General features: G+C 43.9%; 1 protein-coding gene across 1 annotated transcript; it reads right to left on the reverse strand.

Annotated features, from left to right (window-relative positions):
- Nucleotides 1-2,000: 2,000 nt before the first annotated feature.
- Wdfy2 (WD repeat and FYVE domain containing 2) lies at nucleotides 2,001-50,490 on the reverse strand. Its single transcript, XM_050194822.3, has 13 exons — nucleotides 50,339-50,490; nucleotides 49,889-50,076; nucleotides 46,594-46,661; nucleotides 46,380-46,453; nucleotides 46,224-46,278; nucleotides 43,698-43,848; nucleotides 38,285-38,397; nucleotides 29,797-29,923; nucleotides 29,212-29,317; nucleotides 24,120-24,221; nucleotides 15,322-15,452; nucleotides 5,305-5,413; nucleotides 2,001-3,669 (listed from the first exon to the last, which is right to left on the reverse strand). Exons 2-13 carry the CDS (start codon nucleotides 50,044-50,046, stop codon nucleotides 3,643-3,645), a joined length of 1,221 nt encoding a protein of 406 aa, XP_050050779.1. The 5' UTR covers nucleotides 50,047-50,076; nucleotides 50,339-50,490; the 3' UTR covers nucleotides 2,001-3,642.
- Nucleotides 50,491-72,089: the final 21,599 nt, after the last annotated feature.

The raw sequence follows: 72,089 nt of genomic DNA on the forward strand, positions 1-72,089 counted from the left end.
TTTCGACTGTGGTCCAGTCACCCATTTCTTTTCCATTGATCTTACCTGACCAGACAGTATTCCATCGAACCCTCAACTGAATCAGCAACTACTTTCAATTATCTGGGGCACTAAGCAATGACGGTAATGAAACAAGGGAACAGCATGTTACCAGGTGCACATACAGTGTTGTGTTTGCTGAAGGAGAGAAGTGCAATACTACAGCACTGCACATTGATGCAAACGTGGTGGGACTGGCCAAATAATAAATTAGAAACAAACTCGTTTATAGGCTGCCTAAAAGCGAGCCATTCTCATTGAACGACTGGGAATTATCCAGCAGGAGTAATCTGCCTCATGCGCTTGCTCGGGGTCCCTGCACAAGCATTCAGAACGCTCCTCATATCCGTTGTCGAGTCTCCCTTGAGACTCCCAACAAGTGTTTCTACCCCTTATGCATTCGAAAGAAATGAATATTCAAAAACTCTGAATGGTGAATTTTCAAATCAAACAAGATCAAATAGCAGGGGCTATTTATATTCAATGTTTTGAATGTTTGCACATCCCTAGCTGCCATTCCTAAAATGACAGCAAGCTCGTGTACATTTACAAATGAGACAGCATTGTTGGGCTTCAAATGCAGGCAATGCATGGATGATGCAACTCGTCGATGGTGGCTAACCTGAACCGAAAGTTATTTTTTCTATTTTGTTTCGGTAGTGAAAAATCTCCCATGTTCCAGTTCAGCTTTAGTTCATATAAAATTACCATTTCTTGAGGAGCTTTTCGTTTCAGTTCCTGTGCGATACCCTCATGGCTAGTGCCTGTGTACAATGGGCTGTTAACACACAACCAAATTTTTGAGTTCGCTGAGCCACTGCGACAGTGTTGCACACATTTTTCGCTTCCTGGATAAACTTTTGATTTCCTCATGTGCAAGTTCGCACACTAAGTCGAATATAATGTTGATAAACAGTGTGCCCTCTTTCTACTCCGATATTTCCATAAAGCAGAGCCACACAATTATTGAGAGATGTGCGAGGCAGTTTTAAACAGCTCCAGTGATCAATTCTTATCTAAGCCAAACCTGGGGTGCTCCTCACAGGCAGATGCAGCAAGGAAACGGCACCACTGTATCAAATTTTAGATGCATGGAAAAAGGGGCATAGGAAGAGTGTGCAAGGAGAAAGTGTTACATGCACTGATTGGTGTGCTCACTTGGGCTATCACTAACTTCCCCAGCTATTCTTTCCCTTTGTGTGCCCTTACTAAAATTCATTCTTGGAGCCGATTTTGTGGAAATTTACTAGGGATACTAAACCACTACCTCACCTAAATATCCCAAAGTTATCTATCAATTCATCTTATTTCTCGACATTAAATTATTTTCTCAAAATTCGTTATAGGTCTCTTCTCATTTCTACTTTTTTCTCTCACCCACTCTCTAATATTCAGTTTTATTGGTATCTTATTAAAAGCACCACACAAGCTGCCTGCACCACAATATGTGCAGGCATAAAAAATTGATGTTTCCTGTGATCAAAAATACACCTTTACAACGGCTGTTGCAGACCATCATTAACGCAACGGAGTCATTGTGTGCCCGATGTTTCCTATGTGGTACTACAAAAATTTGTCCTGCATCTCTTCAGAAGGCCCACTGATTTTAAGATGAAGAAGGGACATTCACATTAAGTGAATTTTAGATGTTTACATTAAGAGAAATGCAATGCACAACAGGAAACTAAAGACGGGTGCTCAAGCTGTCTAGCTTTGCAGAGGTTTGAGTCAAGCAGAAGCAATTTAAAAGGAGTACTGTACCTCATCTGCTCTCTATGAATGTTTAACACCAGTCAATCCAACACTAAAGAGATCCTCAAAATTATGCTTTAATGTTCTTGGGGAGCAGGCCACGGAAAACCGAACAACTATGCCAAGTAGAGCTTGTTTTAGGCAAGGTTTTATTTTTTTAATTGAGTGTGTCGTGTGTTCCAAGTTGGTGGCACAAGAAATACAACAGATTCACACTCCTTTTCAGGCATTTATTCAAGGACATTTAACCCACCTTTTTACTTTGCAGGATCTCATTATCACAGATGTATATAACAGCTTTCACGAGACCACGTAAGTGCTAGAGTTAGCCACTGGAATACAGCAGTGTTCCACAGTGTTTAGCTTATAAACCTTCTTAGGCAACATTCATCAACAGCATGGCAATAAGAGAGCTTACATGTAGACAACTTACTAGAAAAATGGGTCAAGAGCAACAAATATTTCCTGGCAATACACAAAAAGGTGCTAGGCAAAGGAAATGGGCCAGTTTACACCCAAGCACCAGAAAGAGTGGACTGTGGCCATGCTTAGTTAAAGCAGGAACGATTCTCAACAGTGGCCTGTGTTAGCGAGAAGTTTGCCATTGATGCAGAAGAGATGGTTGCCACAAGAAAGCTGTACAACATAGGAGGCAAAATGAGGCTTCCATGCAGCAGCCTACCATTACAGTTATATAATAAAGGAAATGGAAATCAAGTCCGAGACTTACAGGTACACGATATGACACTGCCAGTACAGTCTTGTGGTTATATATACCATTCAGTACTGTACACCACAACAATGGCTGCAGACTATGTGTGCATGATGGGCATTTGCTGCTTCTTATCTCTCTGGTGGCACTCGTGCATCTGGCGAGGAATATCCAGCCTCGACAGCTACCTTGTATATTGTGCGGGTTTACATCACTGCAGTGGCAAGACAGATGCCCCGTCCACATAGCAGGTAACAGGACTTGCAGCTTTGCTAGAAAGTGTGCACTGCTCCACCATGGTCTAGGGACTTTCAATAAAGTACTAACAGATAAAGGTACACAAAGTTGACTCAGGATACTTCGACCACAGTTAGCTGTTCCCACGAGAGAAAGTCTGAAGCAGCACAGACTGCAGCAGGGCAAGGTGTCCCTGCACCACCAGCATTATGCACAGCTTTAAGGTCAAAAGCAAAGAGCAAGCATGGCATCTTTGGTGCTACGACTACTCCCTATATAAAGCAGTCACTCCACTGGCAGTTTTGCTTATTTGGATAGTGGTTCAAAATCGTCCTTGCACACATGTGTACAAACATATTAGTGTGTGCAAGCACACACACAAACAAACACTGCCCCACCCTTCCCTCAACAGCATGCAGGAGAGATGTGCCTGCATAAAGCACCCACATAGACTGTGCACAGTGGCACGTGGTCTGCTCAGGGGGTAGTCTGTTCTTTGTGGTTAGCAATGCCACAGATGTTAACACAAATTGCACCGACCCATTTGTGCACCACTGGTAAGAGGTGCTCTGCCTTGCACTTTGCAATTGTGCACAAGTCAGGCATGGAAACAAGTTGAAATGGCAACAAGCCTCAAAAGGGGCAAGTGCTCACATAAGCACCCCTTTTCCATCCCCCACATACTGACTTCACCTTCCAACGCTGCGTTGAGATGACCCGTTGGAGGAGACCGGGGTTTACGGTGGAAGACTACCGATAGCATTTTCTCCCGGCTGCTTTTTCTTAACAGCTGTTTCTAGCACAAAGAACGGCAACACAGTCCTGACAAATAAACGTGCAGCAGCAAGGCATTTTTCTTTTTCCAGCCCCTGCTCACTCCATGGCACACACACCTTGGCTGACTACAGCATGTGGCTGATGTCCCAAATCTGTGGGGAAAAAGAAATATAATGCTTCAAGATACTCTGCAAGGGGCACTTCATGAAATTCATCTCAGCCTACTTGCTTTTTCATAATGGCAGGTCATTAGAACAAATTTAGTTGATGAAGAAAAAAGTTTTGGTGTACATTAGTTTGCTGTTGAATAACGTCTCACTGGTTGAAAACATGGGGAAGGCAGGAGATGGAAATTCAAGACGATGAACAAAATGAGAACAAGGTGAAAGCGGGAGCCAATATTTCGACAAGTGAACTTGTCTTTTTCAAGGCGACATATGCTTTCCTCAGCACAGTATATATAGGTATGGTTCTTCTGAAGGGGAGAGGGGCTACGGTGGGCGGGCGAGGCAATGACCGAGGGTGTGTTAGCGGCAAGGGCGTAGAATTAAAAAGAAAGGTGTGCTACTCAACGTTGGTGGAGGAATGTGAGGTAGCGCCATGTGTCAGCCAGTTGACGTGTCATTGTAGGTTCCTCTTTTCGTGGAAGGGGGCTAGATGATGGATAGCAAATAGATTCTAAAGCTTTCTTTGAAACGTTCATGCCTACTGCTTGCAATGTGTTGAACTCATGGATGAGGTACGATTCTCTGTATCTTCTGCTTTGCGCAGAATGGAAATCTGACTGTAGGATGTAGAGTTTAGTTCATCAAAGTTATGACCTGGTTGGCTGAAATGCTCAGCGACGGCTTTGGGAAGCTTTTTAGCTGTGTCCACCCGAAGTCCGTTTAACCTGACATTCATTGGGTGTCCCATTTCACAGGTATATAGTTTCTTCAAGCATATAAATTACATCGGAACTAGTGCAAGTAAAGCTAGTTTTCACTTCGTGTGTGTAGCTATTTGCAGTGCTTTTAATTTTAAGGTCACCGTTGTCCAGGCCCCTTCCACGAAAAGAGGAACCTACGGTGACACATCAACCGGCTGACACACAGCGCTACCTCCCATTCCTCTACCGACGTTGAGTAGCACACCTTTTCAATTCTACACCCTCTCTGCTAACACACCCTCGGTCATTGCCTCACTCACCTGTCTTTCCTCCCCTCCCCTTTAGAAGAACCGTATTTATATATACTGTGCCGAGGAGAGCATATGTCGCCTTGAAAAAGACAAGTCCACTTGACGAAACGTTGGCTCCTGCTTTCACCTTGTTCTCGTTTTGCTCATCATTTCGCTGGTTGGTTAGTAACAACTAAAATGGCCAGAGACAACTGTTTAATGGATTGTTAAATAAAACAATCATAAGTATGTTTTGTATTGAAGTTTTCTCTTTCACATTAAACAAAGGAAAAAGAAATAATGACTGAGACAAAACATCCATTATTTACAATTTTCAAAACTTACTATAGGAAATTTTGCCAGCCGCACTACAAAGCCTTTTTTTGTGCCATGTATGAATTGTGAATATAAACGTAAAAGGCCACTCATGTGGCAAAAAAATATTTTTTTTTTGTGCACAATATTTTGGAAAGACATTTCCTGAAACCTTCTGAAACTTAAGCTCTACACCTGGTGCATTTAGCTTAAGTGATCTATTTCATAATACTTGGTGCCTTTCACATTGCCCATCTCTTAAAAACAGCTGTGCATGGCATGCCACATGCACAATGCTGCAGTGACTGACTCACCTTTATCACCCTATCTGCACCTGTTGTTAAGAGATGGCCACGGGTCAGGTCCAGATGCATGTGGACAATTGAGTGCTTTGCATCATGGAATGTGGCCATTGAGGTTCGGCTGAAATCGAAAACGGTGTAACAGTTTAGCCTGCATACAGTGCAGCTGCCCACAACTGGTATATATGCCAACATATTAAGTTCAAAATTTGTAAAAATCACACGCACACAACATTGGAAGGGTGAAGGAAGGGTAGCATACATTTTTTTTTTTAGTTTGCCCTCAGCACAAACCTTTTGTGGGATACACACAATTTGGATACCTTATGGTGCAGCACACAAGCAGAAGCAAACTTGGAACAAAGACTGACAAGAAACCCAATATTTTTAGATTACAGTGACCTCTTGTCACTTTTGCCTGCTTCAGGCACTTGTCTGAATGAACTCGCTTGACGCAGCCACCCCTCTGGTGTATTTTCGTGACCGAAAGATTTCAAAGGGTATGGACAGACTGGCGGCAAAACTTTTTCGCAAACAGAATTAATTTTTTGTAAAACTTGAACATTAGTAAAATCATAAAAGAATTCCAAATTTGCAAACTTTGCAGGTATGAACTGGCCAACCAAAGCTGGTACAGTTCACTGGAAGTCTACTTCCATGAGTTACGTCAGCACTAGAGAGTTAACTGAACCTATTTTGCTCCTTTATTCAGATGGATGAGCCATCATTAAGTCAAAAGCATTTGAATCATAGCAATGTCAATGGGAAATCATACAAAATGTTAATTTTTGTTAATGGCCAATTATGTTCAAGAAAGTTGGTCTTGCAAAATACTACAGGACCAATTTTTCCAGTGTCAAGTCCATCTAGAAGCATAGTTTTGTCACGGAAACTAGTGTCCACAAATTATTCCAGAATTTCAGCATGCAACGTAATTTCAAACTTAGCTTGCAAAAAAAAAAAAAAAAAAGAAGTAAAAACTGTTTTTAACTATTAAAAGGGCCCTGAACCACCCCTCGGGCTTGGTGAAATAACATAGTCCGTGGGTAGCATACGCTGTTGTGAACATCTCAGCCAAGTTCTGCTGTCGTACGCGGTCCCTGGAGCTCGCAAGCGGAGCGCGAAGTCACCTTTTTCTCAAACGCTCTCGTTTCAAAAATCCCATGCTCCTCGCTCTTTTTTGTGTGCTTTATTTCATCATAAAGCACACTCCAATACGCGGCTGCTATTGGTTGCTGCGCTCGGCTACACCGCGGCTGCCCCGAGGTGCCGCCACGAGTGCAGTGGCTAAGTCCATTGCGGCTCTCTGAGCACAGCCGCGTTTGGCTTACGTTTAGCGCGGCATAGGCACCAAATCGGAAACTTGAACTGCGCGCCACGGTGACATCTCCGCCGTAGCCTTCGCAGTGCAAGGCATTGGAGGAGGAAGGGGGGCACAGCTGAGGCTGCGTTTGATTGCCGATAACTCCGCTTCTGCTGAACGTATTGAAGTACTTTTTGCGGCAAAGTGGTTCTGAAATAGCCTATCTTCACTTCAAATGTCTTTCTCCACTTAGATAAAAAGTGGCTCCAGGGCCCCTTTACCAACAGGGAATTTGAAACAAAGCAATTGTTCTTGCTAAGATTCATGCTAAGAAAGGTGTGCTTAATTCTGTGGCCCCATTGCTATATCACAAGACATTAAGTGAAATTCTTAAGTATGAGTTTTTACTGAACTCCCAATTCATCACAACAGGCAGGTACACCATTACCAAATATACTAAGAACATGGATTTTACAACTTTCTCCTCTCTAAAATAGTAAATTACAGTCGATTTTTGTTAATTTGACTCTGACGGGTCCGATCAAATTGATTGAATTATCCGGCAGGTTGAATTAAACAAGTGGCAGGAAAGAAACACTGCTGATTAATTTGTGCCTGATTAATTAAGGGAAAATAGAATGAATATAGAAAAAAAAGAGGGCACATTATAATCAGGTAAATATCACAACCAGACATTGTGAGCTATGGTTATTGTTTCAAAATATTCCTAGGATAGGCCGGAAATAGGCATTTTCAATGGGAGGTGACATCTGTTCAAAGCATTCACTGTGCCATAACTTCCATTGAGACAGATGCTACTACTAAAAGAGTTACTATTGGGGTCACCCTAAGGGTCAGGCACATGTGTGCTGACAAGTAAAGTTTGAATTATCCAGTGGTCAATTTCAGGATCGAGATGAAGAAATTTTGGGACCATAGAAATGCATGGGTGCCAGCCTGGAACTTCATTCACAATTGAATTAGCAAAAAAATTGAGTTAACCGGAGTCGAATGAACGGAAGTGTACTGTAATTCTTATTTCAGACAAAGCAGACAGAAACCCACGACAAAATTATGCGGATTCCACGTACTGTGGAAATTGATGTAAATGAAGCTTTCTGTGCTGTTTGCTTTGAATGGCAATAATTAGCTGTGATGCTGACCAGAAATGTTTAATTTATTCAACGTTTAGTCCAATACGAGAGTGGTGAGTTGATGTTAAACATTACCTTGCATGCACCATTGCTGTGTGTTTGCGCAGTACACAGAAAACACAGGGGGAGGTGTTTGCTTGAGGCGTTGTTGTGCGTCATACTTCAAAACCTCTGAGAGGGTTGAGCATATTCATTGCCTCACATTGCACATCGCATCATGGCTGTTGTGTACTGAACCTGGCCGCTGAGTTCAGCGGATAAACTGAGCGTGGTCGGTGGTCCCCGATTAATGGGGGTCTCCAGGGTACAGAAGCCTATAAATACTCGTGTTAGCCAGTTTCCCGCAGTCCATGTTTGGTTGTTGTGATGGCAATAAAGTGGTATTGCTGATACTGCCCCCATGCTGAAGCTGCCTCGTGATATGACCTGCACAACTTAACAGTGGAGACGAGGATGGGATTCGTCGAGTCACTTAACTGAAACTGCCACTATGGAAGGCTAGTTCTGGTGCGTACTCGTTCACAATGACGACCACCACAACAGGTGGGCTTGAGCCTTTCGACATCGCCTCCCTGAAGAGTGGGAGGACTATGAGCAACGTTGCAAGTTCTTCCTGGAGGCGCAGGACATTACAGACGTTGGCAAGAAGAGGTCGACATTCCTGAGCCGCTGCAGTCCCACCATGTCTCAGCTAGCCAAAGCGCTCGTGGCACTGGCCCAGTTGAAAAATACCTTGCTCGAAACAATCCTCGCCATGCTGCGACATCTCCTAGCGCTGAAACCACCAGAGCTTGCCAGGCGATACAAATTCCACTGCCATGACCAAGCACCCAGTGAGTGTGTCGCCGCCTACCTCGCTGCCTTTTGAACCACAGCACAGCACTGCAACTTCAACGCCCTTGACATTGTGCTAAGGGAGTGGTTGATGTTAAGACTGCAGAACGACACAGTGAAGCGGCACCTACTAGCACAAAAAGAGGTTTATTTATTTATTTATTAATACCTTAAAGGCCCTGGTATGAGGGTATTACATGTGGGATGGGTGATCACTTCAGCAAAATGTGGATTCAATGGCAGCCTTGAAATTATGTGGATTGAAATGGTGCACAGCGTCGGCGGAAAGGTCATTCAAGTCCCGGGCAGTCTTCACAAAAAAAAAAAAAAAAAAAAAAAAAGAGAATGAAGGTGTACAGTGGTTTGGCACGCGGAGTGTACACAGATTTTTCGTGACGTAATTGGCAAGATTGACAGTGCGCTGGAATGATGGCAGAAGTACTAAAATTTGTGGTAAAGACAGTCTAAAAACATGATGCCTTATATCTAGATTGAAAAATCATGCTTTTAATTTTAGCTGAGAGACACTAGTGTGGTATGAATAATCAGAATAAATAAAATGAGCAGCACAATTTTGAACTGCTTCTAGAGTGTTAGAAAGGGTTTTTTGGTGTGGGTCCCAAACAGAGCATGCATATTCTAGCTTAGGTCTGACAAAAGCTAGATAAGTTAGTATTTCTAAGGATGGGGGTACGAAGCGCAAGTTGCGGCGGAAGCAACCAAGCATGCAATTGGCTTCGTTAGTGCTGTTAGAGGCATCCCTCACCAGTGCTGTTGAGGAAGCAGTCGGCGCTGAGGCCATTGCCCGGGAAGCCAGTGTACCCACGATCCAAAGTAAAAACACGCTGTGATTCGACTCAGTGTACCAAGGAACGACGATGGTCAGTGACGGCAAGAAAGATGGCGCCAAAGACGTTCTTCGGTTACAGGCGAGTCTCAGTAAGCAATAGGACACCAAGAGACTGGTGGGCGGGTCCTGCGTCAGCTGTGGGGGCCCACATAAACACTGCCTGTGTCTGTTCCATGACGCCCAGTGGCGGGGATGTGGAAAAACTGGACACACTGCTAAGGTCTGCCGGTCCCGGAGGCAGCCTGACCCACATCGAGATACTGAAGCCGAAGGCAGGATGCACCGTTTTAGGACCACTCCTTGCACAAACATCTCGTACTGCGATGCCTTGGCGGTGATTGCTATCAACGATGTGCCTCAACCCGCCAAGAAGCTAGATGTGGGTGTCAGAACTGAAGGCGCACAGCGTCAGATGGAGGTGGACTCGGGATCAACTTTTTCGATCATCTTCAACGCCACGGCCAGACGCATTTTTACAAAGGAGTGTGTCCCAAAGCTGCAGCCACTTGACATTATCATGAGGGACTATCGAGTCAACCGTATCGCTGTGCGTGGGATTGGTACCGTCCGAGTACAATTAAAAGATTTTGACGGCCCACTGCACCTTGTCATTGTCAAGGGTGAGCGCCCAAGCCTTCTCGGGCTGGATTGGTTTCCGGCACTTGGTATCCATATCACGGGAGTGTAACACACTGACCAGCTACCATCCTCGCTTGATAACGTATTCCGAGACTTTGCCTCCGTGTTTGATGGAACACTGGGCTGCTAAAAGGGACTGCCCGTGGAGTTAGCACTTAACCCTGAGGTTCTACCTATCTGCCTGAAAGCAAGAAGGGTTCCTTTCACGCTTCAACCTAAAATTGTTGCCAAGTTAGACAAACTGCTACAACAAGGAGTCCTGGAGTCAGTTGATCAAGCTCGTTGGAAAACCCCTATTGTTACGCCACTTAAGGCAAATGGGGACGTCTGCATCTGTGCAGCCTACGAGTGCACGATCAACAAAGCATTGCAGCAGCACTCGCATCCGGTGCCGGTGGTCAGCCACCTGCTGGCATCCCTTTCTGGTAGAGCTGTTTTTGCAAAGCTAGATCTGGCACAGGCTTAACACCAGCTGCCAGTGACTGATAAATCTGCAGATGCACAGACTATTGTGACTCATCAGGGTGTTTTCCGCATCTGTCGGTTACAATTCAGGATCAGCGTCGCACCTGGCATCTTCCAGAGTTTAATGGAGAACCTACTGCGCGGACTACCAGGCGTCATTCCAATTTCGACGAAGTCCTCATTTCGGGAGTTTTGCACCAAGAATTGCTTAGTCTGCTTCGAGAGGTCCTGCAGCGGTTCCAAGATGCAAGGCTTAAGGTCAAGAAAGAAAGATGTCAGCTAGAAGTGACTCAAGTGGAATTTTGAGTTTCCGAGTCGATGTAGAAGGAATCCACCCAACACAGGCCAAGATACAAGCCATCCTTAGGGCCCCACGACCGTTGAACGAAGCCGAGCTGCAGGGATTCCTCGGTCTTATCAATTTCTATCATGCATTTCTGCCACACAAAGCCACTATTGCAGGACCCCTGCACCGTTTGTTGGATAAGGAGGTGCCCTGGCCGTTGGGAAACACAAAACAGATGGCGTTCGGCCATGTGAAGCAACTACGGGCACCCAACCAGGTGCCAACACATTTTGACGAGAAGAAGCTGATCATCCTCGCTTGCGATGCGTCCCCATATGGAATAGGAGTGGTGTCGAGTCACAGAATGCTGTATGGTGAAGAACTAACTGCTTTTTATTCAAGGACTTTGTCCTCTACGGAGCGGAACTAAGCCCAGATTGATAAGAAGGCACTCACTGTGGTTGCAGGAGTAAAGAAGTTCCATGAGTGTACATGGCCATCCCACCCAGATCCATACGGACCACAAGCACCTCCTAGGCCTGTTCACATCAGACCGGCAAATGCCACAGATGCTTTTGCCGCATATGTTGCTGTAGTTCATCTTTCTGAATGAATATCAGTATACTCTCCTCCACCGGCCAGGAAAACAGTTGGGTCATGCAGACGGTCTCAGCAGACTGCCCCTAATGCACCAGCGCCAGGCTGACCTTTCCCTGGTGGAGGTTGTCATGCTTCTGGACATACTTCCAGAATCTCCAGTCCATGCTGGTGATGTGGCTAGGCACTCTTGTCAAGGACGGTATCCTCTCCTGTATTCTCAAGTGGATGTGGAAGGGATGACCGAGGTGCGCTGCAAGTTCAGAATTCCCATCATTTGTGTCTAAGCAACATGAGCTGTCTGCCCCCAAGGGTTACTGACTGTGGGGTGACTGCGTGGTGATTCTGCAGAAGCTATATTTCCGTGTGCTCGAATGCCTGCACGTTGGACACCCAGACATTGTCAGGATGAAGGCACTCGCCCACACTTATGTATGGTGGCCTAGCATGAATGCGGCCATTGAGGAATGGGTCTGGCGGTACCTTCCTTGCCAGGAAACATGGCCAGAAATGCCCTGTGCACCGGTCCACCCATGGGAGACGACCCAGACTCCATGGTCGTGCCTGCGCATAGACTGATGGCCCATTCCAAAGGCAGACCTTCTTGATTGTGGTGGACTCTTATTCCAAATGGCTCGAGGTCATACCAATGCCATCAATGACATCGGGTGCTGTAATTAGTACTTTACGAATATTTTTCGCAACACATGATCTACCAGACACTCTTGCCTCTGACAATGGGCTGCAATTTACATTAGTAGCAGAGTTTCGGGAGTCCCCAGAACCCAACCTTATTCGCCAGATGACGTCTGCACCGTTTTATCCATCCACGAATGGACAGGCTGAAGGGATGGTACGGACCACCAAAGAGGCATTATTGGGCACAGTGACTGGCAGACTTTACAGCAGCACGTAACTCTGCACACTGCCATGAGATGCTCCCCATTGGAACAAATGATGGGCCGCTGACTGTCTACCATGCTGGATTGGCTGCACCCAGAGCAGGCCCATGACAAGTCTCCCAGCTGAAAGAAGCTCTGCCTATGCCATGCACGTTCCAGCCCGAGGACCCTGTCATTGCACAGAACTACAGCCATGGCTCCCCATGAGTCTCTGCTGTGATCGCCAGAGCAACTGGCCCGATCTCTTATCAGGTTGCTCTTCCGGACGGTGGCATGTGTCGCCGGCACGTGGACCAGCCAAGCCTTATGACTGGTGGAGCGAGCAGCAGCAAGACATCAGAACCCAGTGAACCTGAAGAGCAACAAGTCATGCTACCCTCAGACGAAATAGCAACACCTCAGCCAGCACCAACAGAGCAAAGTGTAGAAACGACAGGCCCACACCGTTTGCAACATTCCCCGAAAACACCTCAAAACCTTAGGGACCTTGTGCTGGCATTGGCTGACTGTCGAGTCCGAACTAAGGAAGAAGGGTTGTAGTGTACTGAACCTGGCTGCTGAGTTGAACGGATAAACAGAGCGTGGTCGATGGACCCTGATTATGGGGAGTGCCATCTCCCAGGTACAGAAGCATATGCAGGGTGTTTCACATAACTTGAACCAAGGATTTAAAGAAAGTGGTTAGCCACAGCTGAATGAAACCAACGGCATATGGTTTGCCGTCATGTGGTGCTCCTTAGAGTATCTTTTATATTCAGTTTAATTACTCAATTAAGTAAGATAAATTATGCAAAGGTTTTAATATTTACTTTTGGGCCAAATGCGTTTCGTAGCATTGTATAGGAGATTCAGAAATGACCGATCCAATTTTTTGTGGCAATGTACATGCTGCGTGGCAATTTTCTTCTACGTTTAGAGAAAGCCAGCGAAATATGAAATAAAACCATCTGACTGGGCTCATGCGCTATCGTATTGCAGTGCTCTCAACCGTGCGTCGAGCCTATCGCTTGTCAGGATTGATGGTGCTTCCTTTCTGTGTGCCACTGCCAAAGATGCTGACGCACTGTGAAGCCGATGCCTAGAGCCGCGGCTGCTCACTTCGCCATGGTCCGCATGCATGGTTCTTTTGCATGAACCGCGATTGAGAGCGCTGCAATACGATAGCGCATGAGCACAGTCATGTGGTTTTATTTCATATTTCGTGGGCTTTCTTCAAATGCCGAAAAAAATCACCATGCAGCATCTACGTTGCCACAAAAAAAAAAAAAAAAAAAAAGAGAACAGACTGCTCATTTTGGAATCGCCTCTACAACGCAACGAAACACACTTGGCCCTAAAGTGAATATTAAAGATTTTGCACAATTTATCTTAGTTAATTAACCAATTAAGCAGAATATAAGAAAATACTCTTAGGAGCGCCACATGATGGCAAACCATATGCCATTGGTTTCATTCAACTGCGGCTAACCACTTTTTTAAAACCCTTGATTCAAGTTACGTGAAACACCCTGTATATACTTGTGTTAGCCAGTTTCCCTCACCCTATGTTTAGTTGTTGTGATGGCAATAAAGTGATAGTACTGCCAATACCACCTCGTGCTGATGCTGCCTCGTGATACAACCCGCGCAACTTAATAGTGGCAGAAGTATTAAACTTCAATTGAATTATGGTGCTGTATGTGCCAAAACCACAATCGGTGTTAGGATGGAAAGCTGGGCGTGTTGGTTGAGCATGATCTGATGTGAAAGGCGCGAAGACGACGATGGACAAAGAGAGAAACAAACTGAAACCCTGCGTGTGCGTTTCTCTCTTTGTCCGTTGTGGTCTTCGCGCCTTTCATATCAGACCACGGATTATAAGGCACGTCATAATTGTGAACTTCGGACTCCGGATTAATTCTGATATTGCGGTGTTTAACGCTTCCCTAAATCTAAGTGTACAAGCGTTTTTTATTTAGCGCCCATCGAAATGCAGCAGCCGCGGTTGGGATTAAACCCGCGACATCGAGCCATGCCATAGCCGCAAAGCTATCGCGGTGGGCACAGAAGTGCTGATTTGACGTGTGACCGCTTCCGTAGCGTCGCCTAGACCCTATGGTGCACTTTAGTCTGGCTCTACTTATACACATCCTGCACAAGTTATGCGCTTGACAAATTTGCATGGTGTTTATTTTTCAGAAATAGCAGAAATGACCGTACCTTACCTTGAACTTAATTTTATCCTGTTTGCTCGCAACCGCTGTCATGTCTATAGCAGTAGCGTGTCCTTGCCTTCTCATGTCACCTATTCCCTATCCCTCCCTTGTATTGGAACAGCGAGCGAAGAGTGGCAAGGCTGTTATTCATTCGTTCCGCGACTGTGTTGGTTCTGCCCATTCTATGCTTCTATGCCTCTTCTTCCTGCTGCCCCTCTTACCATTCTATCTAGCTTCACCCTCGACTTGCACGTTAGTAGAAAGGTAAGCACTGCAATTTCTGTAATGCTTTTGTGGGGGTTCATGGATAACTGCAGTCGTCAAAGAGGCTAATGTGACGATGTCCAGGGAGCTCCAGAGGGCATTGTGCACATGCGACGCAATGTAAAGTCCCAAATGAGTTTCTCGCAACGCCGTTCCTCTCTGCCATGCTCCGCGTATATGCACGCTCTGACTCCCCCCCCCCGGTGCGGCGTGCAAGACAGCAGCGGCAGCAGTGAAAAAGTCGAAGGAAGGGGCAAATAAAACTTTGCTTTAAAAGTCACCTGTCTCCCAATTCTTATATTGCCAGTTATGGGGTTAAAAATTCACTCAAGTTAAGCGGGACACATTAAACATTTATCTAAGATTTTATGCATGTGAAACACCTCCAAGGGGTTAAGATAAATGCAAGAAGCCTATGCCAATATACTTCTTTCAGCCCACAATTGGTTTGGGAGAACAAATCTGAAACATCTTTTCCCATAAACTGCACTGACGTAGCTGATGAAGTAAGTGCAAACCAGACAAAATAAAGCCACTCACTCATCATCCGTGATGACCACATGGCACTCGTCACAGACACGTACATCGAATTCGTAGCCCATGATAGGTATACAACTGCGGTTCGAACTGCACTTGTCGCAGACTGCCTTGCCACACTTGCGACAGTGGTGCTAGTCACAATGAAAAAACAAAAGAAAAAAAAGGTTGTATGAGAAAGACGGGCTGTTCACAACACCATATATAGGACCAAAGCACAGCAACACAGCAACTTAACTGCATTTAACATACCAAGTGAGTACATGTTCCTGTCAGCATGCAAAGGTACAGTAGGGACACCTCAATAGTTTGAACAGCCAGTGCACAACTCTACACAAATAATTTGCTAGCTGGGAGTGCATGCTCCATGATCCCAGCTGTTGCACCGGAAGTTCTCAGTACTTGTGCATGTAGTACATTTATTGTGACCTCTTCAACAATAACAATGTGACACTCGTGTGTGTTCGCTTGGCAATGTTGGCCCATGCCAAATTTTAACACAAATTCTATAGCGGCTTAAGCCACTCACAAGGTCTGGCTATTTTGAGCTGACAAGTGCAGTGCATACAATGCACACTAACAATCGTGTCTGCTAAGTATTGCATCGCCACATGCCGTAGAAAGAGTTGAAATTTCCAACTGAATGCTGTTTGTCCTTCTCCTTGCAGGCATTGTGCTCTTAGCTGGAGGGCTGGTGTATATCGCACAAGAGCGCCTATGTACATGTATGTGCTGTGACAATGCTCATAGTGACACGTGACAGAGTTATTCATGTCAACAGCAGTTATTTGTTCGATCTACTGCTTAAATAGATAAATTAAAGTTTAGAAAAAAAATAAAACACAAACCAAATGTCTGCGTGTTTTTTGTTTTACTTCGCACTGAGGCAAGAGATACGTACTTCCGTTTCATCTGCTTGTTCCTACGTCGTGCAGTCGTGCGTGCAGTCACCGAAACCATGTAATTTTCTACCGTGTTCCAGCATGCAATGATTCTCTGTAGTCTGCTTGTGTCTGCCCCAGTGTTTGCATAGCACTGACTCATACTGCTAGTCGGGCGTTCTCAGGCACAGCGTGCAAAAACGAGTGCTGTGTGAAACGAGACAAACGCAATAGCTTGCGTGCGACACTGTCAGTAGAAGTGAGCCACGCAGCAAAAAAGCAAGGAAAAAACAAAAAATGAAGGTGGGGCCTGTGACGTATGCGTCACGCAATCCTCGAGCTCCAGTATGGGAGAACGCAGGGAAGGAATTACGATTGCGGAGGCTAGATGGGGCAAGTGGAGAGAGTGTCTATGTTGGCGATGAAGCTCGCCTCCCGTAAAGACGTATGCGTCACGCAATCCTCGAGCTCCAGTATGGGAGAACGCAGGGAAGGAATTACGGTTGCGGAGGCTAGATGGGGCAAGTGGAGAGAAAGTCTATGTTAGCGATGAAGCTCGCCTCCCGAAATCATGGGTTCGCGGCACTGAACTATTTTTATCTCAACTATTAATGAACCAATTTGAAAAAATTTTTGCAGTAGAAGACTCCCTAGGGGGCACGTAACAACTTCCAGCGTATAACTGAAATTTTCGATGTGGCCTGGTGAGGGGCTCTTTAACACAGTTTCGCGGGTTGTTAACATGGCAGAAGCGGCGGCACGGTTGGCATCCTTTGAAGGCCCAGTGTGCTCAGAAGCAATCTCAAAAAACATGCAAGTTACTGCTAATATCTAAAATTAAAGGATGCAAAACCTATAAACACTGCCTTTGGCATCATATAGGTTGTTGTTGGGTTGAGGGACCTCACCATGTTGCCTAAAAAGAACCGCACTGACATAAATATGTTCACGCTGCATGATGTATAGATATTACATGCCAAGAATGATGGCTGAAATGCGCCACCGTTAGCACAGAGATGTGCAAATCACCATTATGATGTGCATTATGGTGCTTGCTCCAGGCCAGCTACATGCACACTGGTGGTACCCTGCTAGAATTTACTGACGCACCGGACCGACGATTGTGCTATAGTAAAATATTCCATAACTGCAAAAGTATGCTCATCACGGTGGAACTCGCACACAACAGCAATTTATTTTCTTGAGTGCAACAGTAGTGATTCAGAAAGTCTATACAGGGTTAGTCAGCTGAGAACATGACCTTGGGTGACACTAAATGGAGAACCAAGAGCTCTCACAATGGCGAATGTAAATGTGTAGCAGGTAGACAAAGATTGTGTGTGCCTGTGGAACATTTTCCAGAGAATTGATTTGATTTGAATTCCGGGTTTTTACGTGCCAGAACCACGATTTGATCATGGGGCACGCCATAGTGGGGTACTCCAGATTAATTTTGACCACCAGGGGATCTTCAACGTGCCTCTAGTGCACAGGACACAGGAGTTTTTGCATTTCCACCCCATCAAAGCGGCCGCCGCTGGGATTTGATCCTGCGACCTCCTGCTTAGCAGCACAACACCACAGCTACTAAGCCACCACAGCGGGTATTTTCCAGGGTATTGATTGCTTTCGATAATTCAAAACTCTGCTTAATGGTGGTATTTTTTGTGGTCCAAAGCTTCAATTAATGAAGTTCTACTGTACGTGTTAGGTGATCAGGAACATGTAGCTCAGAGATATGCTAAGATATAGGGAATGTCAAATGCTAGGCTGCCCATTCTGAACCGAAAAGACAGTGCTGTTCTACTCAGATAATGCAGCGTAGATTGAGACACACTTCCTCAACACCAGACCACAGCCTTGAGCACAATGAAGAAAAAGCTGGCAATCACCACGCAAGCTTCCACAAACTGAACTCTTGTGCTGAAAGTCAAGTGTATTGATAGTGCCTAAGCCTAGAAAAAACACAAAGAAGCTGGAAGCTCTGCGACCAGTATTTTTCCACCAGGTGCAAAATATACTGGTGCTTCACCTTTAGAGGACACCTACTGCCATTGCATTGGAGGTGCGCGCTCGTGCACGCACATACGCACGTGCGTACACCTGCATGCATGCACACATGCATGCACGCACACATGCATACACTATCACCTGATATCTTGGAATGCCCATAAACCAGAGTAATTACTTTTTACAGATTTAGTCATACTATCTATATTGATGGAAATTTCCTGACAATACATAACACTTGTTCCGAGTAAGACTAAATACTAGTGGGATGGTCTTTAAAGCACCAAGCTAATGAGTCATCCCATTATTTATTTATTATTTATTCTAACCACTTAGCCTGATCAAGTTGCTGATTTCTTGAGACAGGTAGTACATGTAGTTCTTTGCTTTTTGTGACCAGTTGGCCTCACCACAAATGTTAAGTATCAGTTTCACTGCCCATGAGTGAGAACAGTAAAAATTACCAGGCTCTTCCAGAAATCAAAAACTTTCTAACAATACCAGCTTTTCTTTTTCCCCTGATGGCGGACTGACCATGCCTGGTCATGTTTGTTGCACTGTTGAGCAGCATGAGCAGCAGCTTTCTTTTCCATTTTTTTTTTCTGCCTCTGTATACACAGTGAGGAGGCAGGGATGCACAGGCGAGTACTATCATGCTTCTAAGCATGGTAACAATGCCCTTGCTGCCCTCCTTTCCCTCACCTTCTCTATCTGTGCCTTTTCACACACCACTTCGGTATATACCAGCACACAAAAACTAGGAGGGACTTTGTTTTTTCAATGCCGTCACTCCTTCCTCCGTGGTAACGGTATGAAGTTGCAGAATGTATGAATGGCCTTGCCTCAAGCTACCTCTGCTGCACAGTTGCTAGTGAAAGAAGTAGGTTCAAAGCATGAACAGGAAGCCGAAAGGATTAGACTACAGCTGTAAAACCAAACACTGTTTTAGAAAGCTAGGAAATTCCTTTTTGCACTAATCGCACTCTCCCTACCCTTTCCACTTCATGCCATCAGGTGTCCACATCTGAAAAAATCTCCAATTGTGAAATAGACAGTGCAGGATTTTAAACACTAAAACCACTTTATCACGTGGTTTGCTACAGCAAACCAGATGATAATGCTGTTAATTTGCCCTTAAGTGAACATGCGAAGCAAAAGTGAAATATACTTTTGAACTCAAACTGTGCTATTTGTGCTGCAGTTATCTTGAACCCTTTGGCTGAACTAAATGTGGAATAATAGTTGCAACTGCCTGCACAGCCTGTAAATGATGGTACGAAACACTGCAAATATGATATCTGACACTACATATGTTAGAATTCACACCGAGTGCGATGGAGGTCATTGCAGAAAGGCCAGTTGTGGATACACCTACTCACACAGTTGCACTCGGCCAGGTTGCTGAAGCCAACTTCAGCTGCATTACATATTCTTTACAGATAGAATTACTGCTGAAGATTGTCGCACACAAAATACAATAGAAATCCAACAAAAACCTGAGCGCTATGGTAAGCTGCAACACAGGATTTTTATATTATTACATGCTTGTTGCAGCAAATTTCAGAAAAATGTACACTCTAGTATCACTTCAGATGCTGGAATTATACTGTTATATAGTGCCTCGGCAACTACTGCAGCGTTTTAATGAATTACATGATTTTATCTGCCACAAGACCCCACAGGCAAATGAGAAGGAAGAAAACTGATAGAGTGTGTTCCTTCTTTTCTTCACCCCGTTTTCTTTCATGCAACGTCAAGAACTTGCCTAGCCTTGTATTCCTATGAGCTACAAATACAGGCAATGAAGCCAAGGAAAGCATAGGGGTAATTCGCCGTTTGAAATTGAAAAACGGCAAGTAATGAGGAAAAGGAAAAATAAAAGTGGACATTCCCTTTTTCTCATTATCTTCAACTGTTTAATTTCAACCACAGCTAATTACCCCCATGATTTCCTTGGCTTCATTGCCTGTTGGCTTTATATGGTTGCAATGAACAAAAATCAAGGACAACGGTTTCTCTTCTTGTTCATATGCACTATAAAAATACCATATAAAGATAGTCATACCTCATAGCTTTTTTTAAAAGGGACACTAAAAAGGAATATTACATTGAGCTGTATTAGTAAAAATTGCGATTCTGCAATGGCAAAAAAGTCCACCCTTACCGTGAGAAGAGATTTCGCAAGCCAGAAAAAATATGAAAAGGAAATATGGGTGGCGATGCCACTCCCAAGTTTTCGTACCAGCTCACTGGGCTGATGGGTTTTGAATACTAGTACCATTACATGTACTTGGGTGTAGTGAATTGTTTATTGGTAAAAAAGGGCTACATTGCATGGTAAGACCTACTTATAACGATACTGGTTTAACAACATACCAGATTATAACAATGAGCAGCTGATGCACAGTCAACTTTTGTATGTGTTCTACGGTAAAATAATTCGCTTACCACAATTCTCCCTATGGTGTATTATCAGTTACAACAATTAAATTTGGCTACGGAGTATGTGCTCTGACAGGAAAAAAAAATTCAAAATCCTTTGGAGGGGGGGGGGGGGGGAGAAAACAAGCCCTTTTATCACATCCTACTTTGTGCCCTGCACGGCACACATTTGTCACGCCACTCTCTTATCTCTCTTCCACTCTTTCGCCAACATCAGAGGGATGGGTAGAAGGAAGAGCGGAGAGAGGCCACTAAGGCAAAGATGAGGGTGGCGAAGCGACTCATTTTTTCCTTGGATGTCACATTCCTTTTCTTTTTGGCGCAGACATCTAGTAGCCAGATTGAATTGTTATAGCTGATAATGTGGCATGGGAACAATGTAGTAAGAAGTTTACTTTACCATAGAACAAAAAATTTCAGGTTGGGCAGCTGCTCATTGTTACATTGGAGTATTGTCAAAACCGGTAATGGTATAAGTGGGTCTGACTGTGCTTCTTTCTGCCCAAATAAAATGTCTGAATGTCTCTCCCCTCTGGTTCTTTTTGTGCAACCTGGCTATAACAATTATCGGTTATAAAATGGAATTTTCTTGGCACTTGAATATTGTTATAAGCGAGTTCTACTGCACTTTAAAGAAGTTAGATTCAGCCTAGCAACTTTCAAGAACTTTTGTGGCACCAAAGCAGCACAAGTACAACACTTTTTAAATTCCCGACATTCCAAATGGGGAAGTTGGGCCTGCATTATCTCTAGTAATGGTCAAAACCCTTTTCTTCCAAATGAACAAAAAATAAAGTTTTGAACAAATACTTTATCAGTATAAAAATTGTTTAGTGTTGCTCTTTAGTGTCCCTTTGGGATGCAATGAATAAGCTAAAAAAGTAACACACCAAAAGGAACAGCAGCAAGCACAAGGTTTGCTTCACACTGTTTCACCGTAACTTGGCAAACAGCAAAGGCTGCAGCACCTGCACACTCCACACTGAAGAGAGCTATCCATTTTTTAACATAGTCTATGGAACATAGTTCGTGTGTGTGTTTTTTTAATGCGATTCTCTCTGTTCGAAACAATTTTTGACATCCTCATTACTCATCATCAGGCATTCTTTAAAAATATAGATTCCCTCGAAACATCTCTTTTTTTACACATATTGCACCAGTTGCCTTTTCAATTTATAAACAAGAAAGTTGGGCTGACTGACAAGGGGATGGGGGTGACAAATATGTGTGTCCTGGAATTTCTGCACTATGGCATCTTTTTTTTCTTTTTCAGCAGATGACTGCTCCCACTTTGGCCTGCCGCGCCAAATATGCAGGCACACACGGTGCATACTCTGTCTGGACAGGAATGTCTGCACTATGCTTTCTTTCTTTTTGAGCAGACAGCTCCCACTGATGGAAGTGGACCGCCATGGCGGCAGGTGTAGTGGTACACTGGGAGAAGTCATGCGGCGTTCTATCACGATACTACTGGCCAACAGCACCTGCAGCCTTCCCCATTTGCCAAGTTATGGTGGAACAGTGTCAGGGTGTCTACCAAGTTGACATTTCCAATTTCCCCGAGTTTTCCAGGTTTTATCTGAGTGACTTTGTAAAATTTCCTGAGTGACACAGAACTGTGTTTTATGTCAAGATGGGCTGACACCATGTCGCCCGATGCTGTCACTCTCTAGTAAGCATCGTAAAAAAAAAAAAGAAGACTTAATCCAGTTTAAATAATAAGGAGTAGTGTTTATTTTATTCAAAAAGAAAACAGAAGGGAGGTGTTAGTGAAATAAATGCACAGAAAATAAAATACCTCCGAAAAAAAAAAAAAGTAAAACCCATAGCGAATCGAGTCGAACATTCTCAAATACAAATAAAACGGAGATGCATACAGAAGCAAATATTTTCGAATATGAGCTATTTCTATCAATTGATAGCAAGCTCATTCGTATGAGGCCTGAGCTTTGTCACAAGTGAGATTCTCTCTCTTAACAGCTGTTAAGTCAACCTCAACTGTTCAGACATATTCTCAGCCTGCGCGCAACGCCTCAATGTTGTGTTTCACTGATTTAAAGAGTTTATTTTGGTTTTAATGATGGACACCTGCATCTTGGCGTCAGCCAATACTTTTTTTTCTTCTTTTCTTGTGAGCTCAAGCTCCTTCAAAGAAGTGGTGGCAGGCTTCCTTTCCCGTTCATTCCTCAAGCATCGGTCCTTTCTGTTCTCATCGTCCTTCCCCGCGCGTTCGCCCTACAGATCATTTGAAGCATCCTCTTCATTGGTTGTATAATGAAGGTCCGATTTCTCAGACTCCCTAGGGGCCGCGAAAACGTTAGAAAAATCGGGCAGTCCGAAAAAATGAATGCATGTCTTTTACTGCCCTTAAGGGCTCAAATAGCCACAGGCACATCCGAAAAAGTTCTGAATGCCTGCCAGTATACTTATTAGGCATATCGGTGCTCGTACTGTGACAGGAGATGACGGGTGCGCGCGTGTATAATTAAGGAATACAAACTGTGTCCCGCGACAATTGCCCCCCCTTCCCACGCTTATGCTTCACCGCGTAGCATTACTGTATTAAGGCGAAGCTGACTTTCGGGAACTAGCATTATGCAACGCGTCGCGCTTTTCGAGTTTCGAAGCCATTGGCGAAGATTACAAAGGCGGAGTCTGCGCCATTGCTAACAGTGGCGAATTGTTTTAATGAAAAACACGGCGTCGAACAGCAAGAAGCTTGGTAGCGAAAGTCGAAGCAGCTAGGCCTAGCGTTGCCGCGGTGGTGGCAACGACTGCCACGCCGGTTCGGGCGGCGAGGCAATCAATATGGCGGCAGTGGCGGATTTGATTGGTGCGATTTCAGACCTGCGGTCACGGCAAAAAGTCCGGAAAATCGGACGGCGAAGGGTTCGTGCATCCGAAATTTCAGATGTTCTTATACACAAACTCTATGGGGTAGGTGACGGAGCCGCGAAGCTGTCCAAATTATCGGGCGTCCGGAAAGTCGGTCGCTGACTGTGCACTGGCAACTCCTCCAGCCGACGACACAGAGTCAAAGTAGATTTCTTTCGATTCCTCTCTGTTACTCGAGCCAGCATTACTGCGACTTTCATTCCCTTTCAATAAACTCGCAGCTAATTTTCCCTGATAGAAGCACAAATTCCCCGAGTTCTCCCGGATTATTTCCAGGCTATTCAATATCCCTGAGAATTCCCGCTTTGCCCGATTGGTAGACACCCCGAGTGTATAGCTTGGAGAGCAGCTGTTGCCCCCAAATGTGTTAAACAATCGCTACTCACTCTCTAAACTTGTATTTTGCCATGCCTTAAAGAGTGGAGTTATTTTACTGAAAACCTAAGCTCACTGCCTGTTCAAGATGACTACTGGCTCATGCTGGCAGCGTGCAAAGAGCATGTAAAATGCGCCAGACAAAAGGAAGTAGCAGATTTTTTCATAAGGGCCCATAATAAAACACCTTTTTTTTACCTGTCGGATCCCGATCGTTTTCTGGTCCACCATTGCCTTTATGTTCCAGAAGAACGGACGAGAACACCGTTGGCACGTGTCGCTCTCTCCCCACTCGGGTGTCTGAGAAATCAGAGAGCATGCTGATGTAAAAAGCAGGCCCCAATACGGAATTGGGCACGTAACTTTATTTGGGGGGGTATCACATTCCAAAGTGACCCTTCAGCTATGAATGATGTTCCAGACTAATTCTAACAACACAGGCTTCAAAACAAGAGCATTTTTGCATTCTGCACTCACTGGAATGCAGCCACAGCTACCAACAATCGATCCCTTGACCTGGTACTCAGCAGGAAAGCACCAGGGCAACAGAGTCAACATGGCAGGTCCACCTAAACTTGACACGACTTGACACGACTGCTAAATGTTGAACATGATGTATCAGTTACCATAGTTACTCGAGTCTAGCTCATCCTTGACTGCAATGCGCACCTGTGTTTTGGGACCAGTAATTAAATACGGGATGCCTTTTTGATTGTTACATACACCCTCATTTTCATATTTCAAGAAATTAGAAATGCAATGTCCTTGATTGTTTGCTCACGAGTTCTTGATAGCGAGAGAGAGAGTAATGGTAATTTGTTCTCAGTTGGAAAAAGAAAATTTATAACATTTGAGCTATAGTGGACAGGACACCCTTCATAATTGCTATCGGCGGCTTCCTCGTAGCTACTGACAGCTCAGAATATCTAATCTTCAGTGAAGCCTACAGTATTTGGGGTACCACTTCTTAAACGACTTGCAGACTATGCCAGCCTAATGAACTTACCGAACGGGCACAAAGTTACAACAGCCGGAAGCAATTTGTGGATTGGATTGGATTACAGAAATTGAGAATGGCAATGATGATAGCTTGTCAGTATTGTAGTTTTGGTTACATACTCAAAGCTAATGCGCATGTAATTTTTTAGTACATTTTCTGCAGAAAGAAAGTGCACATTAGAATAGAATAAATATGGTAATCGTTAGCGGTCATGTGTCAGCCCACACCCAACGTGCTAAAATATTGTTTTTGGTCAGATGGCAGGTAGCGCCCTAACTTGACTGCGCTGGCTTTTCTTTTGTTTGTTGCAGTGCTTCTTTAGTGGCACACTTCAAGAAATTTATGCACTTTTCATGGCATGAAGCATTACGAGAATGGCGTGCATTACAAGGAAAGATCTCGTGCTAGTTAAGTGAATCTGAAGATGATCTTAGTACTGAGGATGGATATATTCTGCCTTTAGAGAGCCAGCAAACATCCTTGGATGAGAGCCCTGACAAAAGTAACGACAATGACACTAAAGAAAACAGTTTCTGTGGTGATCAACTATACAATGCTGGCTAGAGAGGGAGTGCACAGTACGGGAGTCTCAGGCACAAGGAAAAATTTTTGAAGTAAGTTACTCGACATTTGTTCACAAGGGGGCACTTTCTGTGCAGCATCCAAAAACAGTCAGAATAGTTATTGACTGGAAAGACCGCAAAGTGGGTAAACGCTCATGACCACGAAGGGTTAATGTTCATATGTTACTACGACATAACAATAAGTGGTCTGGTTGCATTAAAGAGTGCATGCATGAGGAACACTATATTTAAATCACATTCCAAAACTTACACGAGCCAACAAGCAACATACCAAATGCACAAATGTCTGCAGTACGTTTTGTGCGCCTTAGTCCTGCACCTCACTCATTTGTATCATCACACCATGTTAATAGAATGGTCTTACCCTCTCAACACCTCAGTTGCTTTGCAATCTTATGCTATAGTCCTAGTACTGTTATCACCACCTTTGAGCTTAGCAAGCAAGTACATCTCCTGCAGCATTTGCCTGAGGAAAAGCCTCAGCTCTCTGCACATGGTCTTCGGTGCACTACCATGTTTCTTTCCTCTGATAACCTTGGAAACCTGAGCACAGCTACTTTGGTCACATGCAAAAGATAACGCTCACACAAAATATAGAAAGAAAAACGTTTTCTATAGCAGCTACTAGAGGGTACATCAAGCACCTGGACACAGGGCTTCACAAAAGACCAGTACAAGCCACTAACCAAGAAAAATAAGCCTGAAATAACCCTTAATAGGTGCCCTGTGTGATCACCTTTAACAATGCTATTTTCTTATTTATGGATTGCATTGAGCTCAGTAAAGAATTTCAAATGTCACAAACAAGCATAAGAGCCCCTAGGTATAACATAAGTTATTTTCAAAACCAATTGTTTTCAATACAGAAATTTATATTCGTCATCACCATCATCATCATCAGCCTGTTTTGTGTCCACTGCAGGATAAAGGCCTCTCCCCGCGATCTACAATTACCCCTGTCCTGCACCAACCGATTCCAACTAGCGCACCGCGAATTTTCTAATTTCATCGCTCAACCTAGTTTTCTGCCGTCCTCGACTGCACTTCCCTTCTCTTGGTACCCATTCTGTAACCCTTATGGTCCAGCGGTTATCTAACTGACGCATTACATGACTTACCCAGCTCCATTTTTTTCTCTTTACGTCGATTAGAATATCGTCTATACCCGTTAGCTCTCTGATCCAAACTGCGCTCTTTCTGTCTCTTAATTAACGTCCTCCCCCACCCCTCCCATGCCTAGCAATCTTCGTTCCATCACTCTTCGCACTTTGCGTGGTCCTTAACTTGTTCTCAAGCTTCTTTGTCAGTCTCTAAGTCTCTGCCCCATATGTGAGCACTGGTAAAATGCACTGATTGTACACCTTCCTTTTCGATGATAATGGCAAGATTCCAGTCAGGAGCTGACAATGTCTGCCATATGCGATCCAACCCATTTTCATTCTTCTATGAACTTCCTTCTCATGACCAGGGTTCCCCGTAATTAGTTGACTTAGGTAAACTTACTCCTTCACAGACTCTAGAGGCTGACTGGCAATCCTGAACTCTTGTTCTCTTGCCTGGCTATTCATAATTATGTTTGTCTTCTGCATATTAATCTTCAACCCCACTCTTACACTCTCTCTGTTAAGGTCCTCAATCATTTGTTGTAATTCATCTGCACTATTGCTGAATAGAAAAATGTCATCGGCAAACCAAAGGTTGCTGAGATATTCGCCGTCGATTTTTACCCTTAAGCCTTCCCACTTTAATAGCTTGAATACTTCTTCTAAGCACGCAGTGAATAGCATTGGAGAGACTGTCTCCATGTTTGACCCTTTTCTTTATAGGTATCTTCCTGCTTTTCTTGTGTAGAATTAAGGTGGCTGTAGAACCTCTGTAGATATTTTCCAAGGTATTTACGTAAGCGTTCTGTACTCCTTGATTATGTAATGCTGCTATGACTGTTGGTGTCTCTACTGAATCAAATGCCTTTTCGTAATCTATGAAAGCCATATAGAGAGGCTTATTATACTCTGCGGATTTCTCGATAACCTGATTAATGACATGGATATGACCCATTGTAGAGTATCCCTTCCTGAAGCCAGCCTGTTCCCTTGGTTGACTAAAGACCAGTGTTGCCCTTATTCTATTGGCGATTATTTTGGTAAATATTAAGCTAATGGGCCTATAGTTTTTCAGTTCTTTAACGTCTCCCTTTTTGTGGATTAGTATAATGTTTGCATTCTTCCAGTTTTCTGGGACCCTTGCAGTCGATAGAAACTTCATATAAAGAGCCGCCAGTTTTCCAAGCAGCATGTCTCCCCCATCTTTGATTAAATCGACTGTTACTCCATCTTCACCTGCCGCTCTTCCTCGTTTCATGTCTTGCAAGGCCCTTCTGACTTCATCACTAGTTATAGGAGGAGTTTCTGTATCCTGTTCATTACTGTTTCTAATGGAGGTATCCTGACTCCTCTGGGTACTGTACAGGTCAGTATAGAATTCTTCCGCTACTTTTATTATACCTTCGACATTGCTGATGATATTACCCTGCTTATCTTTCAGTGTATGCATCTTGGTTTGTCCTATGCCAAGTTTCCTTCTCGCTGATTTCAGGCTGCGTCCATTTTTTATGGCTTCTTCAGTCTTTCTAACGTTGCAATTTTGAATATCACTTATTTTCGCCTTGATCAGTTTTGACAGTTCCGCGAATTCTATCTTATCTCTTGAGTTGGACACTTTCATTCTTTGTCGTTTCTTTATTATGTCCTCTGTTACTTGGGAGAGCTTGCTCACTGGTTGCCTTGGTGCCTTGCCTCCCACTTCCAATTGCTGCCTCTTAAGCCAGCCTAGTTACGGTTTCATTAATTACCTCAATGGCATCTTCATCTCTCTGTTCTAAGGCTGCATATTTGTTTGCAAGTACCAGCCTGAATTTGTCTGCTTTAACCATTATTGCCTCTAGGTTTACCGGTTCCTCCTTGACCAATTTTACTCTTTCCCTGTTCAAATTGAGGTGAATCCTAGCCCTCACTAACCTATGATCACTGCACCTTACCCTACCTATCACTTGTACATCCAGCACTATGCCAGGATCGGCAGAAAGTATGAAATCAATTTCATTTCTTGTTTTACCATTAGGGCTTTCCCAGGTCCACTTTCTGTTGCTACGTTTCCTGAAAAAGGTGTTCATTATTCTTAGCTTATTCCTTTCTGCGAATTCTACCAGCATCTTTCCTCTAGCGTTCCTGGAATCGACGCCGTAGTTGCCAATTACTTGTTCACCAGCCTGCTTTCCCCCCCTTTTGCATTGAAATCGCCCATTACTATAGTATACCGATTTGCACTTATCGCTAATTCAACAGCTTCATAAAACTGATCTACTTCATCATCATCGTGACTGGATGTTGGAGCATAGGCTTGTACTACTTTTAATCTATACCTCTTATTAAGTTTGATTATGACTACAGCTACCCTCTCATTAATGTTGTAGAATTCATCAATGCTTCCCGCTATGTCCTTATGGATTAGGAATCCTACCCCATATTGCTTCTTATCTGGGAGACCTCTATAGCAGAGGATATGGCCATTATTCAGCAATGTATAAGCCTCATCAGTTCTAATCTCACTAAGGCTGATCATATCCCAAACAATGTCCGATAGTTCCTCAAAGAGTCCTGCTAAGCTAGTTTCACTCGACAGAGTTCGGCAATTAAAAGTTACATACCTCTATCCTCTTGGTTGTCATGTTCCAGAAAACCAGCATCGAATCTTCGCCTGCCGAAATAAGCGTCTTTCCTGGACTATGATAACACAATGCCGTCACTTTGTTGCTAGAAGACAAGAGGCAGTATTTGTCAATACGATGAAAAAGCGAAGAAAGAAACACCAATTAAGCTTCCAGACAGACAGCTAATGGTGCTTGGCTAAGAGGAAAGCGGCAAAAATAATACAGAACCAAGTTAGATGATTATTGCAGCACCATGCAGGAATTTATACATGCACAAGTTAGCAGAATTCACAAAGCACTGAATTCAGCAATACCATTTCTATCAATGCAAAACTGCTGTTCATCAAACAAGTGTTCTTTAAACTTGGTTAAAATGCGTTGGCAGGCTAGATGGTTAGAATTCATGATAGAATGTGTAAGCGTGACTGAACGAGGATGTAGAAAGAGACACACAGAGACGACACTTTTGAACTCTTGGGCTGTGAACAGCAAAGTTCTCCAAAAGAAGCCTCCAATATCGTCATCAAATTCCATCAGTCATTCTGCATGCGTTAGCAAAAAGTGGAGCAAAACAAGACGTACTGGTGCCCCTGCAGTTCGTAGGCAGTGCCCTGCTTGCCTCCAATGTCCCACACAATGATGGTCTGGTCAAAGCCACCAGAAAAAAGCAGTTTGCGTTCTGCATCCCAGGTTAGGCACCGTATGCTCCCTGCAACAAGCATGCAAAGGCCAAGGTACCCTTAAACAAATGCAGAACTGGTTATTTCACATAGGTAGTCCCCAACTTGACTAATTTACTTCAAAATTGAGTACAAAAACTGTCCCAGGAAGCATTGAAGAGATAGCAAGGTTGTCTTCAAAAAGGCTGCATATACAATGTTCAAATAGTCTCACCAATTTTACGTTAGGCATGTAACTAGAGCAACTGATAAATGGTAGCAATGATTATGCAATAAATTACAGCAACGCCCTACTGATAAATTCTGCACCACATGAAGAAAACAGAACAAAAGCCATTTTTTGCTGTCCATGTTCTCTTATCCATGTTCAAGAAAACACCCAGGAGAGTACATTTACGTTAACGGTCGCCGTACACATAAATGCATAAAGCTACAAAGGGTAACCCTACAGGTTTCTCAGAAAAAAAAAGCTTTGCAGTTAAAAAAGTTTGTTCTCATCCGAGGTTTGAACCTGGATGAGTTTCATACCAAAATTACCAGAGCAAAATCTAGCACTAGTGTCTGCTTGCACTGCCAGTATGACTGTTCAGACAGCATGGGAATGATGGACAGCACATAAGATTTCCTTAGATTTCGTATTTCTGGCTTTGAGTGACCTTATGGATTCTCTATCAATGCTTTTCAAGCTCATTTTACAATTTCACATTTGCAGTGTGGCAACTATCAGTCTTACTTAGCCCCCATTTCCACAATTTGTTGGTTTGCAGAACATTTCAAAACACTGAGGTGACCTAAGGAAACATTACAAGGTTAACAGGCAACATAAATGAACCACAGGAAACAAGAAAAGATAACTGAATCCATGTCAAATTGTAGAATAATCAATGTACTATTGATGATTCCTATAATGACTAAATGATTGTAGCTTCATATTTCCCTCTAATATTCTGTGAAACTCTAGGCCTGACTGGACCACCTTTTCAGAGCACTCAGCCAAATGAGCTAACGAGGAGGCTAGCAGGTAGCAGGATGAGTAAAAATTAGTTGCAGATAAAAACACTGGAAGATTGCCCAAACAAGTCCCACAGAAATCTGCAAGGTTGAGGGTGGCAAGCACTGTCACCTTGCTAATTCCATAGCAACTCATTAGCTTGAACAGTCATATTGTGCTTCGCGTTTGAAGTGTGCATGGATATTATGTACCACAGAAGAGAATGGTACTTCAGCAATTCGAAAATGTTTCAGCTTTGAAGAATCAGAACAGTGAGTTGCTAATGAAACGTCTTTGGATCCAAAGTGTGAATGAAATGTGAAACAAAGTTGCACTTTTAACCAACAGGTTTATTGTAACAATGGAAGGTCTGGCTGATGCACGAGGCAAAACCTCGATGACTGACATACCTCAACTAGCTCAAATTATTCCCCATCACTCGGGGTCTTACAAGTACATCTACACTGTCAGATGATGTTTTTTCCCATGCACTAAAGCCAACAGCACCCATTCTGACACACCATCTTATTTCGCAACTCATGAAAAGGATATCTGTTCCGAGAATGTAGTGGCACTACAGTGGATTAATAAAGGGAAAATCAGACATCCGCCCGTTCATAGCAATTGCTACAAAGGAAACCCATACAGTTTCCTCCAAAGAAAAGCCTCGTTGCCTGGTTATTTTTAAACACAACATGTAGCGCTTCCATTCCAATACTATTCTTCATATATGCTTTGTCACTGGCTTGGCCAGCACGCCATCCACATCATTAGAAGAATCGGCTAGCTCAGAGTGGTGTAAATGATGTGGGACACTAGGTGAGGTCAAGATGCTGGGGCCTCGCCATGCACCCCATCACAGACTTTATCACCACCTGTTACTGTATATAAAATGGCGATCTGCACAAAGCATCACAACAAAAAAATGTTTTACTCTTCTGCAGAGTGCTAAATAATAAGAATGGAACGAAATTGGTTGGAAAGAACTGGTACATTAACTGGCCCAGGAGTCTTCAAGGAGGCTGCAGGGTTGGTGAAAATCGACAGGAAAGCTTCAGTGCAACATACAAGTGCAAGACAAGACAATTGCGAATTTTCACGCGCCCGTTACAAATAGCTGGCAGGGGACAAAATTATTCCCCGTCACTCGGGGTCTTACAAGTACATCTACACTGTCAGATGATGTTTTTTCCCATGCACTAAAGCCAACAGCACCCATTCTGACACACAATCTTATTTCGCAACTCATGAAAAGGATATCTGTTCCGAGAATGTAGTGGCACTACAGTGGATTAATAAAGGGAAAATCAGACATCCGCCCGTTCATAGCAATTGCTACAAAGGAAACCCATACAGTTTCCTCCAAAGAAAAGCCTCGCAGTTGAAGAAAAAATCGTCCTGGTACGGGACTCGAACCCAGGACCACCACCTTTTCGGGGCAGCCGCTCTACCATCTGAGCTAACCAGATGTCTAGCAGATGGCAAGCGAAGTTGAATTTGTCGACAACTCAAAGCAAAGGCAGGGCTGCGAGGCTTTTCTTTGGAGGAACCCGTATGGATTTCCTTTGTAGCAATTGCCACGAACAGATGGATGTCTGATTTTCCCTTTAATTACTTCTCTCCACCTTGCAGGTTTCACAGAACTATTATGTCAATCATATTCAAGTGGAGTATGCAATTTAATGCTTGAATGCAACATCCTGAAACGTCAGGTACTACATTTGACTTATATGGAAGATGCTTCCAACGTACTGAACACAGCAACTTATAGCCAAACAACCATCAAAATGACAATTGTTTAACTGGTCAACGTGAAATACACTGCAGCTTTGCTCTAGGTGTAAAGCAGTCTCAGTGATGGCTAAGCAACATTTAAAATGGCTGCAAAGAGTGCTTGTGCAAACTTCTTATTCACAAACACTGAACCCCCTTGCCAAATATGGTTTGCTTGCGCATCCAGGCATAGTTGCTACCACAGCTGCACACTGCAAATCATCCTGCTTGCAGCACTTCGCTTGCACTTCAGACTCATTAGCGCGTATCAAACCTTGCGACTGCAGCCTTAGCTTCCACTGAATGAACCTCATTAGTTTTCATTTTTCTCATTGCTTAATGCCGCTACGTTCCCCCTTGGTTGTGTCACTCTTCTTTAGCTGCCGAACTTTACCAAGCATTCAACGTGCACCATGTTATCCACAGGCTGATAACATCCCTCGGTATATGCTGAGAAAACTTCTGGCTGAACCAGTGACAGCTATTGGAGCAGATCATGTGTAGAGCTACATTTTCCTGGGGTAGAGGTGGGACCTGCTCAGGCATCTTTTTGCAAGCGTGAAAGTTGCCACTCTCCTGCTCACCACTGACATACAAATAAATCAATAATAAACTGCATTTCCAACAAGATGGTTGAAAACCCAGCCAAAAAGTGGCCAGAGGCAACTTGAGGGCACCTGGGTCTACCATCAGTTTCCTGTCAAAATCTAAACTTGCACTGCCAATGGCACACACTGAGCGTCATGCTTATCAGAAAAGGATAATTAAGAAGAATCGCATAATCGAGTTAGGTTGATTAGACTGACTAAGTATTCTTTGATAACAATTTTCATTATATTAATGGCAAGAGGTCCATTATTAGAATAGAAAATTAAGGTTAAACTTCTTTTTTTGAGTATTGCACAGGAACTTCAGCGTTGGTGCATTAGTGTAACGTCACGCATTTTAAAAATATTTCATCGTATTTGGGCTGTTGTGGTGAAGTAGAAGTTCTCAAAAATTGTAAAGTCCAGTGTTTGATTCCTTTGGCACAAAATGTAGTCCATCTTGTAGTTCGAGAAATCAACTAGGCCCGAGCAGACACTGCAATGCTAAAATCCACGATGTCACAGCGAGCTGGTGTGGCATCAAATGCTACAAGACTGTGTCGTATCTTCCATATTCGCCAAACTTCCTCTAACAGTAAGAGTGCCCTTTTTGGTATAGTAGAAGGGTAACTTATTAATACAGTTCAACTTAATTTTCCCTTAAGTACACTCAAATGACACAAGGTATCCTGAAAATGCTGATCATGCCCATGGCTTCTGCATTCACATAACACATTCTGAAATAGGATAGTCTTATTTTCTCTGTAATTATACTCATCAAAGTATTCGACTTTCAGATGCAATAGTAGAAATGATGCAGGTCAAATAGAAACAGACTTATGCAAAGCTGTCACTTTACTTTTTCAAGCTTTCAAAGTTATAAAATTTAAAATAATGTTAGTGCTATTTTTGCCCTGTTGTGAAAACAGTTCTTGAGATACAATTTTCTGAGTAACACAAGCTGCTCATAAAAAGTTAGTAAAGAAAATCCTGGCAATATAATGATAAAGTAAAATTTTGAATGATCCGATGCCCTTATGACCTCGGAATTTATTTGCATCTTCTGAAATTTGGTGTTGCGATTTGTTATGCATCATACAAAGTGAATGTAAGGCATTCCTGTTTATTTATGGCGCATACTGTCAGTTGAGATGTCCTTGATTTTCTGGATGTTTTATTTGCCACTGCTGTCAGAGAGACTCTTTTGAAATGCGTAAAACTTTGGGCTTGTTTCTTCATCTTCAGTGCCGGTGCTCAGTGCACGCCACAATAAGCACTTCTCAATTGCACAGGCTTCTGCTAGGATCATATAAGACAAGGATATCAAATGCTAGGTTTGCAAATGTACATTGTGGCCGTACGTCCCCACCTTTGAGAAATATTGCAGTGTTTCAGAAGAGAGATCTCATGTCTCAGAAATTCTTATCAGTTATCAGAGCACTGGAGAGCATCCGAGTCGCTCTGAAACCAAATGCATTCCGTATAATGCACTCTGGGCAGGACTCTTTGGAATAGTGAGAGCAAAGGTGATGATACAGATTCTACTTCTCAAACTGTCATAGGGAAGGGCTGTGCAGAAATGAATAACTTATCATTTATAATACAATGGATAATTACTATTGACACATGTACTTGTTTATCTTTTTCGGGTGACTGCTTTTCACCGTCTAACAAATGTTATCGCTCAGCCCAGGACGCACCCGCATGTATCGGAAGTTTCTTGAATCTTATCGATGGTTCTATGTGCTGTCTGTTGTCACCAAAGGTTGTGTAATCTGACTGCATGTGCGACGTGAATTGTGTAGAACTTTCTGGAAGACACGCGGGCACCAGTGATTACTCTGTAACCTTCGATGACGCATGTATAAAAGCCCACAAGCTTGATCAACAGAGATTTTTAACGGTCACTGACTGTGCTCGCCACTGTCATTGTTCCTCGAGTGTAGCCTGCTTTTGAGGGCACAGGTTCGCCCAATAAAATGCTCTTTTATTGGCTTTGAACCTCTCCTCGACTTTCATAGGTGTTTTTTCATCTTACCGCCTACCTTTTTGCTAACTTTTCCGACACGGGTGATTGTTCTATGTTTCTCAGTGCATGGTATATATAATTAAGGAATGCATACTACACCCTGTTAACGGTTTCATATACGAGACACGCATGGCAGGCAAAACAAGAGCTCAAATCAGTGCAGCAATGTCAGAAATAGCTCTGAATAACTGTCAGTATGCTTATTAGAGATCTAGATGCCCGGAGACGGCGGGCACACACCTGTACAATTAAGGAATGACCCATCACAGTTGCCCCTTTTCATTCTTGGTATGCTTCACCGCAACACCTTGCATATGCTTCACCGCATAACACGACTGTGCTGAGCCGAAACTAACCGGTCAAGTTTGAATTAGTTGGCAAAGGCTAATTCTAGGATAGAACAAGCGGAAGTTTGAGCCCATAGAAATGTATGGGCACTGGCCAGGACTCTTCCGTCGAGCTTGAATTAACTGAAAATTCTAATTAGCCAGATCGGATTCACGTATGTCTACAGAATAGGCTTAGTTTAGGTTCAGACTACAACTGCTGTTGGTGTGCAGTGTTCCTTGTTTTGATGGTGTCGACACCCAATGGCTTGGACATGAAACATAACCCATGCCCCATGATTCATGAAACAGAAGAATTGCCATCCCGCTGCAAGTAGTAGGATGCTACAAAGGAAACCCATATGAGTTCTTCAAAAAGGAAGCTTGGCAGTTGAAGAAAATTTTGTTTCGGTCCGAGGACTGAACCCAGGACCAAAGCGCTTTTCAGGGCAGCCATTCTACTACCCGAGATAAGGAGGCTAGCAGATGGCCAGTGAGACATGAAACTAATTAACAACTGCAGGCACAGGAACCTTGGCCTGCACTTCAGAGTTGTTTCTTTTGTTGCCGAAAGAAGTGTTGTCCCCTGTTCTGAAACTGCCTAATGCATCGAGAGCTTTTGAGAGCCAGATGCAGTAGAAACCCTGTGAATATGTTCTGTACCAATACCTTTCCTAGCCACAATGCCACTTCAATGCCCAAATAACAGCATGCTCACTTAATGTACCTCCCAGATACTATGTTTATTTCTGCAGTCTCATGACCAATTTATCACGTTTTCAACCATGCTGTCATAAGTAATAGTTTATGGCCACAACACCCTGTTACAGTTCACTTTGTGCAGCAATCAATGGAACAAATGCCAAACACCTGGGACACTGCGTGCCTAATCGTCACGCTCATCAACATGAAAATAGTTGCCCATCAGGTGTGTGCTATGAGATTATGCACGGAATGTGCAAATCCCACACCCCTCTGTCCTATGTTCAACCCCTCTATGCCAAGGAGTGGTTTCCCTCCCGTGCCCCTTTGTGTGGGTTGACCCGACATGTCCTGACAAGGCCCTCTACCAGGGAGCAACAGAGAATAAGGTTGCTCGGATGGTGGAGGGTATAAGAAAGCCAGCGAGCCACCACGTGTGGCTGCATCTTCTCTGCCCTTGTGTGCAGGTGCATGCACGCTGAACGTATCTGTATTTTTTTTTGTCTTAGAGTGCATCACTCACCCGCAATGATGTATTAAGCTTCTCTTATTTGTTTTTATATCACCTGGTCTTCCCTGCTGAAACCACTCCGATGGTCAACCTGGTTCGAGCTCCAAGCAGATGCTGTTGAAGGTCACAAAACCCCATTCCCTTAATAACATCTTCAAGGGGTGTACGGTACCGCGATTAAAAGACGGGACAAAAGAAGACACACAGGAACAGACGCAGCGCTATCTTCCAACAGATTGTTGGAAGATAGCGCTGCGAGTCTTCTTTTGTCCCATCTTGTCCTGTTGCTCTTCCTTTCCTCTCTCCTCCTTTCCTTCCATCTTCCATTTCTGTGTTGCTGTCACCTCCCTTCAGCAGAGTAGGCAGGCGTTGTGCCTTTTCCGGTGGCAGTTGCCAGCCTGCTCGTCGCTTTCCCTTTCCTGTTAACTGTGTATATGTGTTCAAAACAAATAATAATAATAATAATCGCGCTACCGTACACCCCTTCAAGATGCATTACCAACAAGCCCAGATTGCGACCCTTGTGCCCTTAATAACCCTTTAACAAATGAACTTCCTGGTGGGCAAGTTCTCGTGTCAATAAGTGCAGCGTGCACCTGTGTGCGCAACCACCATAGTGCGGCTACAAAATACTAACTGTGCACCCAAGCCACAAGAATGAGTTGTTTCGTGGATCAAATAATCCACAAGCATTTTTTCTGACCAACAGTGCAGTTACAGAACGACAGTGCAGTCCGTTCCTCAAGCTGTAGTTTTTTATGAAACAATGTATGGTAGTTACCATATTTATTCCATGACAAAGAGTGTACCACATTTCACACTTCATCTTAGTATACTCACTATGGGAAACGGCCCTAGCAGCCAATAAGACAGCCAATACCTGGCAAGCCATAAATGAATAATGCAGGATGTGTGGACAAAGCAAATATTGAACACAAATTGGTAGAAAGTCAAATCTAGGCAAATTACTCATGGAAACAGGCCAGTTCACCCTGTGTTCACAAACAAAATTACATTCTGGGGTTTTACATGCCAAAACCACAATATGGTTATGAGGAATGCTGTAGTGGGGGACTCCAGATTAATTTTGTCCACCAGGGGTTCTTTAATGTGCACCTAATCTTAGTGCAAGAGAATTTTTGCATTTCGCGCCCATCAAAATGCAGCTGCGGTGGCCAGGATTGATGTGATCATAATAATTTGTGCTTATTCATTAGTGGACAACGTGGCACTGCGTTTTCTGGAAGCGCTCAGTGAAGAAGATTTACAAGCTGTCCTCACGAAAATACCCTTAAACTCAGCGAGATTAAAAGATGAAACCTGTAGCCTGCATGATAGTTATATATTAAAATCAAAAGATGAAGAGGACAACCATACAATGCACGTCGCAATGTGCATTGAATCTACGTTAGGGGTGGTTACTGAGCAACACGGGGAATAAGCTCGGCTACACGATTAAAGAAAGACTTACCAGAGTGACCCTTGAGGGTAGTAACAGGCTTATAGCCAGTTTGCTCCACCTTCAGCATGGTTATCTGCCCAGAGTAGTCTCCGACAAAGGCATGCTTGGACTGTGCATCAAACCTGGCAAGCATCAATTAAGGTAGCACACGCAGCTGACAAGGCAGTGATAATCCTAGCCTAAGAATCAAGTCAAGCAAATGCAACACAATGCACGTTGCATGCTAATCTTGCCACCCACTCACATATGCGGCCAGATCTCATATTGAGGCAGAGCCATGTACAAGTCTGTGCTCATTTCACTGGCTGTTAGTGGAGCATGAATTGTGTGCTAATTCGTGTCCTCCTGTAATGTCACACTGAACAGAAAAATAAAGTTTTGCAACCAAACATTCATCCACAGCCTGTTCAACTGAGCTTGTAAAACAACCTTTCTCCTACAAGGTTTACTAAACTTTCTTTTGGCATATAAATAGAAAAACTGGCATCAAATGCAAAAACATCTGTTTATATAGTGTGTCCCAGCTAACACTAGCCAAGCTGTTCAAAGAAAAAGATCATTAAAAAAAACAAGCTGCAAGGTATGATTTTAAGATCTACAGTGTTCGGTTGTCAGAACACTGATGATCAAACATTGTAGTTCTTTTAATTGTATCTTGCACCATGTTTTTTAAATCCTTTTTTCGTTGAACAGCTTGGCTAATATTAGCTGGGACACATAGTACACAGTATACCACATTTCTTTTACATGTTTGTGCATTGCATTATACAAGCTATAACAAAAACTAGTGCCAGGACATCCTACTACAGCAGAATCTGTTGAAATGGAACTGAGGAGGAAGAAAGAAATGTGGCTCTAAAAAGGGGATGAAGATCTAACTACATTCTTTTCTATTTGTTGTCTAGTGCTGCAATTACCTAGAATGCACAAAAGCATATTTTGCCTGTACGTGTGCATTCACCAAAGGTTGTCTATGAATTCTCCACATCTTTTGTGTTTCGTGGTAATGCTGCAGAACTTCCACACAATTCCTTTCAAAGCATTCCCATACTACACACCACGATGGATCACAACTACACAGGTCATCATCGTGAAACCTTAGCGACTTTGCATATCACTTCAATGCTATTAGCCACTTTGATGACATCCATTATACCAGCAAACATATGTACTTTATGCACTTGCTATTTTACAGTTTCCATCATGATGCAGAACAGGAGGAGACACACACTAAGCTAACCAAAATGAACACTGCAGGAAAATCAGCATCAAAATGGGGGAATTATCTGATGGAACGGTTTTTCATTATTCTTGAACATTACCTTTCCATGTGTTAATAGAACTGTGGCTGTATCATATGCAGTGTAATAGACAGCAAGGGCCTTGGTAGTTCTGGTGCCAGTTCTGTTTAAAGGGGCCCTGAACCACTATTTATCAAAGTGGAGAAATGCATTTTAAGTGAAAATAGGCTATTTCAGAAAAACTTTGCCGCAAAAAGTGCTTCAATGCATTCAGCAGAAGCGGAGTTATTGGCAATCAAACACGGCCTCTGCTGCGCTCCCGTTCTTCAATGCTTTGTACTGCGAAGGCTACGACGCAGTGGGACACGCCCACAACGCTTCGCCTTCTAAATGTCACCATGGCGCACCGTTCAAATTTCATTTCCAATGTTAATGTAGACGCCACGACTTCCCCCTTTGGTGCCTATGATGCATTAAACATTAGCCAAATGTGGTTGTCCTTAGTGAGCCGCAGTGCACTTAGCCAGTGGACTTGTCGCGGCACCCCGCAGCGGACGCAGTATCGACGCCATGTAGCCAACCGCAACTTGATGTCAGCTATCAGCCAATAGCAGCCGTCTAAGGGAATGACGAAATAGTGCATCCGATAACGAAACAGTGCGTCTAGAAGAGAGCGAGGACAGGGCCTTTTGGCGAAGAGAGAGCGTTTCAGAGAAAGGCAATTTCGCAATCCACTTGTGAGCTCCACGCACCGGTACGACAGCAAAACTTGGCTGAGGTGTTCACAGCAGCATATGCTACCCGCAGACTATGTTACTTCAAGCCCGAGGGTGGTTCAGGACCCCTTTAAGCAAAGTACAAAATCACTGTGCAGTTCCATTTGAGCAAGTTTAGTTTAACCCAATTCAACTTGCACTAAGCAATTATAAAAAAGATGTTTTGGAATAAAACTAAATGAGTTTTTATGCTGAAATATAAATTCTACAGCAAAGCTGGCAACCATGATAAAAAAAAAAAGACGGGACATGAAATAAACATACAGGACATCGGTAGTTGGAGCTGTGCCCCACATCTTCATGCTGCTTTTAAACTTGATTAGCATTTGTAGCTACAGCAATTGCAGAGTTTTACTGATTGGAAGCAACACACACCTAGCAAACCACAGTACATTAGAACACCAGCAGTTTAGCTTGCATTTGCTTGCATTAACTTGCATTTGCCGCAAGTTCACTGCACAGTTTTCTTTGAATTCAGCCCATTAAACACACAGTCACACCCAACCAAGGGTGAAACTGACTGCATACACAACTCACCACAGTCGCAGCTTTTGATAGCTTTGTCCATGATAAATTGTGACCAACGGCTAGCGACTAAATTTCCAACATAAGAATATCATGCAACAAGGTTGTGGCAACCTTGGAAAAATAAATCTTATAATTCATACGAAATATCTGCCATGCTTTTCTATCTACGTGCTGAGACAAAATACTGACTGTTTTCAACAATCCTTAACTCCTTGATTATTAAACATGTTTATGCACTTGAGAAGATCAAAAATCAACTCAAACACAACATGCACTGCATTGTGGCACTGGCAGAGGCACTCTGTAGGAGCACAGATGAAGAAGTGCATGCATGAATTCATCTCACGTGGCTTCTGAACTTGTTTCTGCATCGTAATGTCAGATGGACCTACGATTTGTTCTAAAGAATGCCAATTATAAAGCTGCAGTTTTTCTGCTTGAACACTTTTTAGATTGAACACTTTTTAGATTGTCATTAACTGAGGCAATACAGTACAAACTATCCTGCCACATGGTAATGCTATGACTGGTGGGAACAAAGTAATGGTCAGATGAGGAAGCGAACCTAATAGATAAAGATGATGTTTTGTTATGTCTTGTTTATTGGGCGCTACAACACTGGATTTTTGTTAAATGGGGCTTAACAGGGTTTATTAAGCACAGGGGTACAAGAACACAGATGTGGCTACATGGCAGTAGGAGCATACAGTGCGTAGAGATGGGAGAGCTGCAGAACCAGAGGGCCAGACGCAACTTCATATTTCGTCTGCTCGAAGTTCATGGAGGAGGAGGGTTGCATACACGGAGGAAGGGGAGAATTCAGGAGGAGCTGGCTAGTATGAAACATTGCATGGGATGGTGGCGCCATCTTTCAATCCTTTTCGTAACAGATGAGCGACTTGTTTTATTACCCTGAAGCTATAGCTGACCTGCTAAGGGGTCACATATTGGAGGGCTCAGGACTCATTTTAACCAGTCAGTTCTTCAACCTCTCTATGGACAGTGTCATACATGCACGAGTGCGAGCCTGTCCCGAATGGGCAATGTAACATGTGTGTGACAGCACCAACTAATGTGTAACTTCACATACTATTGAAAACAAATGCCGTCTAAAAGATGCTCCTATCTTTTTGGGGCCATAAAAAAACTATCTTGTCAGTTTATCTCTCAACACATGTAAGTATTTTTTATTGTCTTGTAGTCTGCTTTACTGCTTGACTTACAGTATTAAACCTGCTTAATTTAGTAATGGGTGCACAAAAGCATGCTGTGCTCCGTCTGAGCCATGTGCATGTAAATGCTGCTAGGTGCATAAAGCAGGCCATTTCAGCATGCACAGTGTGACAAGCCATTGTGGGCGGAGCCGAACATTTATTATTTATTTAGTAAACAAATCATGAAATCCCACTCACTGATGAATTATAAGTTACTCTCAAAACTTAAGAGAAGACAGCATAAAGGCTGCAATACTATCGCTAATGTTTCTAAGAGTGCATGGGGACCATATTTTGCAATAATTTTAATTCTTTAATTATCTCGCCTTTCGTCACTGTCTAGCACGACACTGCTGCTATTGCCAGGATTAGCCACTAGGTGGGATAGTAAGAAATGAACACAATCAGAAGAAATTAATCTTTGCACAATACGGCCTCTGCCTCTTAAAGGGCCCCTCACCAGGTCTGGCCATATTGAGCTGACAAGTGCAGTGCATACAATGCACGCTAACCATCGGGTCTGCTAAGTATTACATCCCTGTGTGCCGTGGAAAGAGCGTAAACTTCAAACTAAATGCCAATTGCCCTTCTCCTTATGGGCGCTGTGCTCCCAGCCAGAGAGTTGATGGTTATTGCACGAGCGCGCCTATGTGCATGGCAATGCTGTGACAGTGCTCATAGTGGCACGTGACTGAGAATTATTCAAGGCAACAGCAGTTATTTGTTTGATCTGTAGTTCCAATAGACGAATTAAACTTTACATAAATAATAAAGCCTACAAACTGAATGTCTGCGTGTCTTCGTTTTACTTCATACGGCGGCAAGAGAGATGAACTTTCGTTTCGTCTCCTTGTTCACATTCGTGCAGTTGCACACGCAGAGAGCAAAACTATGTCATTTTCTAATGTGCTCCAGCGCTCGATCATGCTCTGTGATCTGCTTGCGTCTGCCTCGGTGTTCATGTAGCACTGACCTATACCACTGGTCAGGTGTTCTCATGCATAGCGCGCAAAATCATGCACTGAATGAAACCAGACAAATGCAACAACTCGCACAAGAGACCGCCAACAGAAGTGCACCACACAGCAAATAAGCGAGGGGAAAAAAGAAGAGAGAGAAAAGAGGCGGAGCCCATGACGTATGCATCATGCGATCCTTCAGCGCCGGTATGGGAGAACGCAGGGAAGGAGTTTCGTTTGCAGAGGCTAGACGGGGTGAGTGGCATGAGTGTTATATTTGCGGTGACGCTCGCCTCCTGAAATCACGGGTTTGCAGCACTGAAATATTTTTATCTCTGCTACTAATGAACCAATTTGAAAAATTCTTGTGGTAAAATGCATCCTAGAGGGCATGTAACAACTTCTAATGTATAACTAAAATTTGCTATATGGCCGGCTGCGGGGCCCTTTAATACTCTAACAAAGCAACGCATACTTTTTCACTCGCTGAAGCATAGATAATAAGGCCACAGGGGGCGTTTATCTTAGACCCTCAAAGGGTTTGCATGATGAAGCCTCAGTAAAGAATCATTCTGATATTTTGCCACCGATAGACTGCAACTACCACAGTAACAGAGTCCACAACCTTGTGCTTGGCAACAGAACAACATAGGCACCAAGCCATCAGAGTGTACACAAAGGAAAGGGGCACAAGAAAAGGATACTGGAGAGCCATGCACCAGGCCCCACTCTGGAAGGCACCAAGTCGCCGGCCTGTCTCGGAGCAGTGCCACAGGAAGTGCTTGTCCCTGGCCACACTCAGCACCCACTCGGCGATGAGTGAGAACACTATGCCCATCACTCGGCCCTGGTGTGCTGCACAGTCACAAGAAGCCACAGCCCCACCCCAAGAAATAACCCATTTAAGATAGCATGCAAAGCAGTCAGAAGGCCACAGGATTCACAGCTCTGTTGTTGCTATGTTCCCAGGCAGCCCCCTTTTCCAAGTTTTAAGAAGTACACTTTGACCTGGCACCTATTAAAGACCAATCATTCAAGTAGTATTCATTACCATATTTATTGCATTCAGTTTCACTTCTATTCTGTTCTTGATGTTCACTTTATCACTCAAAGCCTCTCTTAAAATGTCATCAATGACATTAATTATGTCTCTCATCTGTGCAACTTTAATAGCTCTGAACTCGCGGTCAGGCTATTGGTTTAATTTCTGTGATGCAGTTCATGCATATACGTATCCATATGTTTTCTTTTGCAGTGGCGTACCATGCACGATTCAGCCACCAACAAGCACTGCACCAAAGTGGGGGGAAAACAGGGGAGTGCTGGTGTCATATTGAAACTAACATGGAAATGACATGAAAAGGAGAAACCACTATGTATTTGCTTTCAGTAAAGCACAACCTCTATCATTTTTAGAATCTGGCACTTATAAACAGTGCAGCAAAGATGACCACACAAGGAAAGGCAACAAAGCTCAAGAACAATTACATTTCATTGCATGGCAGCACAACATTTATTGCGATGCAACGCAAGATAGCTTATACGTAAAAATTGTCTGTATTTGCCTAGTACGTACATGAAAAGAAAAAAAAAATGTTAGAAAATGTCTCAAGACACTTCACATAACTGTGTTTATCCGGTCATCACCAATTTTAGACTACAGTGCACCACGCTCCATAGAAAGAAATTTTTTTTTCGCTGCATGCACAGATCATACGATGTGCAGAGTCTCAAACGAAGCACTACTTATTGCATCTCCAGCACAATGTTGCGAGCACGCAAAATATTCAAATTTCAGCTATTGACAGTGTGTTGTGAAGATACTGCATGCTTTAGAGGCCAACTGCAGTGCAACTTTACAGTGGCTAAATTCGTTATCAATGAGTATCATTTAGTACTACTGAACCAATCTGGCAAAGCTTCAAGGTTGGTAATACAGTAAACTCTCAGTTGTACGAACGTTGGTTTAACGAATATTTCAGAATAACGAACTTTATAAAAATCCCCGGCAGTTTTCCTATAGATTCTATGCAAAAATGTTTCACTTAAACGAATTTCGGAACAGTCAATATTTCAGTTTAACGAACTCGCTCAGAGGACCAAGGGTTGCAATGCACTGCACTGCAGGCGCAACCGATGCCCATCCTCATCAAACCGCCGCTCCAGCGGCAATGTAACGTCGCTGATGCCACAGCTCCCCTGGGGCAAAGCGGTGGCGCGGAAAACGAATGGCAACAAGGCATGGCCTCCGAGATTGCCCGCCCTAAACGAGCAAGCATGTAATCTCGGAGGCCATAAACAAAGTAACATCGCTGGCGCTTACAACGCCGCCAGAGCAAAGCGGCGATCTGTCAAACCACAAACCACGTGGTGTGTGTTTTTTCCGACCAGCTAGTCGTGGCGTGGTCGTCGTCTCTTTCTTTCCAGTCTCGTTGGTTGCGCGTGTGCCCACAAACGACCCATGTGGTGTGTTTTTCATTGATATGTACAAATTCCATTTCACACATTTCTAACGCTACGGATGCCATGTCTTTTGATCCATGAATTGCACTTCAAACTTTTGACTCGGTATGCCATGTCTTATGTTGGTCTAGTGAATATTCAGTTTAGTGAACTTTCAGTTAAGTGAACTATTTCCTTCGGTCCCATGAAGTTCACTCAAGTGAGAGTTCACTGTAGTGTAATTTCCTTATTAGCTGCCTTCAAACAGCTCCTCAGTAGACGATGCATGCACCTGGGGATTAGCAGATGTGATGCAAATCCCAGCACATTGCCTCCAAGATTTTCAGTGTGAACTGCATAATCTCAGGAGTCATGCTGAGACGCAGTGCTGCTTCTCGACGTTCTAGGTCTCGAGTCATCTCTAGCAAGCAGTAATGAAGTATTTTTTTTTCTCATTTTTGTATCAGAAAGTATATCTTTTGCTCGCTTTTCGCGACAAAACCACTCATATTTCAAACAAAATTCTGCATGCAGGCTGCTACACATATAGATTACTTGAAACTAGGCTTTTTGCATGGTCCAATATTTCACTGTAATTAGATTTTAAAACTGAGAAGCTACCGTGTACTCTTGCAGTTGTGCAGAAAAACTTGATTATCTTTGTGTGTATAAGTTCATCAAACTTCATATGGACTCCGTGTGCTTGAATTGCAAGAAATTGCCTTCTAAAATAATTTTACGACATTCAATTCGAATTTCAAGTTCTAGCAATGTAAACTTCACCTCACCTAAATAATTCCTCTGATGAGTCATCTTGTTGAAATCATCAGAAATTTGGAACTCCTGCAATCAGAAAAAGTGGACAAGATACATGCCCTGCTTTCCACAGAAATGCTACAGGCTGCTCAAGGTGAGAGCAAGTTGCTTCTTTCATGCCAACCCACCGATATGGAGCCATTGTCCATTCCAATAAATAACCTTCGAGTTTCAGAGTTGTAGTCCATCGCTGATGCAGCAGCTAGGGAAGCAAAGAAAAATTATGATAGAAAACTTGTAGTCGAACTAATGCACTAAACAATTAGGTGCAGCAAAAAAAGAAAAAAAAAAGGTATGCCTTGAAATCAAATTAAAGTATCAATTTAAGCATGTGTCACTTACATGGCATGTTGTGGCATATGCTTGGCCAGTACTGTCCGGTGTCTCTCCGAAGCCATACCCTGACTGTCCTGAGGAACAATTGGCACAAAACCTTTGAAAAAGCGGGAATGTTGCTAGACAGGGTTCATTGTTCAGTTTTGTATTTTCTATCTGATTTTCACTTGACTAATGTATCTTGTATATTGTTTTACTTGTGTATTTTGCTAGACATTGTACTTTTGTACAACTTTTGTGTATTTTGTAAAACTTTTGTATAACTTTTGTGTACTTTAGCTGTTTTCCGTAATGCGCAAAGCTCGCATTTTTTCAAGTATCCGTTCCCCCTATGTAATACCCCTTCGGGGGCCCTTTAGGGGTATTATGAAATAAATAAATTAATTAATTGTTGAAGCTAGGACACCAGTTTTTGTACCTGGATTGTATAAGTAGGTGGCAATACAAATAAACAATTTCTATTCCAAATTGGCTAATTAGTTAAAATTTGCTAATTATCTTTCTGACAGGCTTCAGGGCATGTTTATGTTTATACCACAAAGCCAAAAATGGTAACCGTTCAAACATGGTTTGCATTACAGTATTTCACATCAAGCGCAAGGTTTGAATCATTCCATATCCCTGTATACAACTGTGCACATCACAGTGTAAAGAATGCCACGAGGTCCCTCCTGCTATGGATACAAATAACAGAGATATCGCACACCAAATTGTGTCACACCTTAGCCACATGGCTACGAGTAATCATCCGCTTCAGTCAGATAGGGTGTGTCTTGATATGGCGTGTGACATCAGTCACTTACCTATGACACAGGCACAAAGAGCCTCCACAATGTGCCCAATTAATTAAATAAGGCGACACAGAATTTATTGGTGAATAACTCTAGCCATGTCAACTATTTGGAAACGTTAAAATACAAACCATGCTTGAACTTACTATCCGACCAATTTGTAACTAAAATGTTAAATAGCAACTAGGAATCATTTATCTTAAATTGCCACCTGGCTAGTAGATAGCCTAGGGACAAAATTTGACTGTCTCAACTATAGCAGCTCTTCTTGTTTTTAAGATGTATGACATAAAAAACCCTGTATACATTTTATGGACCAATTTCCCTTCACACCTACCATCTCTGAGTTAGCAAAAGTTATCCACCATGCACACACATAAACTTCTTTTCTTCTAATCAGACTGACATGCAGAAAGGTTAAGAAGGAAAGAAAAATTTTGGTGCACTCACTTCCAGAATAAAGTTTGTAGAACAGGGCTAAACTTATAAAGAATTGCCAACATCACTGGGGGAAACTCAGCATGGTCTTCATAAGAGGGATGCAGAATGTTAATACACTATCAGCATTACCACTTTGGGACCTATGAAGTTTTGAGGTGTGGCACAGAAAAATTACGGCATGGACAGTCTTAGCACCGCTATGAACATGTCTAACAAGCTTGAGAAAGCCATAGCCCTCCTGAATATACAAGTTCATTTTTATTGCTATATGTAATTAGGCAGTTAATAAACCAAGTGGCTTAAATATGTGTTTATACAAAAAAGCCCACACATTCACCGATACATATATAAGGTGGTGCCTGATGTTCGATTACATGCCCTAGACCAAAGGCTTTTTAACTGCTTCTAGACCTGTTTATTGGCATTAACATTGCAAGCAAAATAATACTGTTCGGAGGTGAAGCAATGGCTACCAGCGCACGCACACAATGGCTACCAGCACACACACACACACACACACACACACACACACACACCTCTTAAGTGATTAACAATGATCAAGCTCAAGGCCAGCTTTAGGATTTGGATTTTAAGGCTAGTTAATGCTGAGAATAGAGAGAATGCATGAGTATAGACAAAAGTGATAACAGACTAATGGAATTATAACCAAATGATTCTGAGGTTTTACGTGCCAAAGCCACAGTATGATTATTTGGCATGCAGTAATAGAGGACTTTGGATTGATTTTGACCACCTGGGTTTATTAAACGTGCATCCAAATCGAAGTATACAAGTGTTTTGCAATTTGACCCCAACAATTGCAGCTGCCATGGCCGGTTTGAACCCGCAACAAGATCAGCAGCACAACGCCATAGCCAAAGCTGCCACAGCAGGTTAGAAATTGTAACACAGTGGTGTTAAATGCAACTGAAGAATGCCAGGACAGACACAGCACATTCAGTAAATATAAAGGCGGCTGCTCCAGTTTGGATGTTTTTTTAATATATCTTAGAAAAGACCATCACAGAAGCTGAGCAGCAATGACAGACTACCATTTCTTGCACATAAGAAGGTGCTGGACTCCAGAGGACTGCTTTATAAGACACTACTACGAATCTTTTGAATATGATCCTGCTTAAGCAAAGTGCAGTTTTTGGCAAAAGAACACAGGAACACAGGCTGCAACACTGGCCACTTGTAGTTGCCAAACAATATGATGGGAAATCAACGACAATCTTGGCACTACAAGCCTGCTGAGAGTAAGGAGAACCATTGTTCCAATTCTCCAGAACTTTGGACCAGTCAGGGATAGTACTACATGATCCCTTAGTACAATGAGAAATGCTATAATCTGCTTAGTGGCCTGAATATTTCTGACAAGACTGCCTACATTTAGGGCACATTTTAGACGAATGATAGCGTGTACCAAGCCTCATAACAGGCATTAACGAAATAATTGATCTCCCGTTCAATAACATTCGGTACGTTTATGCTGTGTGTTGTGTTTACTACGCCACCCTCAGACCTTTCTGAAAAGCTGAAGACAATGCATCTGTGGTCAGACCAGGTGCACGGCCTCTTTTTTTTCTTTTTTGCGACACTTTCCACAAATGAACAGGAAAACTAAAGTTTTTAAGAATACCTGCTTTAGGGATTGCCGACACTGACTTAACGGCCATGCCAATACAAAATAAACAGCATCACCAACGGCTTACACAGCCATCATGCAAAGTAGCATGACCACCTACAACGAAACAATTTCTGATCACACGTTAGCGTGCGAAGGCTAAGTATGTACTCCGCAATGTTTTCGACAACAGTTCAACACTTTTGTTGAACATGGAACAATGCAATTGACCACGCAGACACGCCCACGTCAAGGGGCTGCTCAAACCGGAGCTAGATGAAGTGGACTGGGCCTCTGCGGCCTGCAATGGTGTTCAGGTTACCAGCTGATAAGATCCAGACACAGTGCAAGCGCCGCCGCTCTGTTTACAAGACGGAAGGAATGCAAATACTTAAGTGCTGGAATGGTGCCAAGCAGTATGCGCCAAGGTTAATCATTTTACCTGTCATCGCTGATGCTTATGACTCCGTCTTCGCCAGGTATGATGACGGCAACGTTCACTGGCTCTAGGTGGCCTTCAAGCTTGTTGATCAGCTGAGGCTTCTTCGTGCTGCTGACCTGCCCGTCCGGCCCAACGATCGGCTTTATTTCCGCAGCCATGGATACGGCGATTGCACACCACACCGCTGCCTGTCAAAACCACAAATTAAATGCACAAGAAGCGTTAGGAGGGTGGAAGTTGCTTTCGGGGCTTTCAAGGCAACCTAGGCGGACGCCCAGTGATACTGAGGCATCGTAATGAGCAATGGGAAATTTAGACGGCGCTATCAAGTATTCATGTGCAGCTGTAAGCCTAAACTCGTCATAAGGGGGCGGCTGTGTCGTCATGCTATCAGGCTAGTATGCAACGCTCTCCCATGACATGAGCTGTTTACTTGGAGTTAACTCGTACCTTTTATGCATGCACCTGCTGCCGAAGGTGACCACTGCCGCTGTTTTCGTAGAATTATAAAATGTCGAGATTCGGTCGCGACTCCCGTCGCTCAAAGCGGCGACGGCCCGGTTCTTTCCCCCGTCGTCGGCTGCAATGTGCACCCGACCTCTGGCGGCTCCTGCCGCGGAAGTCGTGGTTTGAGCTGTTGGCAGATGGCAGCACAAACACAATACTTGCGTTGTTGTAGACGGTGAATGTTTTCAACCGTCCCGTATGACCGTCCTCAATGTTACGCTTCAAAACTTAACGCATACACATATTTGGAGTGTTTTGGGGATCTTTGTGGACCTGTAAGGAAACCACGCGGCCGGAACCCTAACGCAGATCAAATAAAGTAATGCCTGAGCAGAAAATATTCATGCACTTTGTCATTCGCATTCATGTGTATGTGTGTGTGTGTGTGTGTGCGCACGCGCACGCGTTTGCAGTGTTTTATGCCATTTTTGTTCGAATATCAGAACAGTGATAAATCGACCATGCTGTGGAAAAACATACATGTCCAACTTTCTGTCAACTCTGCATAGAAGACACGATTAAATTATCAATGTCACACAGTTGCGAGCCCCCTACAAAGATTTCATGGTGGGGGGCACTTGTGACACATACACAATACATTTAAATATGTACACAGGACAAAGTTTATTATACTTTTGAAAGAGAAGGTGGTAGCCAATTAACAATTATTTCTAAAGGTGTGGATAGCCTATACCTATACAGAATGGATATGTGGCTGTACGTTCATGTCGCTTCAAATGGCCTTGCGTGCTTTTTAGACTCTGAAAAAAAAAAAAAAGAACCTGCAGACTTTACATTCTAAAAAAAGTTTACACCCTTTGGGGTGTATATCTGCCACACAACACTAATCGTCATCTGCCTTGCTTGCGTTTCCTTTCTTCAAAACGCCACGCCCGCTACTTTCCTGTCGGCAATGCTATGTCATGCTGATAACGCGCATGCCAATCGTTACTGGGAAGTACCGGGCTCGCAGCGTTAAAGGAAGGGAGTGCGGACAAGACGGATGACGTTTATCGCTGTGTGGCAAGATACGACTCAAAGGGTGTAAACTTTTCTTAGAGTGTAGTGACCCCTTCGGCTGAGTCTTTTATCAACGGCGTGTGAAATGCACGCGAATAATAAGTGTCTCAGTATTGCTTCTTCTCGGAGTAAGCAATGCTAACGACTCATAAAAAAAGTTCTTTAATAATTTACAACATTTGTTAGCGATGGAAACGTCGCCACTTGAATGCAGAGGTCATAAATATACAGGGTGTTTCACGTAACTTGAACCAAGGATTTTAAAAATGTGGCTAGCCGCAGCTGAATGAAGCCATCTGCAAATGGTTTGCCGTCATGTGGCGCTTCCTTAGAGTATTCAGAGCAAAGTGATTTGCAGCGTCTGGCTAATATCTGTGGACAGGAGTCAGGAAGGCAACAACTTGGGTTTGAAATTTAGTGTTAGAAAATCAGGTGTTGGTGGTATTCAATGAAAATAGTGAACAGACAGTGGCGATACAGGGCCAGGAAATACCTCGGGTAACAGATAATAATAATATAATAATATTTGGGGTTTTACGTGCCAAAACCACTTTCTGATTATGAGGCACGCCGTAGTGGAGGACTCCGGAAATTTTGACCCCCTGGGGTTCTTTAACGTGCACCTAAATCTAAGCACACGGGTGTTTTCGCATTTCGCCCCCATGGAAATGCGGCCGCCGTGGCCGGGATTCGATCCCGCGACCTCGTGCTCAGCAGCCCAACACCATAGCCACTGAGCAACCACGGCGGGTTCGGGTAACAGAATATAAATACCTTGGTATATGGATAAACGAAGGCAATAGATATATGGAAACACAGGAAAAAACAATAACAGTGAAAGGGAAGAGAAATGCAGTCATAATGAAGCACAGAGCGCTATGGGGACACAATAAGTACGAGGTGCTCCGAGGTATGTGGAAAGGTGTAATGGTTCCAGGACTTATTTTTGGAAATGCGTTTGTTTGCTTTAAATCAGGGGTACTATCAGGACTCGATGGGAACCAAAGGTCAGTGGGTCGCCTCGCATTGGGCGCTCACGGGAAGACTACAAATGAAGCTGTCGAGGGTGATATGGGGTGGACTAGTTTTGAAGTGAGTGAAGCTCGCAGTAAAATTGATTGTGAAGAACGACTGAGGAATATGGAAGAAAGTGAATGGGCTGGGACAGTCTTGAGGTATCTGTACAGGAAAAACATTTATTCACAGTGGAGGAAAAGAACTAGGAAGCTTACCAGCAAGTATGCGCGGCCTGTAGGGTGGGCAACACAGCAACAAAGAACGTCAAGCGGATAGTCAGAGAGGCTGAAATAATCTCATGGGTGGCGGCAATGGAAAAGAAACCTGCCATGAGTAACTACTTAGGAGAAAAAACCGAAATCAGGAAAGATACAATTTATGATAACTCAAAGGGAAGCTCATTACTTTTCGAAGCGAGATCGGGATGCCTTAGAACACGCACCTATAAAGCGAGATATAAGAAGGAAGAAGAAGCATGTGCTTGTTGCGGTAAAGCTAGGGAAACTATGGAGCATGCTTTATTAGAATGTGAAGACGTCTACCGAGCGGTCGACTTAGGCCCCACTGGCCTGTTTGAAGCCCTAGCTTGGGTTCAGCGAGAGCAGTGGAAAAGTAAACATGTCTGCAATAGGGATTAGTAAGAGGCGATTGGAGGATTGGTGGAAGAAAAGTAGGGAAACGACAAAAAAAAAGAAAAACAAGAACGGAGACGTACAAAAGCATAGTTCGCAACAGGGGATCACAAAATTTGGTTGTGGGAGTTCATAGCGTTTTTTTTTCCTTAGTGATTTTTTTGTGTTCACATTCTAATACGTCAAAATTTTACCGGAGCACCCCCCTACGGTGTCCCTGATAATCATATTGTGGTGTTGGCACGTAAAACCTCAGAATTAAGAGAAAAATAAACTCTTTCAGTGACAGATATATTATTGGTGGTGGCGAACCTTTCCTGAATGTCCATAATGAGTCCCACACTGAAAATGACAGTTAGGCCCGAGCATTCACGTTTCTAGACGATGTCTGCTAAATAACGTGAATCGAGCACACAAGTACGCTGCCACCTTCAAGTGTATCGTTGCGTAGAGTAGCTTCAGCCCTTCTCATAGCAATGCTCTAGTGTGCTGCAAAGTTGTTAATAACAGCGGTTACACCGTCGAAGTGTTCGTGGTAATAAACGGCTGTCTTCGGGCAAGTTCCCCAGCAGACTGTAACATTATAAACAAGATGAGGCTGGGATAAAACTCTGAAAAAAAAAGGCGGTTTTAGGACATGAAAATCCAATATACACACCAACATGGAAATGGGCATTTTATAAGCACGATAAGGGTGCCGCTAAAATGTTTCTGGACCCAGAATTCGTGCTTATCTGTCTGAGGCACCATAAGGACGTAATAAAAAAAAATGGCGTTTTGCCTAAAGATCGATCCCGTCTATAATCATGACACGAATGGCCTCAATGAGTATCTCATAGGAGAGTATCCAACATACTTGCATATTCAATACTGCCCACCCCTGGGCCATGAACGCACGAAGCACCAACAGCCTCGTTAAGCAGATATAGATGTAGAGTCATATGTATTAAAGCCATATATCCACTTCGGGGGACTGGCTCCGACTCGAGCAGCACAATATAATATAATATAATATAATATAATATAATATAATATAATATAATATAATATAATATAATATAATATAATATAATATAATATAATATTAAATGCAGGAAAATTAACCTAGTGGAACTTAGGTTAGAAATAATAGAACCAACTTGGTCAATATATAATAATGAAAATGAAGGAATATATCGGAGAAAATACAACACAAACTAAGACTAAGTTGGGCAATCAAATGCATATTCAGGTCATAATTCACCGAATGGATGGCACAGAACTTAAAAGAAAGTCACGAATGGCCCTGTAAACCTTCAAGTCGCTGCGCACAAGAGTCTATGTACCCAAGAATAGTAAATTTGGAAGAGTAATCTAATCGAAGAAAGCGTAAAGGTGTTTCAAGGATTGTTTTTCGCAAATTTGAAATTCATTGAGAAGCAATGAAAATTATGCATCATCTCATCGTCACAAGAAGAACAATTTGGCGGGGCATTGCCGCTTGCGATTTATCAAAATTACATTGCTTCAAAATTAAATATGTCCGTCACGAAAGACAATGAATGGCTCATACCCCCTTAAGCGATGGCTCATACCCCAGTAAACGCGGCCTCCCCATTACGACGACAGAAGAAAAGTGAAACTCTACGCTGGACCCACCGTGGTTGCTTGGTGGCTATGGTGTTGGGCTGCTAAGCATGAGGTCGCGGGATCGAATTCCGGCCACGGCGGCCGCATTTAGATGGGGGCAAAATGAGAAAACACCCGTGTGCTTAGATTTAGGTGCACGTTAAAGAACCCCAGGTAGTATAAATTTCCGGATTTCCCCACTGCGGCGTGCCTCATAATAAGAAAGTCTTTCTAGCACGTAATACCCCATACTTTATTTTTTTTTTACGCTGGAATGACGAGCGGCAACGGAGCCAGTTGTGGAAGAAGATGACGATGCTCAAGCCTTTGCTGCTGATGATAGCGTTAGCGAAATCAGACAACGACGGCACAGGGACCGCATAAACAGCTTCGCTGTAAAAAGCTTGGTTGTTACAGTAAATATCATCAGGAACAGCTTAGCGCAAGCTTTTGGAACACTGTTAGTTGGAACGCCAAAGCCAGTGGCATTCCACCGGGGCCCATAGTCTTCTGTCACCTCCCCCCCCCCCCCCCTTTCCGGATGTTGTCAGGAAGGCGAGGATATCGAAAATTTCCGGGGAGGGGGGGAAGTGATGTTTCAGCACCAGCACAGCCACTTTGGACCCCTCCCCCCCCCCCCCCCCCTTCGCTTCCGCTCCCAGAGACCGCTAATGAGGCAGGTATACAGGCTGTTTTATTTTCTGCACCAAATAACACAGGGTGCTGCACTGATAACTTGTGATGAGCGCATTTGTACATCTGCTGTCGTATGTAAGGCTTGGCAGCCAATAAAGATAAAGTTTCAATGAGCGATTTTAAAGGCAATATCGCATTTGTGAAACTGAAGCTTGACAGCCATATATTGCCCGACAACAAATTCACAAAACTCGTCCTAGGTACTGAACCCAAACGAAGATTAAATAACGTGTCAGTGACGCTGATCTTCCCAACCTATCGGAAAACGCCACCTGCTTCCTTGCTGCGCGGTCGCCAGTGCTCAATCACGAGTTCTCTTCATTCTGATCCATAAAGCCTTTCTGTATTTGCTGCTATTGGCAAACGTGATCATCCGAGCTGCGGTAGCGCCACAAGTTTGCAAACGGAATAGAGCACCTCCGCGTCGATTCCTGGCGTCACCATGCAAAAAAACGAGAAGGCCGCGATGAAGCCCGTGCCAGCGAAAGCTTGCGCTACTGTTGGTCTGCACTCACTTTTCCTTCGGTACTGCCATACTGGGCCACCCTCAGTGCCAAAGTACTGCAGGCTCCAGCACCCAAGACGATCTTGTTTAGAGAAGTTTTTGTTGAGTTAATAATATCACTTTTGGGTTCTTAATTCCCGAATTGCAATGTTTCCTCTATAATTGCTAATTATGCAGTTGTTTAAATATCCTTATTAAATATCTGCCAGATTTTGCATGATACCGAGTTCCTAGTGGTCACAAAGACGGGTAACCTGATAGAATATCGGGAAATATCTACACAAAATTCACCTTCTTGTAAAATTCCGCGCAGCTGAAACAGGGCACTTTATTTTAAACAACAACACCACCACCACCACCACCACCACCACCACCACCACCACCACCAACAACAACAACAACAACAACAACAACAACAACAACAACAACAACAACAGGATTAGGACGAGGAAAAGAAGGAGGAAAAGAAGGAAGGAACGGTAGGAAGGTCAGGCAGACGCGCGTCCGTTTGGCTACCCTACACAGGGGAAGGGGTTTAAGGGAAGAAGAGAAAAGATAGGGAGCGAATAAGGTACTATCAGTGTGAATACGTGCGGTTTTTCATAACTTCCCGCCTGTAATCGCTCACTGAGGCCAGTCGATTTTATGAATCTAGCAGTTAGTCTCTGAATATGGTCTTTTATCTAATCGGTATAACACCCCCCCCAAGAACGTCGCGTCCGTTGCCATAGAGATTATAAAACACAACACGTGCTCAATCGCCTCTTCACAGTTGCACGAGTCGCATATCGGTGTGTCGGACATTCTAATAAAGAATGATGAGTAGGCTTTCGTAAAAGCCATCCCTAACCAGAGGCGGCTCAATAAAGTTGCATCACGGTGAGAGAAGTTCGATGGAATCTGCAGCTCCAATATAGTATCCAGCCGGTGGAGACGGCAGTTGCAAAAATTCGGTATGTTCCACAAAGCGGCACGTAGAGCGGCAAGTTCTGTTGCCGTAGACATAGGCGGAAAGTTTTCGTTTTTCCGTGGGGGAGGGGGGGGGGGCTGGGGCCCAACCAGGTTCCCTAACCCTATATATATATATATATATATATATATATATATATATATATATATATATATATATATATATATATATATATATATCATCAGCCTGGTTATGCCCACTGCAGGGCAAAGGCCTCTCCCATACTTCTCCAACTACCCCGGTCATGTACTAATTGTGGCCATGTTGTCCCTGCAAACTTCTTAATCTCATCCGCCCACCTAACTTTCTGCCGCCCTCTTCTGCTACGCTTTCCTTCCCTTGGAATCCATTCCGTAACTCTTAATGTCCATCGGTTATCTTCCCTCCTCATTACGTGTGCTGCCCATGCCCATTTCTTTTTCTTGATTTCAACTAAGATATCATTAACTCGTGTTTGTTCCCTCACCCAATCTGCTCTTTTCTTATCCCTTAACGTTATACCAATCATTATTCTTTCCATAGCTCGTTGCGTCGTCCTCAACTTAAGTAGAACCCTTTTCGTAAGCCTCCAGGTTTCTGCACCGTACGTGAGTACTGGTAAGACACAGCTGTTATAAACTGTTCTCTTGAGGGATAACGGCAACCTGCTGTTCATGATCTGAGAATGCCTGCCAAACGCACCCCAGCCCATTCTTATTCTTCTGATTATTTCAGTCTCATGATCCGGATCCGCAGTCACTACCTGTCCTAAGTATATGTATTCCCTTACCACTTCCAGTGCCTCACTACCTATTGTAAACTGCTGTTCCCTTCCGAGACTGTTAAACATTACTTTAGTTTTCTGCAGATTAATTTTTAGACCCACCCTTCGGCTTTGCCTCTCCATGTCAGTGAGCATGCATTGCAGTTGGTCCCCTGAGTTACTAAGCAAGGCAATATCATCAGCGAATCGCAAGTTACTAAGGTATTCTCCATTAACTCTTATCCCCAATTCTTCCCAATCCAGGTCTCTGAATACCTCCTGTAAACACGCTGTGAATAGCATCGGAGAGATCGTATCTCCCTGCCTGACGCCTTTCTTTATTGGGATTTTGTTGCTTTCTTTATGGAGGACTACGGTGGCTGTGGAGCCGCTATAGATATCTTTCAGTATTTTTACATACGGCTCGTCTACACCCTGATTACGCAATGCCTCCATGACTGCTGAGGTTTCGACTCAATCAAACGCTTTCTCGTAATCAATGAAAGCTACATATAAAGGTTGGTTATATTCCGCACATTTTTCTATCACCTGATTGATAGTGTGAATATGGTCTATTGTTGAGTAGCCTTTACGGAATCCTGCCTGGTCTTTTGGTTGACGGAAGTCTAAGGTGTTGCTGATTATATTTGCAATTACCTTAGTAAATACTTTGTAATCAACGGACAGTAAACTGATTGGTCTATAATTTTTCAAGTCTTTGGCGTCCCCTTTCTTATGGATTAGGATTATGTTAGCGTTTTTCCAAGATTCCGGTACGCTCGAGGTCATGAGGCATTGCGTATACGGGGTGGCCAGTTTCTCTAGAACAATCTGCCCACCATCGTTGAACAAATCTGCTGTTACCTGATCCTCCCCAGCTGCCCTTCCCCTTTGCATAGCTCCCAAGGCTATTTTTACTTCTTCCGGTGTTACCTCTGGGATTTCGAATTCCTCTAGACTATTCTCTCTTCCATTATCGTCGTGGGTGCCACTGGTACTGTATAAATATCTATAGAACTCCTCAGCCACTTGAACTATCTCATCCATATTAGTAATGATATTGCCGACTTTGTCTTTAACGCATACATCTGATTCTTGTCAATTCCTAGTTTCTTCTTCACTGCTTTTAGGCTTCCTCCGTTCCTGAGAGCATGTTCAATTCTATCCATATTATACTTCCTTATGTCAGCTGTCTTACGCTTGTTGATTAACTTCGAAAGTTCTGCCAGTTCTATTTTAGCTGTAGGGTTAGAGGCTTTCATACATTGGCGTTTCTTGATCAGATCTTTCGTCTCCTGTGATAGCTTACTGGTATCCTGTCTAACGGAGTTACCACCGACTTCTATTGCACACTCCTTAATGATACCCACAAGATTACCGTTCATTGCTTCAACACTAAGGTCCTCTTCTTGTGTTAAAGCCGAATACCTGTTCTGTAGCTTGATCTGGAATTCCTCTATTTTCCCTCTTACCGCTAACTCATTGATCGACTTCTTATGTACCAGTTTTTTTCGTTCCCTCCTTAAGTCTAGGCTAATTCGAGTTCTTACCATCCTATGGTCACTACAGCGCACCTTGCCGAGCACGTCTACATCTTGTATGATGCTAGGGTTAGCGCAGAGTATAAGGTCTATTTCATTTCTAGCCTCGCCATTCGGGCTCCTCCACGTCCACTTTCGGCTATCTCGCTTGCGGAAGAAGGTATTCATTATCCGCATATTATTCTGTTCCGCAAACTCTACTAATAGTTCTCCCCTGCTATTCCTAGTGCCTATGCCATATTCCCCCACTGCCTTGTCTCCAGCCTGCTTCTTGTCTGCCTTGGCATTGAAGTTGCCCATCAGTATACTGTATTTTGTTTTGACTTTACCCAACGCCGATTCCATGTCTTCATAGAAGCTTTCGACTTCCTGGTCATCATGGCTGGATGTAGGGGCGTAGACCTGTACAACCTTCATTTTGTACCTCTTATTATGTTTCACAACAAGACCGTCCACTCTCTCGTTAATGCTATAGAATTCCTGTATGTTACCAGCTATGTTCTTATTAATCAGGAATCCGACTCCTAGTTCTCTAGGGTGTTGACTAGGGTGTTGGGCTGCTGAGCACGAGGTCGTGGGATCGAATCCCGGCCATGGCGGCCGCATTTCGATGGAGGTGAAATGCGAAAACACCCGTGTATTTAGATTTAGGTGCACGTTAAAGAACCCCAGGTGGTCAAATACGGCGTGCTCCATAATCAGAAGAAAGTGGTTTTTGCCCGTAAAACCCCATAATATATATATATATATATATGTATATATATATATATATATATATATATATATATATATATATATATATATATATATATATATATATATATATATATATATATGTGTGTGACCTCGAAGAAGTGTTCCCTGAAGTGACGGCCTTATATGAGAATTTACAAGACCTTAAAGTAGGAGACTTCAATTTCACCGCGTGAGTCTTCTCCCATGCAGCACCAAGAATCTGGCGTCTCTCGGTGGTGTAATCTTCCTTAGTGTAACTGTCGCATACTTCGCTATCACTAATACTGCTTCGCGTTTCCGGCGAAACTATACCTCATTCTGTCTTTATTTTTTCTTCTGTCAGTCCGAGTATAAGCGCTCCTGTGCATGATTGCTGTTTTTTCTGATTTCGAGTGAATCCGGCTTGGACTCCTATCGGCTACTGAGTAAATTATACACGGTGCCCCAACTATAATGCACCAAGACTTAATTTAAGAGCAGTTGCGTACTCTAAGAAAACCTAGTGCATATTGTTTCCAGTACAGTTGAGTAGTCGCCAGTAAGTCTCTCGTTCCTCGAGTTTAATTCGACAATTGCAATTAATTATCTAATTCGAGAAATACTGTCCTAATTATCAAAGTGTCGATCAGGCATTCGTAGGCCCCTCCAGGCACTCCCAAACGACACCTAACTGCATGCTGTGTTTTGAGCCACTTACTAACTGCGTGCAATTTTTTCCCACTGGCTAACAAACCTCACGAAATATGAAGAATACCACGTGGCTACGCTTCCATCCGCATCATAAAGCAGCGACCTCAAATAAACTTATTGAAAGTAACTGAACTGCCTGTCGCAAACCCGAAGAGACAGCACATCACCTTAATAATGGCACGGAAGGAGCACCACCAGCAGGTTTCGCGGTTTTGCAGCTCTTCCTTCCTCTCTACGTCACATTTATTATCGGTCTCTCAAGGCCGCTGATCCCATTGATAACAAAAGCCTATGGATAACGCAGCCGAAGCGCCACTCTGAGCAATCAGACATCGCAAAAAGCAATGTAATAGGCATAGCATGTTTCAAAATTCCGTATTTGCTCACACCGGCGCAGCTATATCTCGCGCCAGAAATTTGCTTCGGACCAAGGCCAAATTAAAGTGACGGTTTTATTTTTCATGGAAGTGTATACGTGCTTCAAAAAATAAAAGCGAAATAAACAGACTGAGGAGCGACCCACGTGTAGAGGAAAGGCAAAACCGATGTGTTCAAGAAAGTAAATATACCACTTCTAAATGAGACTAATTGGCAATTGGGAGGCCTGCACAAAACAAACTAATAGAATACACCCGATTTCGATGTGCCCTTATTATCTATGAATACGTAAGCGCCGTTGAACACCAGCTGCTGCCTAGAGGACATGTTAGAATAGGTCTCCTTCTGCAGCTACACAGTACTGAGTTCGCTTTATCAAGTCTTCAGTGACTTAATTTCTTTATGACCGACGCTGGAATTGACGGCAGACATCCGTTATTCATGCCTCGAACTAATCTGACGTCCGCCTCGATCATGTAAGCACGATATTTCCCATAACCCCAAAGAAAGAAATCTAGTGGAGAGGGGTCAGGTGACCTGGCCGGCCAATTTACAGGCCCGTGCCTTCCGATCTGTTGCGCATGAAAAGTAGCATCGAGCCAGTTTCGTGCTCGCGTGCTGCTGTGTGCTGGTGCCTGCCCCACCTTGCTGATACCACGGAAGTGATAGATGTGATAGCGGGACTTCGCTGTGAAACTCATCCAAGTATTTCGTCCATCCAATGCTGTCTGGTTCAGTGTGTGGTCGAAGAAGATGGGACCTATCATAACACCGGCGTAAATTTAAAGAAAGACATGGCGACTGGGACGAAACAAAACGCATCTTTAAACATTTGCGCTGACGTTGTCAATTCGTTTTGTGGTGATAGGTTTTGTGGCAAAAAAAAAAGAAAAGAACCATCCGTGCACTTTATCTACGCTAAGACAACAGCTACCACAGCTTGTTTCCAAGTTTTGTTTCCAAAAAATGTTTCCAACTAACACCAAACGCGACGTGTTACTTCGGCCGAGGCGCGGCAGATAAGGTACTAGCTCGATCACGATGTTTCACAGCTAAGCTGTATATGGCTAGCCGATTCATCTATCCGTCCTTCTGTCACCTGTACGCCGAAAACTCTTCCGACGCAACCCCATGAGAATGAACAAAAAAAAAAGCGAAAGGGAGGCACGCAAATTGGCTACGCTAGTAGTGACGTCGTTGATCTCCGTGGCAGCCGAGAGTTTCTCTCCGGCTCCGTCTCGGGTAGGCGACGCGTCATACGTACTCCTGAGGAGCAGGCAGCTTTCGATCGGCAACGCCGCGAGCAGAAGCGGGAACGAGCTCGTCTACGCCGTCCCTATGCTGCAGCCCAGACAGAAGAACAGGCTCGTGCAGGCGAGCGCAAGCAGCAACTACCTACCGAGGATACGGCCGCCTACCAAGCCGTCGTTAATGAACCGTCGGGAATAATCCAGTGATAAACACCGGGGACGCACGTTTCAGCTTCGCTTGTTAACCATCTGTACGGAGTGCTTGGGCGGTGATTTTTTTCTTTATTTCCTTCATTTCGTTCTGCCTAACTCAGAAAGAGCTTGTTCGAGGGTGCTGCTTTTGATGCGGATGGGAGCGCAGTCATGTGGTCTTCGCCATGTTTCGCAGGGTTTATTTATCAGTAAAAAACAAAATAGTACGCAATCAGTATGTCGCTGAAAATACCGCAGTTAGATGTCTCTTGTAGATGCATACAAATGCCTCATTGACACTTTGATAATTATGATAGTACGTCTCAACTTAGGTAATTAATGGCAGTTACCTAATTAGATTTCAGTAACCAAAATATTACTGGCAGCTACTCCACTGTACTGGAAACAATATGGACTAGGTTTTCTTCGAGTAACGCATTGTTTTTTGTTTGTAAATTTGGTGCATGATAGTTAATTGGAACACCCTGTACATATTTATGACTTCTGCATGCAAGTGTCGATGTTTCCATCCCTAATAAATGTTGTAAATTATTAGAAGTGTTTTTTTAATGAGTCGTTAGCTTTGCTTACTGGAAGGAGAAGCGAGACTGAGAGACATATCATTCCCGTGCATTTCACACGCCGTTGATACGACTCTACCGAGTTTTTCCTGTGTATATATTTAAATATATTGTATATGTGCATGGTGTCTACAGTGGAAATTTAAAACACTGTTGAAGTGAGAAAATAAGGACGAGGCAGCCGCCGCTGGAAGTTCTATAATGCGCTTGTTCTCCTATTAGATTTGCAGAAATAAGGGCCCGTTTACGCTCGAGCCGCCCATCGCCGCAAGCCGCACCGCACGCGTGCGGTCGCGCGAAAAATTGCACATGTCGAACACTTCTGGACAAATTTTGGTTTACAATGTGTACAGTTCACACCGTTACACAGTGTAAACGGAAATGTGTGCACACGTGTTCGACATGTGCAATTTTTCGTGCAACCGCACGCGTGCGGTGCGGCTTGCGGCGATGGGCGGCTCGAGCGTAAACGGGCCCTAAAGCAAAGTATGAATTAAAATCCATGCACGTCCGCGCCAACGATGATGCGTTAAGCTGTTAGCCATAATAAAATTTTAAGTGAAAAGATCGAGGCAAGTAAAAAAAAAAAAAAAACTCAAATGATGTGTTGACAAAACTCTGGCAATGACACGTTAGGCAGAGGGAAGAGGTGTAGACTTCGGCATCGCCGCGGGGGGGGTGGGGGGGGGGGGTGGCTCAGCGCTCCCCCGGAAAAGTCCGGAGGGGGCTCGAGCCCCGGAGCCCCCCCGTAGTCGGTGCCTATGACCGTAGAGGTCGTTATACGGGACACTTTGAACGTAATTGTGACTTGTAAGGCCGGGATGATAACAGCGCCTGTGGAGCTGGTGGCTGAGACAGATCCATTGGTGTAAATGTACGTTCTTTGTTCATATGCATCGTTGAGCAATGAGTGTGACCTGACGTAGAGCCACTGTTGAATGACGGGTCTTCGTAAGTCCCAGAATCGTGAGGCGTACTTGTGCCTGTGGTAGGCACTAGAGGGATAACAGGGATCTTGGTACTGGTGTAAAGCCCGACGGAAGGTAGCCTTGATGTGTCGCAACAAGTTTGGAAAATGTGGCTTGAGGTCCTTGTGCTGGCAGAGCAGCGATATAGTGACTGGGTACGCGACACAGGTGTCGAGTGTGTGCTCTAAGGTTGTCAATCGTTATATATGTTGGAGACGAGTAGTCTCTAGCAATCATGATTGTTGCGTGAATCTAGGCGCATCGTGGTAGTCCAAGACATACCCGTAGAGCCTGTCCTTTCAAACTTTCGAGGGTACGAATGCTTGTTTTACATGTGTTCGCCAAAACCGGCAAGCTGGACCCCATAACGTAAAACTATTCCAATATGTTTTTTTCCAATCTCCTGACGCTAAATTTGCGTAACCGCCGGCGCAAACATCGGGTGATGACCCGAAGGGTTGTTTAAACAGACCAATCAAACGCTCTCCTCGATTATAGGAAGTCACTTTTGTTAGCTTTAAAAACGAATAACACTGCCCACACTGAGCTGCTTGTCTTATCTAATTGTCTGACAAGAAGCGAGGAGCACGCTCAAGTAAAGCGGGATTCGATGGGGCCGAGCCAGTGCACTGAAAATCGATAACCGAATGAAGAGGGTGGTACCGGCGTCTGCGATTGGTCCGATTTCCGTTACTTAGCTTGCGGTGGCTTGTCGAAATTCGCGGCGGCATGCAACGGAAAGTTTAGAATGCCGCTAAAACGGATCCTCAGCAAAGAAGAGTTGACAGAGCGAGGTCGTAAACGTGCCGAAAGTGCTTGAAAACGCTACACGGCCACGCAAAAGGTTTTATTGTACGCAAATAAACCCATGTTCTCCGGCAGCTGCGAGTAGCCAGTGCCTGAGCGATCAGCGACAGCACTCTTTTATTCTTTTCGGAACGGGGCAGCCTACGGCTATTCGAAAAAAAAAAAGCTAAGTTTTATTCGGCATATTAATTTCTTTTTATTTGAATATACTGCAGGCCCTTCATGGCCCGTGCAGGAGTGGTACAGAGATGCAATGAAAAAAAAATCATGATGACAAGTCAATACACTGAATGCAGTTAATAAAAGAGTCGATATTATTGCAACACACAATATTGTTAGTTAACTTGTTCCACTGGGAAATGGCCGACGGAAAAAGGGAATGCTTGTGGACATAACACGACTTGGGGGAAGATAGATTGTTTTGGAGTGATTAAGTCTGGTTGAACGTTTTGGAGGATTTGGAAATGACCATGGTATAATTGATAGATGAATTTTAGTCGCGAAATTGCTCTTCTCTGCGAGAGGGGTTTTAGGTTTGCCCTTGCTAGCAGACCCGAGACACTGGACTGCCTTTTGTAGTCCGAATATACAAACCTAATTGCTAATTTTTGTATGCGTTCTATTTTATTATAAGGCATTTTTGATGAGGGCTCCAGATTAGATCAGCGTATTCTAGGCATGGTCTTATTAGTGTTTTGTACGCATTTAGTTTGAGGTGTGGTGGTGCTGCGCGCAGTCTCCTTCTTAAATAAGACAGTTTGCCTATGGCTTTTTGACACATGGTCGAAATATGAGGCTCCCAGTTAAGGTTAGGCGTGAGTTTAATGCCTAGCTATTTTACCTGGTTGCTTTTGTTGATTGTTGACCTTCCGATCGAATATGAAAAGTTAAGCGGGAGTTTCTTATTTGTGAAAGACATGTAATGTGTTTTTGATGTGTTCAGTTTCATGCCCCAAGTGTTGCACCAAGAGTAAATTGTTTGAAGTGAATTATGAAGTTCTATCTGGTCTTCTTGGTTGTGTACGACTGTGTACACGACACAGTCATCAGCAAACAGGCGCATCTGAATTGAGTTCTTAACGCAAAATTGGATGTCGTTTATGTACATCAAGAACAAAAGTGGTGCCAGAACTGATGCTTGAGGTACTCCGGAGTAGACATCGAGTGGTTGTGAAAGATTATTATCGATTGAAACGCTCTGTTTACGATTGGTTAGAAAACTGTTGATCCAGGATATTATTTTATTACTAATACCGAAAGCCGATAATTTTGTGATTAAATCCTGGTGCGGAACTACGTCAAACGCTTTAGAAAAGTCTAAAAAACTGCATCTAATTAGCCATCATCATTAAGTACGTTAGCTATGTCATGAGTTAACTCTGCTAGTTGGGTTATGGTTGACAGGCTTGATCTGAAACCATGTTGCTGTTTATATAGGAGTTCGTTTGTTTCTAGGTGAGTTATTATGGCCCTAAATATTACGTGTTCCATTATTTTGCAGCATGAGCTTGTTAATGGCACTGGGCGGTAGTTATTTAAATATAATTTGGAGCCCGATTTATGTATTGGAATTATTACAGCCTTGCGCCAATCGGTCTGGTAACAGTGATGTTTGAAGAGAAAGAGTGAATATTTTAAATAGATACTTTGATGTCCAACTTGCGTATCGACTTAAGAATGAATTAAAAATTTGATCGGGGCCGGTAGATTTTTTAAGATCGAGCTAATGCAATAGAGACAGTATGCCCTCTTCACTTACAGTTAATTCTTCCATTGGTATTTTGACATCGTAAGGTGTTAAAGCAGAATTTGTAGAATGTTTCGTAAAAACTGTCTGAAAGAAGTTATTCATCTCTTTAGCAATGTGTTCAGGGTCCTGAATAACATGATCCGAGACTTTGATTTGCGTTATTTTTGCTCGTTCATCTGACAAATATCGCCAGAATTTGTGAGGGTCATGCGCCATAAACGAAGGTAATGTAGTGTCAAAGAAACGGGCTTTTGCTTCCGATATTTTTTGTTTGAATGTACCGATAAGATCGTCTAACGTGCACTTGGTTCCCTTTTTCCGCCGTCGTTTTATTTTTCTTTTTAGTTGGATGATTTCACGTGTTATCCAGGGGTATTCGCGGTTAACGCGTTTCTTTTTATTAGGAATGAAGGTGTTTTCGGAATACTTAACAATATTTCTAAAACGCGTCCAGAGTTCTTGTACATTTGTTAGTTCATTGAATGAATGAAACTGGAATTCTAGGAAACCTAGTACAGCAGGATCATTTGCGCGTGTGTAATCCTTAAAGTATATAGGTTGTGGTTTTTTGTGTTTTCGCGTCGTTGAAATGGGACAGGTTAGAATAAGCGCTTTGTGGTCTGAAATGCCATTCACGATGGACACGGAAGATCCTTCTAATGTATCAGTTATAAGAACTAGGTCAAGTAAAGATGATGATGTTGAAGTGATACGGGTCTTATCAGTTACCATTTGGCTCAGTGAAAACGCAAATGCCAAGTCTAGTAGTGATTCTCAACTTGAGACATCACGGCCGTCTTGCGAGCGGTTGTTCCAGTCTATTCCGGGAAGGTTAAAATCCCCGGCAATAATAAGTTTTGATCTAGAATTAGTATGTTTTGAGAGATAATCATGAATCTGATCGATGAATTCCGGAGCTGCATTTGGGGGCCGATAAACGCCCCCTACAGTTATGTTTTTGTTACAATATGTTATTTTACACCATAAACTTTCATGGTCCGGAATACCATCAAGTTCTAAGGACTTGATATTATTTTTAATTGCTATCGCGACACCGCCGCGACATCTTTAACGCGTACACGTCACTTTGACGCGGTGAGTTTTCACGGTTTTGTGACGTCGCGTTACAGGCAGGTGAAGTGGGTGCAGCCAGAAAGCTTTTAACCAATAGCCGTGGGCTAATGACAAAAAGGCGTCGAATGAGAAATAACTATTTTTCGTTTGTTCCGTCCAATCATGCATAATCAGGGTGTACATGTCATATCAGATGGGGAGCTATCGCGGTATTCGTGACGTCGGGTGACAGGCAGGTGAAGTGGGGGTGGTCCAAAAAAGCTTTCGACCAATCGCGGAAGGCTGATTGCAGGATTGGAATAGAAAAGTTTGGAATAGCTTTACGCTATAGCGCCCATGCACCGTAAAAAGCCCAGAAACAGTGCTCTGTACAGCTGCAGCATAGACCGTACCGAGGTGCAACAGGTTTTTTCGCACAGGAACCTTACTATATGTGCAATCGAAATTAGTCTCCGCTTCGTGTAGATGGAGTGGAAGCTCCATGAAAGGTCCCTGTCAATAATCACACCTAAGAAGTGGCGAGACGTGGGTTTTTGATACTTTGGACATTGAGAGAAACAGGGTACGCTGCCATGGGTTTGCGCGTAAACGCGATTAACGCGCATTTTTCGATGGATACACTAAGGCCTTGTTTGCGGAGAAACGAACAAGTTTGGGTGGCTGCCCGCTGAATTCTTGCGCGCACTTGAAGACGAGTCACCGCAGAAGACCAAAGATAAATATGATCAGCGTACATTGGTAGGTGAATTGTCTTGGGTAATATTTGAGCAGGGCCATCCACAGTTAGGTTTAAGAGAATAGGGCTCAATAGCCCACCCTGTGGGACGCCACCGTGACAACAACAAAATGACAAAGAGACGGTTAGCTATGACTAGGTGACAGGGCTCTTATTCAACACCACGAAACTGATACCAAACTAATACACACGATAAAAAACTGATAAATGGAACACTATATACATGCTGACGACCCACACCATGGTGGGACATGAGCGCACCACCCGAGCGCACCGCACATGAAACGTTCCGCTAAGGCGAGCAGTTTAGCGACCACTTAGCGACGTCAATTTTTTATCCCGCACATTCCTGCAATTATTACGTAGGATGTTGATAAAACTGCAGCGGACAATTCTGAAGCACTACATATCTGGTACATCGGGTAGATGAGCTCGGGCGGCTGGTTACCGCAGCATTCTTTACCATTTACGCCCAATCAAGCCGGCGGAAAGAGGGGGGTCTCCAGACATATTTTACACCACCCCCACCTGGCACCCGGGGCCCACGAACCCCCCCCCCCCCCTTTACTACGCCACTGGCCAAAGCATTTCACAGCACACTTTAACACCAGATATCTCCAAAGTAGTGCTAGCCTAAAGATTCCAGCTATGAAAACGTGACTTCACTACGACTCGGCTTCAGTTTCGCAGCTTGAGTTATTGCATAAAAAGAAGCAAACAGGTGCTACAGAAGCGCGCAAAGGAATAGTTTACTGCAGAAATGCACAGAAAAAATGAAAAATAGGCAAAATGATGAAGGAAAACTTTCTTAAATGGGAAGAGCGCAAAAAATAAAAAAACAAACGTCGCTGGCATGCAGTGCCCCGAAGTATTGTTGCAGCACGAGAAATTCCTTCCTTTTTCTCTTTCTGGTCCTGCCGTCTCCAAATGCTTTCAGTGCTTTTTCTGAGGTTCGACTTTGATGCGGACAATCATGAGTGCTGCGATGTCGTTCAAGGTCAAGTGTGAGAAGCCACCCTGTGACCGGCGCAGCTGGTACACACGCCTGCGGATCTCGTGGTCCGTGAAATCGGGCTGTGCCTTCTTCACAATCTGCACTATTTTGGAGATCTGGCGCTCCGCCTTGCTCTTCGTAGAGGACTCTCCGAGGCCGGACCACATGGAATGGACGTCCGAGCATGTACCAGCAACCTGATTCTTGCGTACGGGAAGTTCATGAAATCTTGGTATCAGTGGCCGCTTTGACGACCTGCTGAACTTCTTGTCGACTGGAGGTACTGGTCGCGGCACTAGTCGGGGCACTGGTTGGGGCACTGGTCGGGGAAGTGGTCGGGCCACTGGACGTGGCACTGGACGGGACACTGGACGGGGCACTGGACGGGGCACGGGACGGGACACTGCACGTGGCACTGGACGGGGCGCTGGACGGGGCACAGGATGGGGCCTTGTGCCAAGGGGAAGTTCGTGCGGCTTCACCTCGTGCTTGGGACGAGGTGGTGGACACCTCTGACGCATTGATGACCGTGCCGGCTGCGGGATGACTTGGGAGCCCACCCCATTTGTGCCAGTGGGCCTCTGCTCATTCTTGGCGGGGCGGTTGTTCGTTACATCCGCCGCATTCTGCGGTGTTGCTTGTGGTGTTCTCTTGAGCAGCGTGTCGATCTTCACGTAAAGCTGCTGCGCCTCGTGGGCATGGCTTTCTTGGAGAGTTCTCAGCTTCTCTTTGAGCTCTGCAATTTCTTCATCACATTTCTTCAGCGTAGACTGCAACTCGGTGAACCGGGCAGGGTCCCATCCATGAGTCTGGACCTCGGCATCGCAAGTTTTCTGTACCGCCTGCAGGGCTCGTGACTCATATCGAGGAAGGGAGGGTACTTGGGTCGAGCCGTTCTTCATTCGGCGCTTTTTTTGTTCGTTAACGTCGCCATACACGGTGGCCTTGTGATAACTGTTTCTCGACGAGCTGGCACGCACAGACCGAGATTCGTCGTCACGAGCCACCGGGTACTGGCGTCCACTGCCGTTCGTAGTAGCCACACGTGACCCTGCACTAGCTCCGTCGTGGACTAGGGATGAGCAGTCGCACTCATCGTCTTGGTCGCTGGGGTCTTGGTAATAGATGAATGAGTATAAGTGCTCGTGAAGCACTCGAAAGCCTGGGTGCCGTTCCAAAAAGGCAGTCAGTGTGCCATATACTTCGATAATTTTCTGTGCCTTCGAAGGGCTCAGCGCTTTGAGTAGATCATCCTCCTGTGATGGGCCGTTCTCCTGCAGGAATTTTTGTAGCTGCCTTACAGTATTCATCACATTTGACTCGGAAAGAGCCTTCGGCTGTGGCTTTTCGCGTATGATGACTTGTTCCTCTGCAGTGAAGCTGGTTCGATTTTGGACAACCTCGGATGCCCTAGGTTGGTATCGCTGCCTGTCAGAAGGCTTGCTATTATCCAAAAGCTCACCTTTCATATGGGGCTTGAAAGTAGCTGCTTTCACGTTCCTGGGAATGTCGCTCCGGCGCTCGTCTTGGTTACGGTTCTGCTTCAACGTAAGACGGATGAAGAGTTCCGGTAGACTTTCCTTCATGTTGGGCGTCAAGTTACTGGGGCCGCTGCTTGTCGAGCCGAACGTCGGTTTGGACTTCAACTTCCTCCTCCGGGGCCGTTTTGGAGCAGTGGCAGTTGACATATCTTGAAGCTGGCCAGACACTGATGGCAAAGCTTCGGGAGCACCGGTTCTGGCAGCCTGATTCGGATGAGACGCGGAACGATTTTACCGCGAGCAGAACGCGCAGCTCGTGCCCGGACCGCGCATCCAAAGAACCAGCCAGCGTGTCACGTGATGTCCAGCCCAGTGCTTGGATTGATTTATGCTTAGCCGAAGCCGTCTTCGTGCCGAGAATGTTTTACCGTGCTGCTGTCACAAAAAGTGGTTTTATTGTGTGGCAAACGCTGCAAGGTTTTTGCATCCGCTTCGAAAGCTAGATAAATTAGCCGTTTTCGTGTATTGTTCCTTGTTGTGTTTCTTGTTGGGTGGTTCCGGACCCATGGATTCAGTCCGGGGTTGAAGACCTGGTGGTTCTACCAAAAGTATTTAACGATTGCACTGTCAGGAGTAAGGTTGGCACAAAGTATTAGAAAACTTAGACCGTAGGAAAGACACTGGACGAAGAAAAGGAACATGCACCACACGCGCTCTCTCACAACTGCTCTTTACTGCGCATATGGAAAGACACACATAATAAAAGAGGCATAAACGAAGAAGCGGCAGTGGGGAGTAGTGTCGCAAAGATGAAAGAGGAAAATGAAGATATTGCATCGCTTGTTGTCAATAGTGCTATGGACAAGATAAGGCCCATTGCATTAACATGAAATATTATGAAACTAATAGAAAGAGTGTTATAATGTCCATATATTGAGGTGTTTAACTACTAAAACATTACTGAGCTCATTTCAGATCGCATTTATATCGGTAAGCTCGATTTGGTGCGGGCACGTTGATTTGGAGGGAAGAATTAAGCTTTCTCGACACAGGCAATAGTATGCAGCGTTGATGGCTCTTGATATAGCTAAGGCATACGACAGCGTTGAGCATGTCATTCTCCTGAATATTCTAAAAAGCATGAATTTTCCTTGATATAATACTAATTGTATTTATGAATTCCCAAGAGATAGAAAATTCTATTGCTCTAAAAGCAATGTTTCGAAGTCAAAATTTAATCAGTCAGAGGAGTTCCACAGGGTTCCGTTCATTCTCCTATTTTCCTGAATATACTAATGAGTTCAATTACACTGTGTGATTATGTACA

Source organism: Dermacentor andersoni, chromosome 1, assembly GCF_023375885.2.
Source record: "Dermacentor andersoni chromosome 1, qqDerAnde1_hic_scaffold, whole genome shotgun sequence".
In the NCBI taxonomy this organism is placed as follows: Eukaryota; Metazoa; Arthropoda; class Arachnida; order Ixodida; family Ixodidae; genus Dermacentor; species Dermacentor andersoni.

What these genes read in the sequence shown, in the direction of transcription:
- Wdfy2 (XM_050194822.3), bottom strand. Translation starts at nt 50,046, where the DNA reads ATGGCTGCGGAAATAAAGCCGATCGTTGGGCCGGACGGGCAGGTCAGC. An exon ending in CATATGCCACAACATGCCAT is followed by an intron (nt 46,454 to 46,593) that starts GTAAGTGACACA and finishes TTGCTTCCCTAG; the next exon opens with CTGCTGCATCAGCGATGGAC. An exon ending in TACGAACTGCAGGGGCACCA is followed by an intron (nt 29,318 to 29,796) that starts GTACGTCTTGTT and finishes CTTGTCTTCTAG; the next exon opens with CAACAAAGTGACGGCATTGT.